At 33.4% G+C, this 72,089-nt stretch overlaps 2 protein-coding genes and 1 long non-coding RNA gene across 8 annotated transcripts in view; 2 read left to right on the forward strand and 1 right to left on the reverse strand.

Moving 5' to 3' along the window:
* Positions 1-8,951: 8,951 nt before the first annotated feature.
* LOC117929927 lies at positions 8,952-24,357 on the forward strand. Its single transcript, XR_004653824.1, has 4 exons — positions 8,952-9,021; positions 9,143-9,193; positions 13,313-13,406; positions 23,980-24,357. It is a non-coding gene; the product is annotated as an uncharacterized LOC117929927 (long non-coding RNA).
* Positions 24,358-37,285: 12,928 nt separating this feature from the next.
* Positions 37,286-38,938, reverse strand: LOC117930497 (serine/arginine repetitive matrix protein 1-like). The gene is made up of 2 exons (XM_034851146.1): positions 38,815-38,938; positions 37,286-38,502 (listed from the first exon to the last, which is right to left on the reverse strand). The coding sequence occupies exon 2, from the start codon at positions 38,477-38,479 to the stop codon at positions 37,286-37,288; it is 1,194 nt and encodes a 397-aa protein (XP_034707037.1). The 5' UTR covers positions 38,480-38,502; positions 38,815-38,938.
* Positions 38,939-53,156: 14,218 nt separating this feature from the next.
* Positions 53,157-72,089, forward strand: part of LOC117929469 (protein PHOSPHATE STARVATION RESPONSE 1-like) — a 22,079-nt gene continuing 3,146 nt past the window's right edge. The window contains exons 1-7 of one of the 6 annotated variants that reach the window (XM_034849754.1): positions 53,157-53,309; positions 56,335-56,379; positions 60,115-60,738; positions 61,492-61,684; positions 61,783-61,859; positions 61,951-61,990; positions 62,409-62,466. In XM_034849754.1, coding sequence (XP_034705645.1) covers positions 60,160-60,738; positions 61,492-61,684; positions 61,783-61,859; positions 61,951-61,990; positions 62,409-62,466 — 947 coding nt within the window. In that variant the 5' untranslated portion in view covers positions 53,157-53,309; positions 56,335-56,379; positions 60,115-60,159. Of the gene's footprint in view, positions 53,310-55,351; positions 55,395-56,334; positions 56,380-60,114; positions 60,739-61,491; positions 61,685-61,782; positions 61,860-61,950; positions 61,991-62,408; positions 62,467-72,089 lie in introns of those variants that run through there. The other 5 variants (XM_034849756.1, XM_034849753.1, XM_034849758.1 and 2 more) reach the window with 5 other exon arrangements.

The raw sequence follows: 72,089 nt of genomic DNA on the forward strand, positions 1-72,089 counted from the left end.
GGAGGTGTAGAAGCTTGTTGTGAAAGTGGAAGGGGCTATAAGTCCTTCAATTTGGGGTGGAATGAAGGTGGAAGGGGCTATAAGTTGGATTTCATAGCAACAAGCCAGGGAGATTCCTGTTGTGCTTTGTGTCGTCTTCAGAGGTGAAAGGATTCTCCTCAGTAAGGAAGGGATGGCCCAAGGGCTTGGAAGACCCTTGCCTCAAAGTTAAGGGGCATTGGTGTTGTTCAGGAGCTTAGGCAGGTGGAGTCTTCAAAGGAGGATGTTTTTCTTGTGGTGGACAGTGGAGAAGGAGGGGCTCCCCCTGAGGGTAAGCCTGCAAAAGTAGTGAGCAGAGGAAAGAAAGAGTTAGGTGAGGCAGTTTGGGTTTAGGGTGAGTCGAATGAGGTGTCAAAAAATTAAGAGTTTTCAAAAAGTGTTTGGTAGGGAGATGAGGGAGGACTGTTTAGACTAGATATGGGATTTGGGTTCCTTAAAAGCTTAGGCTAGGCATTCTTGGAGGGGGAAATGTAATTTTCATCTCTCCTTGCTGGGGGACTCTCTTATTTTTTTTTTGTTTTAGTTTGATAATATTGAGAAAGAAGAAGATAGAGAAAAATATAACTTCTCATTCTCATTATTGATGATGAATATTTATATAAACACATTTGAGTTCTACTATAATTTAAATTCTATCTCCCATTCTGATTCAAACTAATAGTAGACTTCTACTCTAATTCAAACTAATAATAAATAGATAAATACTAAAATTTAAATTAAGGATGAACATTTAAATCATAATATTACTAGATTTTCGATACCTATCAAAAAAAAATAATTACTAGATTTTCGATACTCACCCTCAAGTTGGTGCATAGATATTTATCATGCCCAACTTGCTTGTTAGATGTTCAAAACTTGGTCTATGAAGGCTTTTGGTTAGGATGTTAGCCAGTTGCTAGGTAGTTGGAACAAATGACATGCAAATAATATCGGTTTCAAAATTTTCTTTTATGAAATGTCTATCAATATCAATTTGTTTAGTTATGTCACATTGAATTGGATTATTTGCAATGCTAATTGTAGCTATATTATCGCAATAAAGCTTGAAAGTGTAGATTGTTGGTTGTCTCGGCTATTTCAGGACTAGCTTAGGCCACAGTACTTCACAAACCCCATGTGTCGTCGCTATAAATTCTTCCTCCGCACTACTCCTAGCCACTACACTTTGTTTTTTAGTTCTCCTAGTAAATTTCCCCATATAAACATGCAATACTTTGAGGTCAATCTCCTATTAGTTATTGAACTAACCCAGCTTGCATCAATGTATACCTCAACTCCCCGCTGCTCATTCTTCTTAAAAATAGTCATTTTCTTGGTGTATTCTTCAAGTACCTTAAAATTTTATAAACTGCTTCAAGATGTACTTCAAAAGGTGATTGCATATATTGATTTACCACACTAACTACAAAGGCATATCCGATCGAGTGTGAGATAGGTAAATCAACTTATCAACCAATTTTGGTACCTTATAGTATCCATTGGAATCCCAACTTCTACCTTTCCAAGCTACATTAGGATCCATAAGGGTATGTGAAGGTCTATAGCCACTCATTCCTATTTTCTTTAAGAGATCAAGAATATATTTTCATTGTGAAACAACAATTCCCTTTGTTCTCCATTCCAAGAAAATATCTCAAAGCTTCGAGATTTTTTAATTTCAAATTTAGTAGTTAGGCACTTCTTCAAATGATTCATCTCAACCATATTATCTCCCGTTAGAATAATGTCATCCACAGAGACTATTAAAATTGTAACTTTACCTCGGGGAGAATATTTCAAAAATAGGGTGTGATTTGTTTGTCCTTGACAAAAACTTATTTTCTTCATAAAACAGGCAAGTCTCTCAAACCAAGCACGAGGAGATTGCTTAAGGCGATATAATGACTTTTTTAGTTTACAAACCTTTGAGCGAAACCTTTTATCAAAGTTGGGAGGTAGATCCATGTACACTTCCTCCTTTAGGTCTCCCTTAAGGAAAACATTTTTAGCATCCAATGGTTGTGGTGGCTAGTCTAGATTTGCAACAATTGATAAAAGAACTCTGACTGTATTTAATTTTGCAATGGGAGAAAAGCTTTTTCAATATTCAATTCCATATGTTTGTGTAAATCCCTTAGCAACAAGGCGTGCCTTATACCTTTGTAGAGAGCCATTAGAATTATATTTGATAGTGAACACCCACTTACAACCAACAATAGTCTTCCCTTCAGGTAGAGTTACCACTTCCCAAGTCTTATTTTTTTCAAGGGCCCTCATTTCCTCAAGAACAACCTCCTTACACTCTGGAATCTTTAAAGCGTCTAGTACATTCTTCGGAATTTCTATACTAGAAAGTTGAGAGGTAAATGCGATAATGGAAGATGACAAATTCTTATAAGACACAAAATTGGACATAGAATGTTGAGTACATGGCTTAACATCTCTTCGAATTGCAATAGGGACATGAAGATCACTAAGAGACTCTTCATGTTTAATATTGGAAGAACTATGGTTTAGATGGAGGCTTAACTTTTTCAAGTGATGAGATTAGATTTGTTTTTGGGACATATTCATGGCCTTGCTATAAAGTGGGTTCCTCTATTCTTTGAATATATTTCTCATTGAGTAGGCACGAAGGTCTTCATTGTTTTTTTCTATTTTCACCGAATTTAGTATTTTCATGATCTTGATCTGTGTTGGCATTAAGGCAGGTTGTCCAACATTTTCAATAGATAAATCATTTGTTTCCAAAGTTTATCTACTAACGGAAAACTCATCAAGCACACTGTTGTTTTTCTATTCTTTTTGAAGATTTTTCTGGGAATTTTCTTGGAGTTTCTGATCGCTATTGAACTAATGGGGGTTGGAACAATTGGTCTAACTCAAACACCTCACTTGGAATGAAATCTACACTTTTATTCTCCCATTGAGGATGATCATGACTAAAATAGGGTTTAGTTTCAAAAAAGGTGACATCCATTGTTACAAGCATTCTTCTAGTATGTGGATCAAAGCATTTATACCTTTTTTTGTGTTTAAGAATAATAATATCAAACAAATATGCATTTGGATGCTTTAGAATCAAATTTTCCATGATTTTGATTATGAACATAAATGAATGCAGTGCAACAAAAAATTTTCAAAGGTAACGTCATTGAAATCTATGGAGTAGAGAAACACATATTGAAAAAATCAAGTGGAGTTTAATATTTTAAAACCTTAGTAGTCATAGGTGGCAGTTGAAATAGCTTCACCTCAAAGACATTTAGGAACTTTTGTTGAAAAGATAAGTGATCTAGCAACTTCTAAAAAATGTTTATTCTTTTTTCCATTTTCCAAAAAGTAGTTTCCTCATAATTGATTAAAGTATTCTTATGTTCCATTATTAGTTCTAAAAATTTGAATATTTGTTTAAAATTGTGTTTGACCATTTTGTGAAAAAATTTAAACCTTATGCTACTTCTAATTTTTCTTTTAGCAAATACACCCAAGAAACCACCCTTGTATGATCATCTATAAAGGTGATAAATCACTTTTTTCCTGAAAAAACGCCAACCCTAGAAGGCCCCCAAACATTACTATGTATTATAGAAAAGGGTTTAGAGGATTTATAGGGTTGTGAAGGAAAAAATGTGCAATGATGCTTTGCAAGTTTACAAATTTCACAATGGAATGAAGATTGATATTTATTAATAAACAACTTTGGAACTAGATGTTTCAAATATTGAAAATTGGGATATCCTAAACTAAAATGCCATAACATTATTTCATTCTCATTAGTTACTAAAACAAATTCAAAATAAGTATTATGAGCTTGTCTACCTAGATTGATTCCATCTTCAAAGAAATAAAGTCTTGCACTTTGTCCAGCATTGCTATTCATCTTCCTCTAGTTCAAATCTTGGAATTCACATCGAGATGAGAAAAGTTTAGCTTGACACTTCAAATCAGAGGTGAATTTGCTAACAGACAATGAATTGCAAGACAAATTAGGAACATGAAGAACATTATGGAGTGTAAAAAGTGAGAAAATTTTGATAAATCCTTTTCTAGCAATAGTCGATAGTGATCCATCTGCTTTTTTTATTTTTTTGTTTCCTACACAAGGACTGAAAAAAATTGAAGAACTAATGATATGGTCGGTTGCACCAGAATCTATGATCCATGGGCAATTAATGAAGGCTAACAAGGGCTATGGGAAGATGATTACCTTTTTGGGCTAAGTAACAAGAAGAGGATTGATTTGAAGAGATTTGAGACTAAAGAAGTTTGTATGGTTGCTCTATTTGATCCTTAGTAAAAGGAGATGTGTCTAAGGTTGATGCTCCTGTTCATCGCTTTCGACTTGGGAGGCATATCTTTCCCTACCAGGTTTCTTCTTCCAATTTGATGGCTTGTCGTGAATCTTCTAATAGGTGTCACGAGTATGCCATGGTTTCTTGCAGTGGTCACATCATGGTTTGTTACCCTTTTTAGAATTCCTTTTTTCTCCTTCTTGATCAAATCCCTTCAGAACTATTAAATTTTGTTCTAGCCCTTGGTGACTCAAGGTTCATCATAATGGATTTTCTAGCCTCTTATCTTCTAACTTCAAAAACTCTCGGAGAGATGGCAATGGTTTTCTCCTTAGAATTCTACCTCTCACTTCATCAAGGTCTTTGTTGAGTCTCACTAAGAAAAAAAGACTATCATTCTCTACTCATTTCATGTACCTTGCACTATCCCTAGGGTTTTCTTATTCCTCTTCATAATACAAATCTAACTTATGCCATAAAATCAATATCTCATTATAATACTCAGTCATACCACGATCCTTTGTTTGGATTGTCACAACTTTGATTTTAAATTAAATATCAAAGTAGAATTTTCTAGATCTGAGTATGTTTCTTGGACTACTTCCCACACTTCCTTGGTTGTTTTTATGAAAAGATAGGGCTTCCTTATTTTTTCTCCATCGAGTTGATGAGTTAGGTTGTTATCAGGGAATTTTTTTATCTCCATGCTGCCAACTTTGGATCATGCACCATGGTTGATGATGATGGTCTCCGGGGAGAAGAGCAAAATTCCAAAGGTTGGGGATGATGGTGAGGATTTCTCATGTGTGGGTCGGAGTATGGGAAGGAAGAAGGGAGCCCTATAGAAGAGGGTTTATAGGTATCGAAAAAGAGTCATTCGTCCATGCACATTCAATAGTGGAGCCAACTTTCTCTAGGCAGGGGGTTGTAGCATCTTGGAAGCGGTGGGAACAATGCTCTTTTGTGCCTTGATGTGGTAGTTGGGATGAGGGGTTTTTTAGCCTTTGAAGTTTAGGAAGGGACTCTGTGTGTGTCGAGCCTTGTTACAACCCAGGCTCTCTAATTTAAAGGGGGCCTATGTGTGATAGGCCTTTCAACAACCCAGGCAATCCAAGTTAAAGGAGGTTGGTGTTTCAAAAGGCCTACAAAAGGTTTCTTGTTAGGATGACCCAAAGGTTTTAAGTTGAAGCTCAGTCTTGAAAAGCCCTGTGATGGGTAGGTTAAGGAGGGATCTAGGGCTCTTGTCGGTGCCATTCTGGAGAAAGGGTTGCAACACTCTAAGACTTCAAGATAGAAAGTAAGTAACAAGGAGGTTTGCACAGATCCCCTTACACGTGAGTGGTATCAGGGTTTAGAGGAATTTTGGGGGTCAATGATGTTCTTTTGGTTGAAGCAGTAGGGTTTAGAGGTGGTAAAGACTCTTTTCTAGGGGGAGAGTTGTCCCTTTTCTCTTTTCCTTTGGTTGCATCGGTTGGGCTGCCAATCAATGGAGGTAGGGTTCTGATCCAACCCATGGTTAAAGGTCATGGCTAGGAAAAGAATGCTTAGTTGAAAAAGGGGCTTCCTTTTGGGGCTTTGGAAGGCGGAAGTCAACCGCTTAAAATGTTGTTGAAGGATGGTTCTCTATTGGAGTTTCCATAGAACCTCAAGGAAGGTCCTTTTGTTAAAGACATTGTTGCTAGTTTTGTGTAGTGGGACTTTTCCAAGGTGATATCAAGTAGTTCTTCTGTGGGGGAGGTGCATCCTTTGAAGAGTCTCTTTGATAAGCTCACTAGGTTCAGTAGCTTTTTGAGAATGCCAGTGATGGGTTTTGAAAATGAGATAATTTCTTTGATGAAGAAGATGGATGCAAGGAGGGGACATGGAGACAAGGCGTTAGGGAAGGAGAAAGGAAGCTAAAAGCATCGTCCTGTTTCAATAGGGGGATCCGAAAGTTGGAGTGCTTGGTCAATAGGTCTCCCTTGTTAGCTAGGGATTGAGTGAAGAGCATTGGGGACCAAACTATTATTAAGTGAGAAGTTCAAGTTGAGTTAGTAATTAGGGAGGCTTGTAGGGGGCTTAAGAACGGCTTTGTAGAATTGTTTCTTCTGGGGTGTTAGGTACTAGGTGTGGATGGAGTCCTTGTTGTTCTTTTTGTTTTTTGTGGTGGTGCATTTTGTATACTAGGTGTGTATGTTGTTTTGCCCTTTGGGCTTTTAATATATTCTCACTTTTTATCTATAAAAAAAATAAAAAATAAAATTGGAACACGTAGGAGAGAACTTAAGGAGAAGGTAAGAGTAACTTTTTATCATCACATTTTTCTTTTTTCTTTTTTCTTTTTTTTTTTAACATGGTAAATAGCTTGAAAACACAGTTGAAATACTTCTCCTATGGTCTGAAGCACTTGAATCTATTATCCAAGTGTTAGAATAATTTTTGAAATACGTTAAGGCTTCTCGAAGGACATTAAGGCCTTTGTACCTAAGTGAACCATGGAATAAGAAACTGAAATTTGAGATGAGTTTGCATTCTTGGCCTCAAGTTGGTTTGTCAACTTCTTTAGCCTTTCGATATCAACTTTGGTAAGCCGAGAGGACTCTTGGTTATCCTCCATGGTGGTTTGATGAGCTTGTTCAGGTTTTGTTGACTGATTCCTGCCCTTTCCTCTAGGTCCTGCAGTCCCATTGTTGTCAAAAGAAGGTTTCCTATGAAGTTTTCAGCTAGTATACCTGCTGTGTCTCAGCCTTTGACAGTAATAATACCACTCTGTCTTTGTCTACTTTCTTCTTCTGATCTGCTTTATAGTTTCCAGCATTGCCAGAGGATTTTTGAAGCCACAAGTGCTGCATTTTCAGGAGTGAGATTGCTTGCATTTCCAAGCATTGCTCTTCGTACTCTCTTCTCAATAGACAAAGACATATACATCACTTAATGAAGGAAGTGGCTCTTTCCCAACAACATGACTACAACCCTGATCATACTCTTGATTTAATAATCCCACTAGAATCTGAAAGATTCGTTCTCTTTCCAACCAAATCTTTGAGTTTTTGAGTATCGGCTGCAGACTCCATTCAATATCATCATATAGATCTAATTCAAACCATAAACCTTTGAGATCATTGTATTACTCAATTACAGATTCAATCTCTTCTTAAGTATTGATAAATAGACGCTTTAATTCATAAAGTTGGACAAGAATGCCAACCTTGGTGTAACTCTGTGTGACTGCCTCCCAGATTTCCTTGGCTGTAGTGAGAAGGAGATAGGTTTTTCTGATGTTTGGTTGCTTTTAAGTGAAGAAGCCATGACATCACTATTGAATTTAAGTCTTCCCTGCTCTCATATTTAGGATCTTCCACTGCTGGTGGATGAAGTAACAGATGATTCATACATCTTAATTAAAACTGGGTAAAAATATGTAGATAATAATTGAAAGAATGGCTATACAGGCCAAAATAAATATTGACAATGAAGACCGAAACCCTAGAAGTTTGTGATGAAGACATGCACATGAAGGGTAGGACAGTGGAAGCCCAAAATGAGATTACGTTAATCTAACCCGCTCTAATATCATGTAGAAAAATAATTTCTTTTTGTTCCTTGGAATAACTATGTACAGAAATATATAGAGCTGAATATAAAAAGATTATTCTTACGACATACAATTAGAAATTAGTTACTCAGGTTAGTAAATCATGTGGTAAATCATGGGCTGCCTAGGAAACTAAATAATATACAACCAAATTCATGGGATATTTGTCAAACATCATATCAAGAGGGAATTAGTATCTGATCTTGGAATTTGCCAACTTTCCTATTAAGAAAGAAATAGTCCAAGATCTTCAGCAAGTGTTCATGCTACTGTTGCAATGTAAAGGAAAGAAATTTTTGGTGGTCAATTTTGTACTTTGTCTGCTGCAATTTAAGTCTTCTAACTGATGGAAGAAGTACTCAAATGATCTATGAGGCTCCCACTAAAGACCTCTATGCCAATGTAGCATGAACAATACCGATTCTTACTACAATACCTCTACAAGAACTTGAATCTTTTACTTTAAGAAATAGTTATAGTTTGAAAAATAAAGGCCTGAAAAAGCAGTTACCAATGGACCTAAAAAAGATGACCATAAACACTAATTTTTCTCCTTGACCAAAAAGGCTTCTCTGATTATTTTGGGTTGTAGATCCCAATTTTTTATTCTTGTTTTGGCTTATTAGTATTGCCGAACCTTGCTCCATTAACTGAATATTACTTCTTTCAGAAAGTCGAAAGTGGTTGGATGCCTATTTGGTTTCTTTTGATTTGTATGTTATGCTTTTTCGGGGAAAAGATTTAAAACTTTTTTTTAAAAGGAAATAAACAGATTTTTCTGTAATTTTTCATGAATATTTTGCATTGAAGTGGTATTTGCCTTCATGTATGTTTAAAATTCATTATTTCTCTAATTTTATTGGTTTATCTATAATTCAATTGTTTAGAAAAATTTAATGTTTCAGTAATTTACCAAAAGCCCATGTTTTTACTTTAATAATGGTAAGCTACATTTGATAGCATATTGGTGTTTGGTTGGAACATTAACCATACTTTACCTTTTTCTGTTTTCCATTTTATGGTGTTATTTATCAATGTGGTCTTTGGTTTTTTTGTCATTCTAGATGCTTTGATGCCAACTTGCTAGAGATTCCAGTTGAAATCGAGAGCCCCGATCACCACTATTATCATGTATGGAACAAGCTTGCTTGATTTTGCATGTGTTTTTATACAAATCTTTCTTTTTGGGGCTATTTGCAACCATTTTTGAAGAAGATTATCTAAGGATAATGCCTTCATTCCTACTATGCAGCTTGCTTTTTTCACTAAAAGGAAAGTAGATGCTTTGGAAGAGCTGACTTGGGTAAGTGGGCTTAACTTGTATCAAAAACTATATTTGAAAACATTGTTTCCAAAATGATTGACCATGTTTTTTATCTTGATTGGTATTAAAAAAATAATTATCTTCATGTAATTATTACCTTTGAATTAGAAACTGCAATTACATAATTTATAGTTTGCAATTTCACAAAAGAACCCAAGTTTACCTTGAAACATTTAATGTGTTTCAAACTCCAACTACATTTGTGCATTGTGTCTGTTGTAGTAAACATTTTTACTTTTTGCAAGATAGTTATCCATAAATCATTTCAAAAATGTTAGTTATATGTGTATTCTAAGTTGAAACTTTTGAACAAGCTGGTAAGTCTTTGTTGTAAAATAAATTATAGGTGGTTTTGTTAGTCGAAACATTTTGTCAACTAGTTTCTAGTTTGTAGAGCAAGGACAATCTTGTTGGAAAGTGTCTTAAATTCCTAATTAGTATAGATTCCTTTTTGTAAAGAATATTGTATAGAATATTTCCTATGTTGATATTAGACTTCCTTATAGAATAAGGAAAGTTATTAGCAATATCTCTATAAATATTATAGGTCATAAGAGGAAAAAGTAAAGATGGGCTTGTAAAGACTATACGTGAGATGTGAGGTAGAATGGTAGACACTCAGTGGAATAAGTGGACTCATGGCTCAAGATGTAAATAAAAGGAATGGGGGTGGGGGGGAGGAGAACATAGGATGTTTTGGGAACCTAATAGTTATATCTGATTCCATTCTCTGTAATATTATCTATGGTATAATAGAATGATTCTCTCATGTGTGGATATAGAAATGTTTAGTTAAACCGTGTTAAAACCTTACATACTTTTGTGTGGATTATTTATCTTTGTTTTGAACTAACCATTAAAACTTCCATTGACAAAACAAATAAGTATCAAAGCATAGGTTGAAGATTTCTGAGAGAGTTAAAGAGAACAGAACACACAAGAGATAACGAAAGGAATTTTGGTTGAAGATGAAGTTGATTATCTCTTATGAGATGTGATACAAAAATGTGTATCATGGAGAGAGAAGATGACTTAATAGAATTGATCCAAGTGGAAATTATCAAAAAGACTTGATAAATTGCTGAATGAATATTTCATATATCTTAATGGTATTATACAAGCTATACAAGACTACTTAGGATAATCAACTATACAAAGTAATAGACAACCATACAGAATAATATGCAATGTATAAATCACAACTATACAATTAATTATGGTTGTATACACAGTTGTACAAAGCTGTAATTCATATTGTATAGAGCTATAAATCATAGCTAATCACAGCTGTATATGCTAACTATCCCCCTCAGTTGGTGCATAGATATCACATATGCCCAACTTGATAATGATGCATAAAATGGATCACTATAACAACATGATCATCATATCTGCCAATTGATTTGCACTCTTGATGTAGGGAACCTTTATCATAAGCCAAAATCTAGGTTATCCTTGATGTAATTACCATGAAGTTCAATATGCTTAGTGGATTGTTTGTATCGGATTATTGCAATCTCAATAGCTGTGTGTTTTCAAAAAAGAGCACCATAATATTTGGAACCAACCCAAGCTCACTTAAGAGAATTCTTAGTCAAGTAAGTTTCTGAGTTGCATGATGGAGTGCATAGTATTCAACTTCTGCACTAGACAACAAGACCACATTTGTTTCTCACTCCTCTAGTCACCAAATTTCCTCCTACGAATGACACATTCCCTGAAGTAGACTTTTTCTCCAATCTAGATCCGGCAAAGTTGGTCTATGTAACCCTCAATATATAGATGTCTGTGTCTGGAGAACATAAAACCTTTGCTTGGAGAGGACTTTGGTTTGGCCAAGATACGATTTACTACATTTATGTGTCGATCACTTGGATTATGCATGAATTGACTTACAACACTAACTACATATGATAAGTCAAGTCTAGTGTGGGTTAGATAGATTAATTTCCCCACAGTCTCTAATATCTTTCTTTGTTGGTTGGAATCTTATCAGGATAGATGTACAAGCAATGATTTAGCTTAATGGAGTATCTACAGGTTCATAAGTAGAGTTACTAATTTCAACCAAGAGATCTAATGTATACTTCCGTTGTGAGAGGAAAGAGTACTTGTTTGAATTAAGACACCTCAATGCCCAAGAAATATTTAGAGCACCCAAGTCCTTCTTGTAGCTACTATAAGAATCACTTTGCTTTCTTTCCTCTAACTATTAAGACGTTCAGTTTGCTTGTAGCTACTACGAGAATCACTTTTTCTTTCTTTTCCTCTAATAGTCTTTGAAGCGCTAAGGGCATAAGAGTTTGAGTACTTACCTAAGTGGGCTAATGAACATGAGGCACTAGGTTTTGCTAGGGGTCAAGAAGCTTTGAAGTCTTTTTCTTTCTTCTTTGTTTAGTCCTCCATTAGACCCTTTGGAATTTGAGGCCTCTTTGTTGGGACTATCTTCTTATTAGGCCATATGAGTCTATCCTCCCCATTGTCCATCTTATATGTTTCAGCTATTATTACCCTTCATAAAGGATTGTGGCTTCCCATGAAGTCTCTAATAGTTTCTCCTTTGCATCTCTTGGCTTCTTGCAATAAGCACAACATATTCTATCTTTATTATTTTGTGGTCTAAGGGTCTCATTCTTCCCATTTGTCTCTCTAGTAGCTACCTTGGGATCGACTTGACTATAGCTAGAACTAATCCTTCATTTGTTGGGGCTTCTAACATGACTATTCTCCTACTAGCTTCTAACCTTACAATTGAAAACACTTCGTTGAGGAATGGATGTGTTTCTTTTCTAAGATTCTGCACTCTAATTTGATCATATTCAACCTTTAATCCAAGAAGAAGTTAAAAAATTCTCTCCCTTTCAACAAACTTCTATAGCATGGTTGCATCTTCATTACATTTCATCTTGAAATTTTGATAATAATCCAAGTAAAGCTACTAACTTTTTAAGTACTTAATTACGTATAAAGTACCTTTTGATGGATGAGATCTTTGTTTTAATTTGTAAATCGAAGCAGCATCTTTTACCTTAGAGTATGATTTCTTAGCAACCTCCAAAATCTCTTCACATTTTGAGAACGTACAAGTCCCACTAATCTCCCATTATATTGAGTTCCAAAGCCAAGATGTTATCATTAAATCCTCTTCATCCTATGTAACAAACTTCAGTTCTTCTAGGCTTCGCACTAGTCCAAATAAATGTGTTAGCTTCCCCTTTCCTTTAAGGAATGTCTTACAAGTTGACTCTAAACCAAATAATTCTAGCCATTAAATGGCACCTAGAGATTTTGGTATTCAATGGTGGAAGAGTGGGTTGCGGTTTGATTGGAATTTTGGGTGGATAGATATGGACATTACTAGATATTTCAGACATATTGAGAAAGTGAATAAAAGCAGAGAGACTGTGGAAGAACCAGCAATGAAGGCTGTATTTCTCTATGTGAAGAGAACATGGGAGGACCAGCTATGAAGGTTGTATTTCTCTACGTCGATTTCAGCAATGAAGACCAAAATTGTTCAAAGTTGCAGAAAAGAAGACTGCACTTGGTTATGGTAATTAAGGTTGAAGAACAAAGAAGAAATTTCAACAGAAATCTTGCTCTGATACCATGTGAACATTCATGAAATTTTATTTCTTGTATTGATGGAGGAATTTTCAATGGATATATATGGAGTTTACGGGAAAAAATAAAGAAATTTTATCCTAGAATATGTTGAATATAGACACCATTAGTCAACTATACAAACAAGAACGGAACCCCTATATTTGTAGCCCTAATTTTGTCATTGATTGACAGCCTAAAATCAATCGCAATGAGTCAAGCTATCAATCAATCACAATCAAGCTGTGAATTTGCAGAGTCAACCAACACTGCATAATATAGGTTCTGCTTGGAAAACCTGCCTGGTGCTCTGAGAATTTTATGAACAACCACACTACTTAGACCTGTGTTGCACACTCTTTAATTGCAAGCTAAATTGTTTGTATCACCTATGGCTAATTTGAAATTGGTACTGACTTAGATTGAATTTTGATGAAAGTACATGGATTTCTCATTGTTTGGTTACTATTATAACATGCTTTAAGTCATATGCAGGATTATGCAATTGACTTTGCTGATGAAAATCATCCCATTAAAGCATTTCAATGTTGCTGTGGAAGTGAATTCTGCCGAGACATGAATGGGAAAGGTACTTCTATCTTATCTTGTAGTTTGAAGCAATTGTCCATATTCTTTAGGTGATTTTGAATTTTTGCAGTTCCCTTTGGCATTTTTCACCAAGCTTCCCTTGTTTATCCAAGGCAGAAAGACTTTTTTCTTTTAGAGAAGTAGAAGTCATTTAGGTCCCTTGCTGGAGCTTTTCAACTGCCTGAAAGCACTTATGAGTGGGAAAGTGCTTCAGTGTTTTTGATTAGCCACAAAACCACTCTGAAATAGAAGAGATTTGAGGCTTTGAAGCTCTTTTCTGCGGAATGGTGGTCCAGATGCTTTTGTAGCATAGCCTCAAGGGGGTTTTATACTCTTGATTTTTCTTGTTCCTTTTTGCATAACTCTTTTCACTTTTGTAACTAAAAATGAAAGCTTGGATTTGGGATGGATTTTGGGTTCCAATTAGATGCTTCCATGCAAATTTACGAAATGAAATCAAGGCCCAGATGCATTATGTTCCCCCAATTCAACCAATTCCTTGAACCATATACACCCTGATAGCAGGTGTGAAAAAAATATAGGCTGTAGGTACATTGTGATACCATGTGTTTAAATCTTATTTATCTCAGTTTCTGGGTTCTCATCAAGGGATCTGTCACTTTGTTTTAGCACTTTATTGAGCAGTTAGTCACTTAACAAAATATAACAATTAAATTTCAACCAAATTAATGTGCTATTATGTGCTGTGTTGTGGTCTAGTATATTATGTAGTAATGCGGTGCAGTGGTGGAGAAGAAAAAACATCCACACACACACACACACAAGATGTGATTTATGTGGAAATCTCAACTTGACGTGAAAACCATGAGCCTACTCAAGGTTGTGATGTGATCTACCATTGAAAGAATGATTACAAGAGCCTAGTTTAACCGAACATGAGTCCATCTGGATGCATAGCACTTCATATTTGATATGAAAAGTTTTCCATGAAACAATCAGGCATTCAAGAGTCTCAATGAACCTCTCTTTTAGATGAAGAAATGATCTCACAATGTTCTTCAAATTCCCCTCTCAAATTTCTCTCAAAACTGATTTTGATTTTAAACTTGGAGAGAATTGATATGAAAGGATACCTTTTACACATGGAGCCTTACTCAAGTAATGATGATATAAAGGGGCGTGCATCATCCTTCTTTTATTCAAACAAAGCCAGTGGTCCTAGTGAAACACTAGACTAGGTTAAATCTTTCATTTCATGGCAATCTAGTTAGGTCTTTTGGAAAGAAATTGGTAATTTGCTTAAATATCCTCCAGTAGGAGTTTTGTGCTTCCCATGAAATGAGAGGGTTTTCAATAGGTTTGAATAGAGTTTGTGTTAGGATTAATTGGTCTATCCTTTTGACTTTTAATTGTTTAGCAAATTTCCAGTTCATTTCAATATTCTAAAATCTCAATTCCATTACAGTGCAGAAAACTATAAAGTGAGACAGTATTTACATGGAAGCCTCCTTCTTAATCCTCTCACAACCTAAATGTGGGAAAGTAAAAAAGAGAACAACACACAAAGTTTATGTAGAAATACCTACCTATCCTGGTAAAATCATGGGTTGGATTTACAAATAATGTCCACCAAAAATAAACAAAAGATTAAAAAGAAAAGACCTTTACCTAATGAAGGTGGTGATTGTTTGTTTTTTCTCCTAGAAATATGAGCTATATGTCATTAAGTGTTTAAAACTATATGTTTTTATTGATATGTCAGTGTTGTTTTTTTTTTTGGTCTTATTTTATATGATCAAGATAAAAATATTTGAAAGCTAATAATTTAAAAAAAAAAAGTAATTTATTTAACATATTCTAAAATATAGCAAAAGCATAGACTTCATTACACTAATAAAAATTTTATAATGCTTAACTATGTAATTAGTTATGAAATTGTTAATTAGATAGTTTTAAAAAAAATCATTTCGAGTCTAAGTCTTATGATTTACCCTTATTATTTTCATATTTAAAAGGGGGAACCTACAAAAAATTATGGAATTTAATTTCATTTAGAAAGAAATGAGTTATGAGATAAAAATAGTAATTACATGTGGTAAAATTTATGTTTTGATTTTGAATTTGGAAATTTTTTTAGATTTATTTCTTATTCAAATTAATTTATTTTTGTATTGTTGGTTTTGTTTTTAGGAACAATGTATGAGAAAATTTTAGGTCTAATTTTTTTAAGATATAAGAGAAAAATGAACAAAAACAGAATCTATTTCATGAAATAAATTCATTTCTCATCCAAATTACATAAAATTAAAGTAGTTTACTTGTTTTTAAGACAAGCTTTTACAAAATTTTCAAAAATAAAATTGGTTTTATTTTGTGTGAAATTAGGTTTGAGTATTGAAACAAAGCCATAGGTTGACCAAGATTAAAAAGAAATTATAAAGTAACATTTTCAATTAAGAAAAAAAAAATCCATTCAAAAGAGTCACCAGTTAAAAAACAAACAGCTGTTGCACTAATATTTAATTCAGAAAAACAAACAAGCCTGAAGTATCTTCATTCCTACCCCAGACATGACCAAAATTTCAAATTGATGCACACTCTACTCAAACTGATGGGGGAAAGCCTTTTAAAGTTTATTCAAGGAAGAAATGGAAGACCTAAGTAAACTTTAAGTAGGATTAATATTAATTAGAATTGAATAGAGATTGATATTTGTTGGAGTCTAATTAGGATTAGCTAGTTGAGTTATAATATAATTAGAATTTGAGTCATGATAGGTTATTAGAGTCCTAGTAGACTTTGGATGTTATAAGTAGAATTAGAATCATAATAGGTTATTAGAGTCCTAAGACTTTGGATTTCTTAGAGAAGCCTATAAATAGGCTAATCAATGTAAATCAAAGGGATGAATTTGATGAATAATATTAAACTTTCTTTTATTGCAAGGTTGCAACCCTCAATGGTGAGACTCCATTGATTTTTTTCTTCTAGGTGAGACTCCTAGAAGGCCTTAGTGAGACTCTAAGGTTTTCCATCTTTTCTTCATTGTTTCTTCTTTCTCTCTATTTCTTATCTTATAATTTTCTCTACCATAAAGTTTATTCCTTGTTCCTCTCCTTACACCCTAAAAATAAAACCCTAGCCCACCTACCCTTGAGTGTAGGCAACTATCCTAGGGTTGTCCTACATTAATTTTGGTATCAGAGCCAAAATTCTTGGCTTGAAGGCATATGCAATTAAGGAGCGGAGCAACTTATGCAAGCATGAGTTCCAAAAAAACTTCTAGCAATCAAGATGCCGCTACAATACACTTGGAGGAAATTTCAGCCACACAACAATCCCACCAAGATGCTATAATACAACTAAATAGAAAACTTGATAAGATCATGAAGTTATTAAAAAAGAGCCAAGAAAAATGACCAATTGAAGAGGAGATCGCAAGTCATCAATTTAGACAATCGCCAAGTCGGTCACGCGAAGAACAAGACAATTTTATGATGGGGAATCAGAGAAGGGCCAAACTTTTTGAGCTAGATGATGATGTGACAAAAAAGGTACGACTTGAAGTTGCTGAATTTTATGGAAAACTAAATCCAACAACTTTTCTTGATTGGATTATGTCAATGGAAGATTACTTTGATTGGTATGCAATGCCCGAAAATAGAAAAGTTCGTTTTGTGAAGGCAAAGTTGAAAGGAGCAGCACGTCTATGGTGGCATAATATTGAGAATCAAGCTCATAGAACTGGCCAACCGCCTATTGACACATGGGACGAGATGAAGTTGAAGATGAAGGAGCACTTTCTCCCAACTGATTATGAACAACTTATGTATACAAAATTGTTTTCCCTTAAACAAGGTACCAAGTCCGTTGAAGAATATACAGAAGAATTTCATGAATTGAGCATTCAAAATCAAGTGCGGGAAAGTGATGCTCAACTTGCAGCCCGCTACAAAGCTGGACTTCGAATGGAGATTCAACTTGAGATGAGAGCTGCACACACTTATACCGTAGATGACGTTTATCAACTAGCCCTCAAAATAGAAGAAGGCCTCAAATTCCGGGTTTCCAAGCGTCCAAGTTCACAAATTGGGAGCACTTTCTCCAACAGGACAGCAAGCAAACCTTTAAGCACATCAAACTTCAGAACTCCTAATCATGTGAATGGTGGGGCAACACTCAACAAACTTCGAATGTGGCTTATAAGAATGGTAATAAGGGTAAAAATTCAATGAGTAATGGAGATAGAAAAGTAGACATGACTCCTTTATGCTTTAAGTGTGGTGGGCATGGTCATTATGCTGTTGTATGCCCAACCAAAGGTTTACACTTTTGTGTTGAAGAACCAGAATCTGAATTGGAAAGTTACCCAAAGGAAGAAGAGACCTACAATGAAGATGAAGTTAGTGAAGAATGTGGCTACTATGATGGTATGACGGAAGGACATAGTCTTGTAGTGCGACCTTTATTAACCGTTCCAAAAGTAAAAGGAGAAGAAGATTGGCGACGTACTAGCATTTTCCAAACACGTATTTCTTGCCAAGGGAGATTATGCACCATGATCATTGATGGAGGTAGCAGTTTGAACATAGCTTCACAAGAACTTGTTGAGAAGCTAAACCTTAAAACAGAGAGACATCCAAATCCATTCAGAGTAGCATGGGTTAATGACACCTCTATCCCGGTAAGTTTTCGTTGTTTAGTAACATTCCTTTTTGGTAAGGACTTTGAAGAGTCTGTATGGTGTGAGGTCTTACCCATTAAAGTAAGTCATATTTTACTTGGAAGACCTTGACCCTTTGATAGAAGAGTTCAACATGACGGCTATGAAAATACATATGCTCTCATACACAACGGACGTAAGAAGATCCTTCGTCCAATGAAAGAAGTCCCTCCAATTAAGAAGTCAGATGAGAATGCACAACCAAAAAAGGTACTTACTATGTGTCAATTTGAAAATGAGAGCAAGGAAACTAATGTTATTTTTGCTTTAATGGCTCAGAAAGTGGAAGAATTTAAAGAACAAGATAAGGAATATGTAGCAAACGTACGTTAAATCCTTGATGACTTTTCTGACTTGTGGCCTGCAGAGTTACCTAATCAACTCCCTCCTATGCGTGATGTACAACATGCCATTGATTTGATTCCCGATGCATCATTACCAAATTTACCAGCCTACAGAATGAATCCAACAGAGCATGTTGAATTGAAGAGGCAAGTTGATGAATTACTTACTAAAGGCTTTATTCGTGAAAGCCTAAGTCCTTGTGGAGTTCCTGCCCTACTTACACCAAAGAAGGATGTTTGGAAGGTTATCAAACAATGTCTGTCAAGTAGGAAAAGGTTCAAAGCAAAATACGGGGTTATATACGCCATTACCAATTCCATCCAAACCTTGGGAAGACTTGAGCATGGATTTTGTATTTGGATTACCAAGGACACAACGGGGCTTTGATTCTATATTTGTTGTGGTTGATAGATTTTCCAAAATGACACATTTTATCCCATGTAAGAAGGCTTCAGATGCTTCTTATGTTGCTGCCTTATTCTTTAAAGAAGTAGTTCGATTGCATGGATTACCACAATCCATTGTTTTTGATCGTGATGTCAACTTTATGAGCTATTTTTGGAAAACCTTGTGGGCCAAGGCAGGTGCTCAATTAAAATTTTCAAGTTCTTTTCATCCTCAAACTGATGGACAAACAGAAGTTGTCAATCGCAGTCTTGGTAATATTTTGAGATGCATTGTGAGAGATCAATTGAGAAATTGGGATAATGTCTTACCACAAGCCGAATTTGCTTTCAATAGCTCCACTAATCGTACTATTGGGTACTCACCTTTTGAAGTGGCATATGGGTTGAAACCTAAGCAACCTATTGATCTTATACCATTACCTACTTCTGTCCGCACCAGCCAAGATGGTGATGCATTTGCACGTCATATACGAGATATACATGAAAAGGTACGAGAAAAAATCAAAATCAGCAATGAGAACTATAAAGAAGCAGCAGATGCACATCGAAGATATATTCAGTTTCAAGAAGGTGATCTAGTGATGGTTCGTTTACGACCAGAAAGATTTTATCCGAGCACATATCAAAAGCTTCAAGCTAAGAAAGCGGGTCCATTTCGGGTACTAAAGCGGTTGGGTGAGAATGCTTATTTGTTAGAGCTCCCTTCAAACTTGCATTTTAGTCCAATATTTAATGTGGAAGATTTGTATATCTACCATGGCCATCACAACGATGTAAGTGAAAAGTTGGATCTTCAATTACCACCTACTCTTAGCCCACGTCCTGAGATCGAGTATGTTCTTGATGATCAACTTGTTCTCGACAAGGTGGATACCAAAAATTTTTGGTGAAATGGCGAGGGAAACCACATTCTGAGAATACATGGATTACGACAACGGATTTTCAGAAGATTAACCCCGATCTCTATGAATTGTATCAAGCATCTAACTCGTCGGAGCCGAGTTCTTTCAAGCCGGGGAGAATTGATGGGGGAAAGCCTTTTAAAGTTTATTCAAGGAAGAAAGGGAAGACCTAAGTAAACTTTAAGTAGGATTAATATTTGTTGGAGTCTAATTAGGATTAGCTAGTTGAGTTATAATATAATTAGAATTTGAGTCATGATAGGTTATTAGAGTCCTAGTAGACTTTGGATGTTATAATTAGAATTAGAATCATAATAGGTTATTAGAGTCCTAGTAAACTTTGGATTTCTTAAAGAAGCCTATAAATAGGCTAATCAATGTAAATCAAAGGGATGAATTTGATGAATAATATTAAACTTTCTTTTATTGCAAGGTTGCAACCCTCAATGGTGAGACTCCACGGATTTTTTTCTTCTAGGTGAGACTCCTAGAAGGCCTTAGTGAGACTCTAAGGTTTTCCATCTTTTCTTCATTGTTTCTTCTTTCTCTCTATTTCTTATCTTATAATTTTCTCTACCATAAAGTTTATTCCTTGTTCCTCTCCTTACACCCTAAAAATAAAACCCTAGCCCACCTACCCTTGAGTGTAGGCAACCATCCTAGGGTTGTCCTACATCACAAACACTCTACTCAAAATTTTGAAACTAGAAGTAACAAAGATGAAAAATCTATTCCTTGTACCTTTCCCTTGAAACATGAAGGGTTTAATGGGGTATTTATAGACCCTGTTAAGCTGGAAACTGTAATTGAGTCAAATTAAGCTTGAATTGATTTGTCAAGCCTAATTTTGCTTGAAATTAATTTATAGTCACTCTGTTGACAGCTTTTCTTTCAAGCCATTACTCATAAATCATTTTTTGAAGCATTTAGAAAAATAAATTTTGGAACCATGTATGCAATGAAAACCCCCAAACTCATCTCACAATCAATGCTGTGAAGCAAAAATAATCAACTGAAGTTGTTGGGATTGAATAGGATGTCAACCATTTTGTAGCAGAATAGTCAATTGTATCATATGTCAACCTTTTAGTAGCAGAACTGTCAATTTTTTCATACAAGGACAAAATCCCAAAAAAAACTTCAACACCAAATTATATATGACCAAGTATCTGAAACATCAGCTGCTTCTAGAACATGATATGAAGCCAACCAGTCCATGTATGTTTGCCAGCACAGATTCTGTGAGCAACACCTGCTCACCAATTGGAACATTACAAGAGTGATGACAAGCTAAAATCACAGAATCCCTTATCTGAATGCAAATACATTACTTATAACTCAAACACATAGGCATGCATAGAGAAAACACAAGAAACAAATCAATGCATAGTGCCAGAGTCATTGCTCTAGCTACTCAAGCTTACACTGGTAAACTACCTGCCACAACAGATGAGATTGCCTGTGTTCTACTGAGTCAAAGCACAGGCTCCTCCATGTGTTGCTCCTCTACAACCATCAGTGTTGTCACGTGCAATTAAGACCACTGTTGACATTGAAATTGCTAATACGTAGGTCTGTGGAGTCATTTTAGCTTTATGGCAGTAGTAGTCCTCCCTCTTTCCATGGGTGAGTGTCTAAGTTTGCTGCACTTCTAGCAACCTCTAGCATTTCATATGGCACCTTGTGGTTGCACCACCTGTTGACATGGAACAGCTTATCTGACACCGAGTCAACCTTGCTTTCGATTTGTTACTTTTCCCTGCAAACCAATGCCAGGCTGATGAGACCTCTGCTGGGCATCTCATTCTAGATGTACTTGTTGTACTCTTCCTCAACCATCCTCAGTTGTTAACCCATTAAGCATAGCAATACAGCCTCATGAGGATCCACTAATAGGTGGTGGATGAAAACTCAAACAAGCTGCCTTGAGAAGGCACAGAGCTCAAATGCAGTCATAGAAATATTGTGCTGCTCAACCTCACAGGCTAAACTGCCATTAGCCCTCTGCAGGCCACTTAAACTGGGTGGTGGGTTGTTCTTCAGCTTCCTATCCCTAGGTGGTCCTCATGTTGATCTACTAGCCAGCAGAAAAAATCACAATGCATACTATGCTTGTAGGCACATGGTTTGGAATTCACACTAACCGTCAAGCAAAAGCAGCAAAATTCACATGACTCTTATAAGACTAGAAAGTACAAATCAAGTGTCTGATTATCTGCCTCTCCAGGAAGTCCACATAGATGCAAAGACAGACACCCTAACACAGCAGTGCACTTTTATTATTAATCATGGATAGGTAATATAATTTTTTAGAGAATGATATCCTACCAAGGGCTCATGGTGACCTCCTGCTAACCTTCTTCTCATGAACCAAGATGAATTAGTATAGCCATTCCAACAAGTTCATGAGGAATTAACCTCCTATATTTTCAAGATTCCGTAAAAACAGTGTTCTATACCACTTACCATGATTCCTTTCTAGATACTACCCCTTGGTGCAGTTTTCTTACAAGTTGTTGAGAGGCAGATCATTGCTCCAATAGTCACCCTGGAGTCTGATTGTTTGCAGTCTCCACCCTTATTCCTTTCCTGAGGATAGCCTCACTTTTAATTATAAACAAATGGGAGGGGACACATAGTATATTTCCAAAGGGGGGAGAGTCACACTGATTCAGAGCACTTTATTCAATTTGCCTATCTACTTTATGTCTTTATTCTGGATGCTGAGGAAATTGAGTTTGAGGTTGGAATGGATTCAAAGGAATTTCCAATGGGTGGAGGGAACTTAGAAAGAAAGCCCCATTTAGTGAAGTGGGCTCTTGTTTGGCTCAGATTAGAGAAAAAGGGGCTTGGGAGTTAGATGTCTTTCTTTGCTCAACAAGGCTCTTCTTAGCAAGTGCATGTGACGGTTTGCAATGGAAAGGGAGGCATTTTGGAAGCAAATTATAAGTGGAAAATATGGGGAAGTTGAAGTGGGGGGTGGGGGGGTTTGTTTGTTCTAAGGAAGTGAGTGATAGGTATGAGCTTGGGTTGTGGAAAGCCGTAAGGAAATTATGGGTGATTATTAACGGTAGAGTCTCCTTTTCTGTGAGCAATGGGGAAAAGGTAAAGTTTTGGAAGGATAAGTAGTGTGGTAATGAACTGTTGTGTGTTTCTCTCAGATATATGGAATCAACCTAATGTTGGATGTTGTTGGACTCCTAGCTTCTCTAGGCATCTAAATGATTGAGAGATTGAGATTGTGAAGTGATTCCTATCGAGGCTTCAAGAAAAGGTGGTGAATGGGGAAGGAAAAGTTAAGGTGATCTGGTTGAAGACAAAGAGTGGTTCTTTCTCTGTGAAGTCCCTTTACGCTTTCTTAGAGCTTGGGAGTTCAGCCCCTTTCCTAGTAGATGTTGTTTGAAACTCTTGGGTTCCACCTAAGGTGAGTTTTTTTGTTTGGGAGGTGTTGTGGGGTAAAACTTTGACCTTAGATCAGCTTCAGAGAGGGGGTTTGTTGACTAATAGATGCTTCCTTTGTCATATCTAAAAGTCGATTGACCACATTCTGCTACATTGTGGTAAGGCGAGGGTTTTGTGTTAACTTTTGTTCCCTTTTTTGGTGTATCTTGGATGTTATCTTCCTCAGTAAGAGAGACCTCATTAGGATGGTGTGGATCCTTCATTGAAAGGAAATATAAAAAGGTGTGTGGAGCAACCCCTTTGCGCCTCTTTTAGACAATTTGGAAGGAGAGAAATAGATCATTTGAAAATGAGGAGCTCTCTAACCAATGACTTAAAAGCTTGTTTCTTAGTAACTTGTTATCTTGGACAAAGTTGTACATAACTGAAGGCCCAATGTCCTTGTGTGACTTTCATTTTGATTGGTTGAGTTCTCATTAAGGTAGCAAGTAGTTTTTTTGTTTATCCCTTTCCTTTTTTGCCATCTTTTGGTGGTCATTGTGTACGTCATGTGTACTTTGGTATGCTTTTTTTTTTTGTTTTACAACTTTTAATGCATTCTTTTAAAATACTAGATATTTTAGTAAACGATAGTAAAACCCCAGAACTAATATTAAATAATAAATCATCAATTGTGTTGTGATGGCTCTAATGTCTGTAATGGTCTGGACCTAGATGTTGGATTGCAACTTCAACTGGTATGGAACCAAGAGAAACACAGTTCCACAACCAGTAGTTACTACCTGTTTTAAAAACCCTTCATTGATGCTAGCTAATATTATTTTGCTGATGCAGGAATTAAAGCTTCTGACTCAGAGAACTCAGCTAAAGCTTCTGCCATAAACAACTCCATCAAGGGTGTTGTGAAATCTCGATGAAACTCTGCTGGGGTAGCAAAACTAACCACAAACACATGTCACAGGGCTTGGAATTGAATACAAACACGATATTCGACATTCGGAGCACAAAATATTTGCAGTTTCCCATGAACATCAGGGCCGATCTTTCTAGAAAAAGGAAGTACAGAACAAAAATAAGGGGATTCTGAAGTTGCAGGATGACTGTTTTCACTATATGCTACACTGGTACTGTTGACATTCTGAAGTTGGCCAACAATTTTAAAGACCCGAGTTTTAGAAAGGAAACAAAATTCCTTAGTAGAACCTTTACTCAGATCACGAATCTCTACTACTACTATTACTACTGCTGCTAATAATGATAAAGTCACCGTCAATTTGATACTAATTGTATACCGAACAAAGAAATCTTCATTCTTATTTATAGAACTCCACAAACAAACCAAAGATTACTACTATGTTTGATGTAAGAACTGACCCAGTGTCCATTTTGATACATATCATGTTCTCTGTTTTTAAAATTAAAAAAAAAAATTAATAGTTTTTATATAAGACATTGGAACTTTTAGAGATTTTTAAAAGTAATGATTTTAAACATTATTTAAAAAAATAATGATTTTAAAAATTATTTTAAAAAAAATAAAGAATAAAATTTTTTCTACTATCTCAAAGTTTGAGAATTTTGAAAATAATTCTTAAAAATATAAGGCAAATATATACTTTTTATACAAAATATTTAGCTTTTGTATAGAAGTTTTTTTATTTTAAAAATAAAAAGCATGAAGTGTATCTTGAAGACTTTTTATTTTTTATTTTTTATCAAAAGCGAATTAATCTATTAATTGAATAACTCTCACTTTTCAATTGACAACAAAACGTGATGAGTGGAATTTATAATTTTTTTATACTTAATAAATAAGTTCAATTGATAAATAATTTTTAGGATTTTCCTTTTAATAGTGATAGTAATGATTTTTTTCTTATAATAATAATAATAATTTATTATTATTATTATTATTATTATTATTAAAATAAACAAACTTTTTAGTAATAAGTTTAAAAACAAATATTCTTAAATGATTGCAACAAATAGGATGTTTCGTAATATATGTTTTTATGGTAACAAGTTGGGTTTTTGTATCAAGTATGTTTTTGTTACAAAAAAATTTCATCGTGGGATTGTTGCAATAAATCCGTCACTAATTAATTTTATCAACAAATAAAAAAAATGAATAATATTTGTGATGACAAAAATAATCTATTTAGGGTAAAAAAACAAAAAAAAAAAACTCGTTCTTTGTGGTAATATAATATCTTTAGTCACGAATCTTTGTTTTCCTAATAAAAAATAATTAATCATAGGCTTTATAGCAATGAAGTCCCAAAAAAACTTTTTTGTCCCAAAAATTCTTTTATAATGAATTATCATATTTTAATCATGACTTAGTGACAAAATCTCATATTTATTGTAGTGTATAGTTTTCTTTACAACGAATATAAACTTCATCCTTAAAAGAACTATGGTAGCAAAATATGAAACTTCTTGTTGTAGATGAAGCTCATTTCAACCCTCACGTAGACAATTGGTTTCAGAATGAAATAGGCAAAGCCTTGGGTCCAATACAATTTAGCCAAATTTTATTGAATATTATGTCCTCCAAACCATTTCACCCATTTTCTATATGATATAAATATCTTTATTTTCAGAAAAAATTACTAAGAGATGTCATTGAACTATCAAGAAAGAAAGACATTAAGGAAAACATGTCATTGATCATATTAAAGTAATTATAATCACACCTATACTTTATGAAAAATTAATAATTTTGAAAATGCCTATTTGTTGTACCTTATTGGCATTGGTATGAACATATCATACTAGTACATTAACATCATTCACTCAATGTATTGAAATTGCTTAATCATTTTTATACAAAAAAATTATAAGTCTTGTAAAATCAAATTAGTACTTCATTTGGTTTCTAAGATGGTTTATAATACAAGTATGTTAGAGAATATAATATGATCATATAAAATTATCAATTTCATAAAAAAAGTTGAAAATTTTTTGAGTTACGTTTTATTATGATGTATTATAATGTAAGTATATTTATATTATAATCATAATATTATTTTTTGCATAACTATATTTTGTAACCATATTAATAGTATTAGAGAAACTTTTTGTAGACCTCATTGACATCCAACACATTATACACATTAACATCGTCCACTCAATGCATCGAAAAAAAGGAAAAAATGTGTATATAAAAATTAAGAAAAAAACCCTATGCAAAGGAAAAAAGAAATATAAAAATTATATAATTTTTAAAAATTATTTTAGGGCTTATTACACTTTATCCCCGGACCTATAACATGTTTTGCATATTGCCTCACCGAGTTTAAAATCGAGCAATTTGTCATTTATGCTTTATAATTGTATGCAATGTACATTTTTGAAGTGACGATGTTATCTTAATTGGGCGGAAGGAACATATGCTTTCCATGTGACCTATTTAAGTAAGGGCAAAAGTGTCATTTCATTTTAAAACCCTAATCAAGCCCTCCTTTGCATTCGTTCTCCTCCTCTTCTTTCTTTCTTCCTCCCTAAATTGCAATCGAATCATAGCCGAATCCCCAAATTGCAACCAAAGCATATTAGGGAGTGAAAATTGCAAGAAAATTGTGATAATGCAACATTTTTCTAAACTTTCCTCTTCCTCTTCTTCTTCCTATCTCTTCACTTTTTCTCTCTCATTTTCCTTTCTCCCAAAAATTCCACGTTATAAAAGCATGGGTCGGTGTTCAGCTTGATTTTTTTCCCCAAATTTCTTCTAATCTTCTAAAACATCAAAACGAAACCCTAACCCTAAAACGGAAGCATAACATAAAAATGAAATCTAACCCTAAGTTTGTTGTATACATGTGTTGTGTGATTTGGTCGTTGTGTTAAGTTTGTTTGTTTATTGTTGTTTTTGTGGGTTTTTGTACTTTGTTTGGTTGGCGAGAAAATCAATTGATTTTTTTTCCTTTATAGATTTTGAATCTAAGACTACTTGAATTAGTTGAAGAGATTTTTTAATAATATTGTTATTTTTTTGGTAAAATTTTTTGAGTTTGGTTCCAATCACCATAAGATTTGTAATCCTATTCGTCAGAATTCTAATTTCTCATGCCAAAATTCTAGGAAAATTCCAATTAATGATCGAAGGAGGAAGAGGGTTGAGGATTTGAGTGTTTTGAAATGAAATGATTGTTTTGCCCTCGATCACGTGGAAAACACATGTCTTTCCGTTCAAAAAAAAAAATGTTGTCTCTAAAAAAATGCACTTTGCATGCAATTATAAATGATGAAAAGTACATTGCTCGATTTTGAACTCAATGAGGCAATGCGCAAAACACGATATACTTTGGGGGGTAAAGTGTAATAAACTCATTATTTTATTATAAAAAATAAAAAATGATTGAACATTCTTCATCATTTTCTAATTCTTTTAGACAATCCAAATAAAAAATTAAACATTTTATCTTCGTCAAACTCAATACAAAAACATGATTTACCAATTTAAAATTAGAAAAAAATTATGAAAAAAAAATTATCATTCTTATTACAGAATTATGAAACTTGTTTGTTTTTAATAAAAGCAAAAATTATAGTAAAAATATAAATGTATCCAAAAACATAGTAGATGTTGTTTTGAAAATATTTTTTACAAGTATTTTGGTTTTAAACAGAAAATTAAAATCCAAAATTCTGGTTTAAAAATTGAGTATTAATGATTATAATTAATGGGGGCCACATGCTTTAAATGTTTTGAAAAAAAATATTAGGTGCTTTAAATGCCTTCAAGTTCACATATTTTCTTACTTTTTTTTTTCTTCTTCTTTAAGATATTTCATGTTTTTCTTTTTGTTAAGGTTTTTGTGGTTGTTTTAGCAAGTGGCTTTTTTGTTGGACTTTCTTTTAGTTGTTTTCCATTGAGATTTTTACCATTGTTTTTTTGCTATGGTTTTTTTATGGGTTTTGGTTGGGGGTTTTAGTAGTGGGATTATGACTGAGGGTTTTCTGTAATGATATTTTGGTTAGGGTTTTTTTACCATTATTTTTAGTTTGGGATTTTTGCAAATATTTTTTGTTGGGATTTTGGTTAAGGTTTTTGTAATGGGATTTTTCTTGTGAGTTTTTTTTTTTTTTTTTTTTTTGGTGGTGCCATTTTAGTTGAGGTTAAACTTCTAAAATGTGAAGATAAGATCTTGAAGTCTAGCAATCTAATATTTTAATTCTTGATAAACATTTTAATTAAGAACGTAATCTTAATAAAGTTTTATTATAGATAAAATGAAAATTAAAACATAGTTAAGTTCTTTTTAAATAAAACTTAACAATAGTGTACTTTAGGTTATATTATGATTGAGAACTTAACCTTAATTATGTTTTTTGTAAACCAAACTTAACTCTAGTATAGTTCAAATGAACATCCTTAATGAAAAATCAACCTTTGTTAAATTTGTAATAAATAAATAAAATTTAATCCAAGTAAGCATCTCTAATGAAAACAAAAATGAGTTTGTGGATCCTGCATTTCTGATCATGCGCTTCCACTTGATGGCGAGCTCGATTTTTATTTGAAAAATGATTTATTTTTATTTTTTAGAAAAAAAACTTGGAGTTGCCACTTATTTTTGTTTTACTATTTTTTTTTAAGGGAAAACAAAATAAGAAAAAAAAACCCTAAATGTGACTCCTTATTTTGGAAAAGGTGGTCTACAAAAAAAAAACCAGATTGAGTTCGAGGGTTAGGTTACTTATCGGGAAGGTACGGTAAAGACCGTAACACCCCTCTAAGTCCCTAAAGATGAGTTTCTACTAATAAAATGAGGCAAGTACGACGATTGATAAGTAAATCAATGAATACTGAATGAAAATCACAACAGAATACCCGAATGAATATAAGAGGCAAAGAATGTACCTGAGTGATGAACTGATTTATTTCATGGGAAGCAAAGGTTAGTGAACAAACTCAGAGTAATCATGTGCATATCACAAAACAGAATGAATCAATCATGTATAGCAATCAAATTAAATCAATCAATCAATCAATCATATAATCACATATGTTGGGCCCCCACCAAAGCCCGATTTATTTTGTATGAATTAATATCACAAATTCCATTATTTTGGAATTATGAAAAATCCATTCATGCTTATTAAAAAAAAACAAAAAAACAAAAGAAAAAAAACGAAAGATTATTTGAAAACCAGAGTGGAATTAAAACTGTTTGAGAGAAAACTGGATTTTTGAGATTTATTTGAAAATTGGAGTCCCGAAGATTACTTGAAAATCGGAGTCTTGGGAGTTAAATTTAAGAATTAGAATTCTTGGAGATTAAATTTGAGAGAAATTAGAATTTTGAAAAATTGTTTGAGAAATACAAATTATGAAAATTAAATTATAAAAAATGGAATCTCGGAAATTATTCGAAGGTGGTATTTTTTTTTTAAATTAAACAAATAAAATGATAATAATAATAATAATAATAATAATAATAATAATAATAATAATAATAATAATAATAATAATAGATAGATAGATAAATAAATAAATAACTAAATAAATGTGAGAATTGGAATTTTGGAAATTAGAAATTAAGTTTGAAAATTGGAAAATTGGAATATCATAAATTAAGAACTAAATTTGGAAATCGGAATTTTTAAGAATGATTTAAAGATGGAATTTTAAAAACAAATAAATAAATATAATAATAATAAAAACAAAAATAATAATTATTAAATAAATAAATGTGAAAATTGGAATTTTGGAAATTATTATAAAAAGCAAAATTGAGAATGGAATTTCGGAAAATTAAATTTCGAAAATTGGGATTTGGGAAAATTATTTTGAGAATAGAATTTTGAAAAATTAATTTTTTTTTTTTTAAAAAAATGAAATATCGGAAAATTAGAATTTTGACGAATTATTTTAAAAAGTAAATTTGATAATGGAATTTTGGAAAGTTAAATTCCGAAAATTGGAAGCTTGGAAAAATTACTTTGAGAATGGAATTTTGGAAAAGTAAAAAAAAATGGAGTTTTGGAAAATTAAGTTGGAAAATTGAAAATATGGAAGTTAACTTTTGATATCAAAGCATGAAGAATAACACAAAAAAAAAAAAAAAAAAAAAAAAGACACATGGTGGATTAACTTAAATGGCTTTACCAAACCATATACAAGATGACCTCATTGTTGGTGGAGATTTTTTTTTTCTTTTTTGCCAACTTGTTGGGTCCCTTAAACAACCAGGAATTCATTTTCTTATGTCTTTTAACCACATTAGGTCTCTTAATGCTTCCCATCACTCCCTTCAATTGCAATCATTTTCCTCCACTCAAATCTAACAAAAAAAAAAAAAAAATCATTTTGAAATACAGGGGACCGAGCAGCTAATACCAACTTATACGCATGAAAACTTTTCCCTAGCCACATCAAAAACAACATCTGAACCTTTCATATTTTCCAGCAACACACCAAAATGCTTTCTCCTCAAAGAAAAAGAAATCTTCTTGGCACTCTCATAGAAGTAATCATCTGTCAATTTTTGCTGGTTTTTGGTAGAGAAGATGGAGGCAGCAGTGGAGTAGTCAAAGCCGTCAAGCAATTGGTCCATTCTCCTTCTCACGGCATCAATCTCTTCAGGTCTTGAAAACGATTCAATCACAAGAAACCCTTAAGAATGGAATGAGTGGAGCTGTTCTAGACTCGATTTTCCTGAAATCCCCATGGCTGCCGATATTGGTGGGTGGGTGGTGGTGGGTATTGGACTTGTTGAGGAGATGATGGAGGGGGTAAGGTGATGGATACCCGGAATAGAGGAATGCAGGGAAGAACCAAAACAGGGGCAAGCATGAAAGTAAATCCGGATCCAACACAGCTCAATGCGCAACAAAATAAACTAATGATGCTCAAGTAGCAAGATGAGTTGATAAAGACCAGTGATAATGAGGGAGAATCAATAAGAAATACCCAAAGAAACCATACCTGAAGTGATCCCCAGATCCTCCAAAGATCCGTAAGCTTTTTCACCTGGTTCCTCCCTGTTTTCTTTTTTTTCTATTGAAAAAAAATAAATCTTCTTCCCCACCCCACCGAATCAGCCGACCCCCCATATTTTTCTTCCTCCATGTCTTTTTCTCCCTTTTTTCGTCCATCTTTTTGCTTGCCCCTCCTCGTTTTTTTCTCCTCAGATTTTTTTTTCTCCCTCTCACAAGTCTTCACTTGCTCCCTGCTCCTTGCTCAGCCAATATGTCACCATCTTAACCACCACATCCATGCATGCTCGGCTCCTCCAGAAACCGGCCCCCACTTTCGAATGAAAAACACAGCTCTCCCTCGGCTGTGAGAAAAAACATTGGTTCAAGAGGGGTCTATAGAGTTGTTTGAGAGATAAAATAGTCATGAAAGTTTTAAAAAAAAATTAACAAAAGAGATAAATTTATTGTGAAATGAAATGAATGGAATGGATAAAATGAGTGAGAAGATGATGTTTTTGGAGGCAAACAAATTGAAGAGGGGTAAAAGTGTCCAAAGTGGGTCATTTCACCATAGAATTAAAGGGAGGACATTTTTATAATTTGATAGTTATTTTGATCTATGGGTCCAAATAACCCTTGATAATATTCCATTAAATAAATATAATATATATATATATATATATATATATATATATATATATATATATATATATATATATATATATATATATATTTGTTATATGGTGAAGCTAGCTAACATTGATATCACATTTGCAAAAGATAACATGTTCCAAACTTAAAAGAAAAGTAGCAAACTAATAGTGTTAAATGAATTTTTAAAATATGATAACATCCAAAAAGCAAGTGGTAACTTAAGTACCATATAAACATGCCAAGAAGTGATAATTAACGACTCTAAAAAACCCAAAAGCCAAGTGCATATAAAGAAAATGTCAATGTTCATCCATTAAAAGTGATTAAGAATTTGTGAGTAGTGTATCATGCAAGGGAAGTGAACTACTTGGACCTCATTGGTGTATCTCATTAATAAGGCTAGCTAATTGATTTATCTGGGTTCGCTACAACTGGATCCAAGTCTCTTGAGTTTGGATGGGTTCTCGTGTTTCTATAAGCTCATTCTCTAATTTTGTCTCTCAATGTGACTTAGTATTTATAGTTTGAATGAGGATGAAGGTGATTAGGGCCACGACCTAAGCCCTTGATCTATCCAAATCTCAAGCCTAGCACTTGCACACATATACCGACCTCTCCCCAAGCTTGACCACCTTTTGGCACTTGTTGCCTTTGCAACTCTAACATTCTCTCCTACAAATACAAGGGAAAGTTAAATAATGTGAGACACAACCCAATTGGATAAATAAAAGTTACAAAAATAAAGTACATTCAAATAAAATCTATTTGGCATATACATGAATTGATACACAATTTAGGCAATCCAACTATAATTTATTGCAAAGAGACTATGTATAACTCTAAAAATTTATTTATGTTTCACAACATGTTCCTCACAACCATGGTAACATTTTGGAAGGTATAGATCTATTTCTATAATATTTTCATAAATTTTATTGACCATAGAATCATCAAATTTAATAAAACCAATTTATTCATTTCTATCTAACATTTTTCCAATCATAAAACTCAAAACCACAAAATTATACTACAATTTAATTCTAATAATAATAATAATAATGAATTTAATTGGTTCTAAGATTCTATAAAAAAAAAAAAACTTATATAAGAAGTCTTTTCCTCTTGGTTCAACTAACCATTGTATTATTTTGCTACATAATAATAATAATATTTTGCTCTTGATTCTATAAGAACTTAATAATAATAATAATAATAATAATAATAACCATAATAATAATAATAATAATAATAATAATAATAATAATAATAATAATAATAATAATAATAATAATAATCATAATAATCTAACATCATATTGAATTTAACTGGTTCTAAGATTCTATATATATATAAAAAAAAAAAAAAAAAAAAAAAAAAAAAAAACTTATACAAGAAGTCTTTTCCTCTTGGTTCACCCAACCATTGTATTATTTTGCTACAATTTTTTTTTTTTTTTTAAAGGAACATTTTTTGTGCTTAAAGATAATATTTTGTCATCAAATTACTTGAAAAGCAACACTTTCTCTAGAATGGGTCAATCAAACAGAAGTTGCGATAGCAAGTCAATGGCTAAAAATAATATTTTGCCATGATTGTTTTTTATACTGAAAGGTAATATTTTGCCATGAAAATTTTTAATTTCTAAAAACAATTTTTTACCATGAATAGTTTTTTGTTCTTGAAAGTGATCTTTTGTGATGCGACTTTGTTTTCTCTAATAAAAAATAATTAGTCGTAGACTCATAGCAATGAATGAAGTCACCACACAAATCCTTTTGTTCTAAAAATTACTTTACCATGAACTATCATATTTTAACCCTGACTTACTTGATGACAAAATCTCGTATTTATTGTATAGTATTTTTTAGTGTTATTTGGTTAAAGTGGTCAAAATAACCCCCATATTTGTAAAAATAACCTACCAGTCAAAAATCATAAAAAATGACCTAGTTAAGACAAAAATACCCCTCATTTTATTTCTCTCCAACGCTTACAGCTTCTTCTCTTCTACTTCATTTCCAAAACGACTCCTTATCTTTTCCTTCAGAAATCGAAAAAAAAAATTTATTATCTTCTTATTCTACTTTATTCTCTTTCTTTGGTGTATAGAACATAAAACTCATCTTAACCAATTCTTATTTTATTACTATTTTTTTTCTTTTACCGTTTGTTTGGTTTCTAAGTAAAAGGAATGGAAAATGAAAAGAAATAGAGATCTTGAATTATTTGGGTGTCGTTTGCCCAAGCAATTATTGGGATGGGTTGAATTTTATGGTTTCTTCAATTCTATTGCTGATTTTGCTCTCTAACCTCTGTTTGGTTGCAGAGAAAATAATGGGAAAGAGTAGTAGTCAAATTATTGGATTATTTGCTTTCCATTTACTGATGCAACTATTTGGCTTGATTAAGACAAGATGATTCAATTTCTTTAGTTTCATATATTTTCTCTTCAAATAAATAGAGTTTTAGAGGTGTTTTGTTCAATTTCTTTCACTATCTGTTTCTCCTTTACCATTATTTGGTTGTTGAGAAAATTTGCTAGAAAAGAAAATGAATCAAAATTGATCTTGAATTCTTTTTGTGTCATTTGCTTATTCAACTATTTGGTAGGGATGTTTTTTTTTTTTCTTTTGTTTTTCATTCTTTTGAAATCAGAATAGTGTAAAACGTGAGGCCTAGAGTTTAGTTTTTATTTTTTCTCCTTTAGACCATTTTTTGGAGAAACAAACAAAGTGTTGAGAGGTTTTTTCAATAATTTGAGGGTTTGATTGTTCTTTCTTTTAATTTACAGGGAAAAAGAACAGAAAATTTGGCATGGACACTTCATTAGAGACATCCAATGAAAAAAGAGTTGAAAGAGTTTCCTTGAAATCTAAGAATTTATTGGAAAATGAAATAGAGAATTTCAATAACTCGAGTGATATTTTTTATGCAGATGTCAAGTCAAATGCTAGTTCTTTGAATTTTGGTAAAAATGGTTCAGATGCTGAGAAAAGTCGAGATCATTCTAAGGACAGAGCTGATAAATGAGTTGTCAAGACTGCTCTTGATATGAACATAAATAGAGATGAATTGGATGGTATAAAGATGGAAAAGGAAATTGGGGAATTGAAGTCTCATGTCCAAAATGCAAGCACATCCTAAAGATCAGAGCAAAGTTCTGATTGGCAATTTGGGGAGAGAGATGAGGTGGAGGGGTTTCGGAGAAACCCAATAACGAATATTAGAGGAGGTATGAGATATTTGCAATCTACCTACTCAGATGAGAGACCATCAAATTATGGTTATGGAGAGCCATTGAGGAATGGTAGTAGTTCCTTAGATGGAGGTAATAGAGTTGAGTACTTTGGACATGATCAAGCCATGCTTATAAGACGACTTGACGAGTTGAAGGATCAATTATAGGCCATGCATGATCATCCATTCAACTCATTGACCCATACTTGTATTGATTAGTTTCGAGAGAAAATGACAACTGAATTATTCTACTTAAAAATTTTACCCATGTAGTGGGTTTGAATTTGACTATCTAATAGGTTTATATATTGTTGAGAGATAATTGTTATTTTGAATGAATTTGACTTAATGCTCAAAGTTACAATTTTTGTAATGTAACTATAACTGTCAACTTAACCATAGTTAAGTTATTTGTTAATGCAATTCAACAATTGTTAAGTTCAAGTGAAAATGCTAATTGTGAACTTAACCAAGTTAAGGTGAAAATTTTGACTAGGAACTTAACCATAGTTAAGTTCTTTATTAATACAACTCAACCACTGTTAAGTTTAGGTGAAAATTTTGACTGTAAACTTAACCACACTTAAGTTATTGTTAATACAACTCAACCACTGTTAAGTTCAGGTGAAAATTCTAATTGTGAACTTATTATGACTATGAACTTAACTATAGTTAAGTTCTTTGTTAATGCAACTCAATCATAGTTAAGTTCATGTTAATAATGACTATCAACTTAACCATAACTAAATTTAACCAATTAATTTATATGATAAAACTAAAACATTAACTTAAAATTCTAATCCATCATTAAAAAAAAAATGCTTTAAGCATATAATACAAAATTTCAATCCATCATGCCCCTATATATATATAAAAAAAAAGTGTAGATACATGACTAAATCATCCCTAAGAAAGAAATTTTATGGTGACATTATTAAAGTGACTGATAAACTAGTTGTAAAGAGAATTATTGGATCCTGATATTAATCAACAATATTGACACAACTATGTTCACCTGTAGGATGTAATGGGATTGGTCATTTGCATGTTTTTCTATTATGCCCATAATCACCACATCTACCACAGCATCATGTGTGCTTAACCTCTCCACCTGAACGAATTCTCTCATTTTTTGGTCTTTCTGTTAGTCGTCGACTTTTTGGTGGTAGCACAACTCTACAACGGATGTCTTTCAGAATTACTCAATCTTTGTTATTTCCAGTAGGATATATAGACTTTGAGTGTAAAGATATAAGTGATAGTGGAGCCTCTGTTTTCTACCTATAATGATATAAAAAAGGAATTGTTGGTTGCTTACATTTTTAACATCTTTTCGTGACAAAGAATAAATAATAGATGAAACAATGACAAGAACTCAGACTTTTTCTCTACAGGTAAACAAAGAGAAGGAGCAACCAGATGACTAGATAAAAAATAAATAAAAACTTAATATGCTATAAAATAGAGGGAAAAGTAAAGGTGTCTTGGAGGGAAAAATGAGGGGTATTTTTGTCTCAATCGGGTCTTTTTTTGTACCTTTTAAGGGATGAGTTATTCTTGCAAATATGTGAGTTATTTTGACCCCTTCAACCAAATAACCCTTTTTTTTTACCACGAATATTGACAACTTCATTCATAAAAAAAACTATGGTAGCAAAATATGAAATCTGTCGTCATAGATGAAGGACTTTTCAAACCCTCACATAATTAGTTCCAAAATGACATAGCCAAAGCCTTGGGTCCAACACAAGCTAGCCAAATTTTATTTAATGTTTCGTCCTTCAAACCATTTCACCGATTTTCTTCTTCGAACATATACATATGGCATAAATACCTTTATTTTCACAAGAAATTACAAGAGCTGTAGATGTCATTTGATCAACCATCAAACTATATCCCTGCTGTTATCAGGAAACCACATCCATTATTAAAAGGAAGGACATGACAGAAGGGAAAGCATAAGAAAAGAAATAGAAGCTTTTGAAGATTACTATATGTTCCAATCGTGTATTAGAATGTGGTTAATACAACACAAAAAAAACTGATTGCAGGGAAAGTTAACAAACATGTATAATATGGATCCTCCACATCCACATGACATCATTATTGGAAAGATTTTTATCCTGGAAATCTGATATCGCACAAATTTGATAGAAATGTCTTTCAAACCAAAGTTCCTCATCAAATCTCACATTAAAAACCATATATCCATGTTAATTAGCTGAGGAGGATAAGTTGATTCCAAGTGAAGTCGTTTCACTTCAATGTTCAGCCTCAGGCTCTTGCAAGGATATGACTGTCTCAAAGGCCCCAACCAGTGCTCTCACTTTGTTTTTCCTCTTCTCCAGAAGCTTACTTGCAGTCTCCTCAATAACTTCATTGTAAACCTGAGAATCCTTCTTCCCGTTAGCTGATTGTCGCTTGATGCCACATTTTCTGCTTCTGGCTTCTGTTCCTCAACAACATGTTTCTGTCTTTCCTCATTTACATGCTCCTGCTTTCCCTCATCAGCATGTTTATGGCTTCCTTCATCACCCTCTTGCTCCTCAACCATGTTCTTGTTCTGATCATCTCCAGAATCTTCAGTAGATGGTGCATCCCCTTCCTTTGTAATGGGATTTTCAGTTGCATCCTCCTCCCCTTGCTTGTCTTGGGCTTCTACCTTAGGCTCACCTGCAGAGTTTTCTTCTGGGTGACTGCTATTGATTTCATCTTTACTTTCTTGGTCATCAATTTTATCTTCAGTGCTTTCTTCAGGGCCGGCTGCTGTAGATGCATCTTGATTTTCTGGAACTGTAGAAGTTTCACAAGGCTTGAGATTCTCATCTTGATCACTGTTAGGTTCAGTACTATTTTCAACATCAAAATGTGATGAATCTGAGGGGATTTCTACCCCATTATCAATATCCTTCACTTCCACTTCTTGAACATCAGGAACCAACGATTCCTGATCTTCTTGTTCGGATTCATTGTTGAGTTTGTCTCCTGTATCAGCAACGGTTGGAGCTTTTTTCTCTGAGGCTGATGAGGCACTGGCTTCTTTCTTGGTGGGTGGGTTACTGGAGGTCTTCTTTGTGCTTGTTGATTTTATTACCGATGGCTGAGACTTTACCACCCTAGGTGTCTTTGAGGTCCTATCTGAGATTGGCTTTGGTGCACTAGTGGGCTTAGCTGGTGTCACAGAAGAAGATCTAACTGCTCTATCTCTACCACCGGGAGAGAGAAGTGCTTTCTGTATTTGAGAAGGGGATGGAGGCTTGTCAAAGGATCTTCTTCTGTGGACAGAGGGGCCAAGGGTGGAGTCTTCTTTCTTAATATTCTGTGAGCTTATGGTAGGCCTGAGATAGCTTGGAATTTGTTTTTGGGATGCAGATGAAAGATCTTTATCAGTAGAGTCAGGGTTGGATGGCTTGGGACATCTTTTAGTGAGGGTGCTGCCACTTTGAAGAGGCTTTGAAGGGGATGTGCCCCTCTTCTCCTTCCCTGCCGAGCCAACATCCTTTCCCTTTGTCGCCATAAATTATTGAAGCTTTTACCAGTCTGCACCCAGCAGATGACAACAATAATTAATGAAACTCATCAAACCATGGATTCCTCTCTTTTCAAGTACTCAAAAATGATACCAAGAGAACAACTTTTTGAATGATCTTAGCCATTTAATCCACCAAAATGATACCAAAGGGAGTCCACAACACCCATCTTTTCATTGAGGGGTTTCATATAAATTAATCTTCAATTGATATGAACTAAGAAACAATAAAGCAAATATTTCCAACATGGCCAAACAATGAAATTAACATAAGATATATGGTATCAAAAGATAGACTGAAAACAAGATGTAACCAAGCATACCTTGATCAGAAAAAATTCATTAAAGAAGAGGAAGCTGTGAAGGAACCAAAGGATTGAATGCTCTGAATGAATGGTATATGAAGGAGGGGGAGACAGATGATGGCTTGGTTGATAGAAGAAGCGTGAATTACGGTTGATGCTCTGAATGATCGGTATATGGGGAATGTTGACCTTTTCAATATACGTATATATACAACCAATTTCTTTGGGAACAAGCATGTCAACAGCTTCGAATCTTCTCGCTGGTCTTCCTTCTCCAAATATTCTCAAATTTCTGACTTTGTTTCAGAATATGCTTTTTTTTTTTTTTTTAAAGATGCATTATATAACATTCTAATATTAAGACCTGCTAAGATAGGAAACGTGACGTTTTGTATTTTGTTTAAAGAAATTGACAGGCTGATTTCTCTTTTGTACCATTATTCCTTTATCATTGAATTTCATTATATATATATATATATATATATATATATATATATATATATTAAAAGAAAAAAAAAATTGAATTTGAATAACTTTTTTTTGGCTTATTTGATTAAAAGGGTCTTTAAAAATCCAAAATTTGAAATTTAACCTCCCATCATTTTTTGACCTTATTTGGACAAAAAAATGCTTTCATTATTATTATTATTATTATTATTATTATTATTTGTAAAAATAACCATTCTTTTAAAATCTATACGTAAAAACTTGAAATGACAAATGACATTTATGTAAAAAAATGAGTTACTTTTCAAGAAAAAAAATGGGAAATGTTATTTACAATTTGAGGATTATTTGGTACCTTTTAATCAAATATTTTTATTTTATTAATTTATTAATTTTATTTTTTGTCAATTACTTTTATGAGGTAATGATTGAAGGGGAAAAAATTATGAAAAAAATAGCAAATTAATACAAAAATGAATAATTCTTTAACATGCATTCATCACCTACCAAACAGATAGGTGAGAATTCTCTGATCCAAGAACTTCATTTTACAATTTCCAACTTTAGAAAATGATGCTGAATGGGATGGTTGCAACTGTTAGACATTGAAGGTTGTTTCATTTAATTGCAAAAGGCAAAGAAAGAAAGAAAATTTGTTGGACATGCCATTTGGAGGTCTCTATATGGGTATTTTCTTTGGTAGTATCAATTATAAACTAACCATAGAAAATGGGTTTCCCTCTTCTTTTTGTTTTATTCTATTTGTTTTTGCCTTTTTGGTTGTGACTATCTAGGAAACTAGCTAAAGATGCTAGTTTTATTCATGTGTCATGTAATTTATGAAGTTTTCAAATACATTGATTACAACATGCAAAAATAGGTAACTATTTCTCTTAATTTATTCTTGGTAAAGAAACACCATTCCTTATTTCAAAAGAAGTTAGAGAGAAGGAAAATGTAATTTTTGTGCATGTCTTGGCATTCACCATAAAATAGGTTTTACTTTTTAAATTTAGTTAGAATCATTGATGTATATATTACAACACCACTAAAAATATTTAGACATTTGGTTGGCGGGATATGATAGAATATAATATGTATATATTAAGATATCGTATCCCATTGAATTGAAAATGCATATCTTAGGATATAATTTCCAATGGAATATAATATTTTAATATAATTTATCCAATGAGATATGTTATACTTATATTTAGTTTGTAAAATGAATAGAAAAATAAAATAGGATATATATTATTTTTCAATGTTTAAAATAAAATTTATATTACATTTCAATATTTGTTATTTAAAAAAAAATAGTAGAAATTTCTTTTATATTTAACAATATATAAACTTTATAGATAAATTTTTTTATATTAGAATAAATATACACACTCATTAAATAATACATATATATTAGTATTATTTTAAATTATATTTTATAAATAATTTTTTAGTTCTTCTTTTTAACCACAAATTAATTTTTTAATAATTTAAAAATTATTTTACAAAATAAGTTATATAAAAAAATAAAAAAATTATTAATTAATTAGTTAATTAATGATACATAGGATTTGTATATCCTATATTTTAGTTTAGGCTTTACAAATCTCATATAGAAGGGATATAAAAAAGAATGTGGATAACATATATAGCCCACCACCTATCATATGTCATATTTGATTGAACTTATGATAAAATAAGTGTTAAGATAATTTATCATATCTCATTACTAATTAAACATAGAAAACGACATGTTATCCCTTCTCTTATCATATTTTATGTTGTATCCCACCAACTAAATATGGCTTTAGTGTATGTAATATTCATGAAATGATCATAGGTTCTAAAAGCCTTAAAAACACTAAACAAAATCTAAAAAGCATGAAATGCAAAAACAACCAAACTATCATCAAACATGCAAAATCTAACTTTTTTGCAACTTAGGTTGAGACTTATTTGGAGAAGTAGTCCCTAATATGCAACTACTCCATATGTTATGTACAATGTTTTACTTTCTTTCTTCCTTTTTCTTTTCTTATTGCAAAACCTTTAATCTTACATGTTAGTGTTGCAATAGCAAAAGCTTAGATCTTCTATGTTAAATTAACAAAGTTAATTTACATACAGGTAGGTGAGGTTTTAATGGGATTCAATCAATTTAGTTATGTACATGCATAAAAAAGAATTGTTTTATTGTATGATAGAAAAATCGTGAAAAATAGAGAAAAGAGATACAACTCCTAATCCTTAAGATAATCTCATCTTGTCATTCACGTTAGAGATAATATCAAATCAGGATTCAACAAAAGAAAAGTCATTCAGATATACTCAAATTTCTATTCCAACAAAACTATCATATAATAATAATAATAATAATAATAATAATAATAATAAATCAAAAAATGATAAGGATTTGGAAAAGCCTAATCGAGGCATGCAGATGCACTCTCCTAAGAGAAAATAAACCCTCTTTGCATAGATTTGATCAATGTTCTTCTCTCAAGATACAACAATATTCCAAAATTAAATTATTGTAAAATTTTAATTCCATGAGCCAAGTATCACTCATTGCTCACCAAAATAAAAAAGTGAAGTGTATCATTACAATAGAATTCTACTCTTTGTATAACTCAAAGTTCTTTCCTTTTATAACACTTCAATTTGTTTAACATAATAAAAATAGAAGAAAAGTGGAGAACGTGGTTTTGTTACATAAGAACTCCATCTTCTCCTAAAATAACTCATCCACTCACAACATTCACAATAATTAAAAATTAAGATAATAACATATAAAATTAAAATAACATAAATATAATAATTATAAATTTTAATTAAATATGACAACCCCCCACATAAGTTAAAATTTAATATAAAAAATTTACTATGTAATAGGTGTAGGTGTCTTCCTGACTTAAACCTATACTTAGTGTATATAACTTTCTATTTGAAAAAAATATAGTGAACTAAATCTTGAACTGAGTTCTTTAATTCAGAATACCTTTTACTATAAATACAGTAAGAGTGGTTAACTTGGTTCTATTTTGTTTTGCACCTTTTTGGTCATACACACGTATCTTGTTTCATAAGTGTTTTTAAGGATTAGCCCAACTTCCCGTATATAGTAGCAACCACATTACTATATCTACATAGGTGAGTCCTCCAAGGATGATTTGTGATCAACATTCTCTAGAAATCCTACCTTGGTCTCATTCAAAGCTATGTAGTTCTTAAAACACCATCACAAAATTAAGCACTATCACCATAGGAATGAGACTAAGGAATACCCCTCAAATTAGTGTTTCTCTTAATCATCTTGTAACTTCATTATTACCCATTGAACCTTCTTCATGGGATCTCTAATTAACTTCAATGACCAGTTTATAGGCTTTCTTCCATTTTGCTCGATGATTCGATTATTACTTTGGTTAAAGGATTTACAATATTCTTTTGAGATTTTACAAAATCAAGAGATGTTACTCCTCAAGAAAACATTTTTTTAATAGAATTATGTCATATTCTTATATGTCTCATTTTCTCATTCAGATTTGTACTTTTAGCCTTTGCTATGGTAGCTTAATTATCAGTTATGGACATTGTAGGAATCAATTTATCCAAAGGCATATCTATTAAAAGACTTCAGAGCCATTCAACTTCTACACATGTCAAGTCTAAAGCTATAAATTCAAATTTCATAGTAGATCGAGATATAATAGTTTGTTTAGCATGCTTCCAAGCAATTGCACCACCTCTTAAAGTGGAAACACATCCACTAGTTACTTTAGTCTCATCAAAGTCTAAGATTCGATTAGAATCACTAAATCCTTCTAAAACTTAAGAGAATTCAAAATAATGAGTCCCATAATTTAACATTCTTCTAAAATCTGACCAAAAATGTGGTAGATTTTTAATCAAAAAAGCAACTACAAGAGTATCATCTATGTTAACACCTTTACTTCTAAGATCATAAACAAGATTTTGAAACATATCAGTTTGTTCCATTACCAACTTTTCATATACCATTTTAAAATTCAAAAAATTCTTCACATGATATATTTTTAATCTTGCATCCTTATATCCATATTTGAGCTATAAGGCTTCTCACAATTCTATGAATTTTCTTATATTACAAAAAATATTGTAAACATTATCATATAAGGCACTTAAAATTCTACCATGACATAAAAAATCTTTTTCATCAAAATCAAAGCTAGTTAACTAACTCTCCTAAGGTTTCTACTATTTCAGTAGAAGAAGAGTGCCTACATTTCCTAATATTTTCTCTTTCTTCTTTCTAAATGGAGAATTATGAATTATTGAATAAAGACCTAAAGTTGTTCTGCTATCTCTAATTCCATGTGTCTATAGTTGCCCTTTTGTGTATAATTTGAATCCAACATGCCTAAGTTCCCTTCCAAGGTTAGGATTGTTTGTCGGTTTTTAGGAGATGCATAATTATTATCAAAAAATCCAACATGCCTATTTTTTGATAAGTGAAGACAACAATTAAATTTTGGATTTGAAAGATTTTTAGCTCAAGCCTATTTACATAACTATTTCATGCATAAAGAAGAATTAGCATGTAAGAGAAAGTGTTAACTCAATAGTTTTATATGGTTTAAATTTTTAGCAAAAGTTGATGATATGTACGACAATTGAAAGTGACTTCAGTGTGATAGTTACATGAATCTTCAATAAGCATTCTTCATTTTTTTCAAAAAAAAAATTCTTATTGTATGAAAATTCATTTAACCTGGGGTGGCTTTGATAATAATGAGAAATCTCATCAATCTTTTGTTTCTTCTGATCACATCTTGTTTTTCTATTAATTTCTCTTGAGACATTACATCATTCAAATGATTTGACCCATTATGTGGCAAAATAGCTATGGTAAGTTGTATGTGGTAGTTAGGCAGCTCCATCACTAGATGTTGACTCTATGGAATCCCACTAATTGAATGACATTTCGAGGAAACTCTTTACAATGCAAAAGTTGTTCAGTAATTCCTAATATGGGTCGGGGTTGTTCTTTGACCTTTCATGGTTGAGGACAACTTTAACCCATTGATTTATTAACTACAAAACATACATGTGATTAACCTTATCTACCAAAAGCTTGCAACCTAGTTACGTGGCATCAAAGTTGAGGGTTTTGTCCTAACCACATGCAAATACTTAAACCCTAAATCATGGAACTTTGCAAGCCACTTGCCAGCCACTAAACCACATTTATCATCACTTTGAGCACTAGTTCTTTTCCCACTTTCTTTTATTCAGAAAGAAAGAGGATTTTTTTTCTCACATAAGAAAAACACCCATGCATGAACTTTGGAATTAAATGACTTCAGACTAATGGTATATAGCCTATACTAATGACAAATCAAAGAGTTTACCAAAAGCACCATTTTCCATTCATAATTTATCTTCCATGATTATCGTCCATCTAAAAAATGAAATTATATTCCAAAAAATCCATGAAAAAACATGAATATAATGAAATGAGGCTCATTTGATATTGTTATTGAACTACTAATTTTAAAAAAAAATTTAAGCTAACAGAATGTGTTTTAACACCGTCACTCACGTGAGGTCCCATACACATACGTGGAAAGCAAACAACAACAAAAAAACTGCAAATCGTGAAGAGCAAATATAGAAAAAGAATTGCAAATTGGAGAGGTGGTTGGAACCCATAACCTCTTACTAAACCAAGTTTTGATATCATGTTAAATTATCAATTTTCCTATAATTTACCAAGATTTGGGTTCAATACGTATATCATTACTTTTTAGTATGAACTGTTTTTTTTCTTTTTCTTTTTAATTACATAAGATTATGTCATTACTTGTATTTTGTACCACTGAACGTGAAGAGTTGTCCCCTTTGGAATCGATGGGTGGCAATCGGGTAGCGTTCCTTGAAGGCCCCATTGATTTCCATCCACATATTGGTTACCAAGAATAGTAGTGTTTGCATGTAGCTTTTGGGTAAAGAGTCAAAATGTTCAGAGTCATGGATTGGGAAATTAAGGAAGACAACTTTCTAGTTTACTCAAATTATGAGTCGGTTTACAAATGTTTGAGAGGCCTTGTTAGGAACAAGTCATTTAGCTGAGATTTAGCAATGTTTTAGTCTAAACCATGGATCATGATTGAGCTTATCATCAATCCTTTGTTGTCCTTCTTTAGCTTTTGTGTGGATCGCCACTCTCTAAATCGTTGATGAAGTTTTCAAGGATATTAGGAAAACACTATTTTTCTGTTATTCATATCCAACATGGAATCCTAATTATTAGACATAAGTTAGTGTTCCATTTGTAATAGCTCAATATGTCATCCTTTCAACAATGATTCAACAAGTGCTTAATTCACTAAGCTTAGAGCATAAAATTTAAGGGTTTTGATAGAAAGAAACTTTGGGATGATAAAATATCATGTGATTTTCATAGCAAGTTCTGTTATTAATTGGAACATATGATTCCATAGAACTGGAAGTTGTAATTAGACTTCCAAATGTATAGTGTGTAAAAGGTATGGGGAATTCACTCCACCAAGAGAGGTTATTTTATGAGAATTTTACAAATATACATTTTTATACCCTACAATATGAAAGATATTGCTTTTCTATTTGAAAAATTTGTGGGTTTGTGTATAAATGCAAAAAAATGGAGATGAGTTGGATGTCATTTATCAACCAGAGAATTGCAAGTGCGGGGATAATAATTCATTGTTATGTTTGCACACTAATTGATGAGAATAAATTATTACTCATACAATGAGGCATCCATTAAACATACAATAATAAATCATGAACTAATTCATGATGATAACAGGACTGAAACATGAATTGGGCATAAATTTAAACAAGTATACATAATGGACACATAATAGGTCTAACAAGCATTGTAAAAACATCCACCATTATATACCAGCATAATACACATATTTTGCAAGTCTGACATAGTTTAATTCAAAATGGATGCAATATGAATATGGAAATGCTTTAATCTTAATCTTCATTGGTCATAGGATAATCAGAGACATAATTGGGATTATGAAATAAAGCATTGTGCTCAATGGAGGATAACTCTTTGCCATTATAATCATATGCATTTTCTTCTGCAATACATAGTAAGAAGTTGTGTGCTTTATGAATTACCATTCTATTGTTCTCCTTACGTATTTACAAAAATGCTTCAATGTACTTGTGATGGCTATTCTATGGCATTCTCAAGGAATGACATCGTGGAAATGGAGCATGCAGTGCATGCAATTCTTCAATGAGTATGTTAGCCTCATTGACTCGTTCAACTTATTCATTCTACACAACTACATAGTATTCCCTTTTATACATGGTCCATAAGTCATCGTAACTATATGGATTAGGTAATCCCCAATGTTGGTTACAACGTCGATGAGCTCGAATTCTTTGTTAAATTAGGTCTCTCATGGTTTCCAACCATGTATTCTTCTAGAATGGATGTGCATAGCGTCATAATTTAAAAAGGCATAAATGAATTTTGAAATGCCATGACAATTAAAATATTAAGGTGTTTCATATAAAGTCAACTCAATATAAATTGCATTATACTATAAAAGTACATTACGAATGACCTCACACAAAAAGCTCCATTCATTACATACAATACATACAAGTTGCAATGTATTGGCATATCAATTCAGAAAATGGAAGGGGTTGACCCATGTACTTTGTGAGTTATCAAATCACCTATTGTTTGAATCGTCAAATCCAGTGAAGTTGGCAATGCAGTAACCTTTGGTGAAATCCAACTTCAAAGACAAACTTGTATTCCTCTTACCAATGGTCCCGTGAAGTGAAGGAGTATAGCAGCTAAGCAACACCTCTTAATAAGCCTAAATGTATTTTCACATCATGCCATGATTTGTCACTTCAATTGAAATTGCAATGTGTTGACAACCCCAATTTTCTTGTGATTGTGTACATATGGTTATATATAGCTTTCATCTTCCCAAGGTAAACAAGCGATAAACGAGAAGCATGTATCCATAAACAAGACACTTATTTGGTAAATATTATAGTCCAAGAGAAGTGTTTGAATCTACAAGGCATTATTGGGAGTTGGAAATGAATTTTACTACCTAATGAAGCCATGTGATTGTTATAACAACCGCACTTTACAAACTATGACTGTAGAGTGGGATTATTATGTTAACAAATTGGAAATTCTTGTCGATGATCTCCAAGTTCTTAGTGCACCTATACCATGTCGTTGTGCAAGAACGATGGATAGAAATGAAATAATTCAATTACGTAAGGCATTGAACTACATTCAAGAAAAAAACAACAAAATGGCTATTCAAAGAAATAGATATTTCATGTTGAAAGAGCTACTTTATACTACATCGACGTGGAAAAAGTGTGAACCCAATTGAATTAGCTTAAGTACTCACAACACTAAAGTATAAATCAGATACTGAAATGTTTGATGAGTATACCGAAGGTGATTAAGGTGAGTGAATGTGTCAAAATATTGAAATGTTGTGTCATGCGAAACATCATCCTTGCACTTTTTAGTAATGTTCATACCATGTTTAATCACAATTCAAATGAGGCACATTGCATATTTGTATGACACACCACAATAAGACTAATTGTGTAGCAATGTGTTGCTTTTATTTTAATGTCATGCATTCAAATAACATTAACATGAGTATGTTAATAATGAGGTACTTATTGATGATTAAACAATTATAATCGGGTTATTGGATCAGTAAATTTACATTGAAGAATGTTTTGTGAGGTAAATCTTATATTGAATGAGCATAATTCCAACGGTACACTGTCGAATAGGACATCATTAGAATAGTTGGGATTTCCTTTGACAACCTTAGTCACACCACATTGAGTGATTGAACTGCTACAACGGTTGAGGGTTGCCACTATGTAGACCAACACTACAATTACAATAAAAAGAATAGCTTCCTGTAATGAAGATTGAAACGAAAAAGTGAGTAGTCTTTTCAATAATCAGTGTGGAAAAATGAACTGCACATGATTGTATAATGCTACAATGGTTGAGGGTCACCACTTTATCTAAAGCAATACTGCAAAATTGAAATAAAGAGAACAACTTCCTAAAATGAAACCTCTCATAAATAGTGAGTAGTCTTTTCAATAATCAATGTCCAAAAATGAACTATGCATGGATATTATGTTAAGCTATAATGGTCCCCACTTTATGTAGACCAGCACAAGAGATTTGCAATAAAACAGAATAGCTTTCTACAAAGACTACTGATATAGAATAGTGAGTAGTCTTTTCAATAGTCATCATGTGCAATGAGTGCAATGCAACTAATTGAATGGAAGTGGAGACAAATAAACTAACTAGTTAAAAATTAAGAATCAAACGTCAATGTTTGCAATAGGCAATAGTACCTTAATGACAATACCAGTGATAAGGTTAAACATCAAAGATTCTAGACACTACTAAGCTATAATTACTTCAACAATATTATAGCATACTTAAAGAACTAATAAAAATAAAAATAAATATTGTAATTAGGAGTTGGTTATGGAGTTAATACCTGTACAGAACTTGTTAGTCCCTACTTATAGTACATTGAAATGAAGTTTAAGACACTTATATGATGGATGGAGAAAAAAATAAGTCATATAGGTTACATAATTCCACTATGAGTATTAAGAAACATTCAATACATGTTCCTAACCTAAAATTGTATGAACTACAAAGTTAATAATAATCACATGGTACCTATGAATACTATCAATACCACATTACAAGACATTCATATTCATAACACATGCAAACAACCTATATTAATTTAATTATTACAATAAGGAAAACACATGCTACAAAGAAGCCAACTATGGAACTATAATAGATGGATATGAAATATTTTGCATGGAATGGTCATCTACAACTACATGTTTAGACTTTGCTTTGCCAAATGTTGAAAATTCATCACTTTTCTTCCATCTTGGTTCATAGAACACCCATGCTCAGACAACTTCCTCTCTACAAGTATATGATTTGTAAACACTCTCCTTATAGAGGAACACATTTTTTTTTCGGCATTAAACCCAAGAATCATACGCTCCATGTTTGCGTCCAACAAACACTACATAGTATGTTTGCATGTTCATATCTGATGACATAATTATTATTGGTTAATTTCTGATAATCGGTCAAATAATGACTATTGCAAAAGATTGTACAAAAAATGTATATAATTCACACATGTATACCACATTTTAGGATAATGATAGTGATGATGAAAAAATTCAAAATATAACATGCCAAGCTTGGAATCAAAGTGGACAAAATAATAAAAAGGTTTAACCACATAAGGAAAAGGTAGTACATAGGTTCACAAAGGTAGCACCTTAAGGTTGATTAAGGTAATGCCTAAGGTTGATTAAGGTAGTACCTCAAGTTAATTAAGGTAGTACTTAAGGTTCGATGAAGTAGTACCTAAGGTTCGATAAGTACTTAAGGTGAACAAACTGACTAATATTGTAAAATATAATGCTGAAGAAAGTACCTAAGGTTCACAAAGGTAGTAAGACAATGTGTTTATGGTAGTACCGAGGTTCACTAAGATAGTACTACGATTTATTAAGGTAGTACCTAAGGTTGATTAAGGTAGTACTTAAGGTTTAGTGATCACTATACCAAAGGTGAACCAATTGACCACCCTAATAAAATGTAATGTCATGCTCAAGTTTATGTGCAATTGAATACGTTAGAAGTTCAGTTTGGATTGAATGCCACTTGTTGATCTTATGGTTGACAAACTGACTGCCTAAGGTTGATAAATGAACTACTTGATATTCACAAATGAAGTAACTAAGGTTCACAAATGAAGTTTTAAAGGTTCACATAGGTAGTACCCAAGTTTAACTAAGGTAGTACCTAAGGTTGATTAAGGTAGTACATATGGTTGATTAATGTAGTACTTGCAGTTGATTAAGGTAGTACCTAAGGTTTACTAAGGTAATACCTAAGGTTCAGTAAGGTAGTACTAAAGGTTTAATAAGAACCTAAGGTGAACAAATTGACTAATATTGTAAAACATAATGTCAAAGGAAGTACCTAAGGTTCACAAAGGTAGTAAGCCAAGGTGTGCTAAGGTAGGACCTAAGGCTTAATGATCACTATACCAAAAGTGAACCAATTGACCACCTTAATAAAACATAATGCTATGCTTAGGTCTATGTGCAATTGAATACGTTGCAAGTTTAGTCTGGATTGAATGCCACTTGTTGGTCCTATGGTTGACAAACGAATTGCCTAAGGTTGACAAATGAACTACCTAATGTTCATAAATGAAGTAACTAAGGTTCAAAAATGAAATTTCGAAGGTTCACATAGGTAGTACCCAAGTTTAATTAAGATAGTACCTAAGGTTGATTAAGGTAGTACTTAGGGTTTACTAAGGTAGTACTTAAGGTTTACTAAGGTAGTACCTAAGGTTCAATAAGGTAGTACTAAGGTTCAATAAGCACCTAAAGTGAACAAACTGACTAACATCATAAAACATAATGTCGAATGAAGTACCTAAGGTTCACAAAGGTAGTAAGCCAAGGTGTGCTAAGGTAGTACCTAATGTTCACTAAGGTTGTAATACTTAGTAATAATGAATTAAATAAGCAATAATTATTATATTAGTACTTAACCTTAAACGTGCTTAATTAGAGGCTAAGATAGTTTAACACTAAATTGAAGTAAATGTAAATAGAAAGCAGTAAATTAGCAACCATCAATCCCACATATACACCTAAGAATCTTTGGCAGCACAAGCTTTAACTGTAACGATAACTTTCACAAACAACTAAACAACCACATGGAGAAAAGGAATCTCAATCACAAAATTCCAAAAAGAACTTAATTGAATTCAACAAGGTACAGTCAACATCGCATATTCACAGTAACAATAAAACAATGAATGACGACTCACTTTAAAGAAACGTTCGATTTCAAAATATGCATCAAATGAAAACAAAGATGAAAAAAACGAAAACTTACCTTTAAAATCTCAACTCAAAATCCAAATTTCTATAAACAAGAATAACTTTCAATGATTAGCATTTCCAAAATTCAAATAATAAATTAAAGGATTCTAAAAAAATATTATTTAACAACAACAAAAGCAAAGGCATACATATATCATGCTTTAACTGTAGAGGTAGTACCTAAGGTTCATTAAGATTGTACTTAAGCTTCATAGACATAGTACCTATGTGTTACACAAGGTAGTACTTAAGATTCAAAGGCCGTTGGGCACTCTTATACTCTATTCTATGTTTTAACCCTATCATGCTTATTCATTATTTTCAGGGTTTTTCAAATTTGGTTCCTAAGACGAAGATGACAAAGTTAGGGTATTTCAGTTTTCGAAAACCCCAATCAAACATTGTTAGGCTTTCGAAAACCCTTGACTTAAATGGAGATTGATGCACCTAATGTATGAGAGTGACCATACTTTCCCCTAATTTGGCATATTTGGGTTTCAAAATCCCTATTATTTTGGGATGGGAAGCCCAAAATATACTTTTTTATAAAAGGACATCAAGCCCAAACTTATGATGGTTTTTTTTTTGTTCTCTTTCTCCTATGAGCTTCTATATAGAAAATTGTAAGAATTTTTTTGATAAATAAAATTTAAATAGAATATCAGTCTCTGGTTCATCACATTATCAACACATAAATATAATGACCAATTTCATAATCATGGATTAAGTCATTTAATTTTTTTTCCTCCACATTTGAATTCAAAACCCTAATAATGATTAGGGATCAAATCCATTTCCAAGATTGGAATATAAATACAACACTCTATTGATAAGAAGATAACAAAAGGAAAAAACATGCATGTATTTGGTTTATGAGAAATATATACAAAAGGAGGTCATTCAATTTTTTTATTTTTACATTTCCACCTCCCATAAATTGAAGCAACATTGGACATTTGTTACAAAAAATAAAATGAACGATAAAAGAATTAGACTATGAAGACATAATTAATTAAACAATACATCACGTAATAGTAATATATATCAATCATAGCTCCCAAAAATTTGGAGAAGTCAAATCGTGGTAAGGAAACCAAATTTTCTACTTCATTTACAAATATAAACATATATTTAACCAAAAGAAATTTATCTTCCACTTTATTGATGCGAAAATGAAGCAAAATATAGGATAGCCCAACTCACACAATCCTTAAAAGTGGGTTTTCATCAAATAAAGATCTTCGAGGCCAAAAGATTGTTCACAGTTCAATTTCAACATTTTCTCATTAGCCAAACAAAGCCTTAAATGAAAAACTCACTTATGATTCATTAATTCAAAATAGAAGAAGACCCTCTTTTTGAAATTAAAAAAAATAAAATTGTACTTTAATGATGAAAGAAGAAGATATGGGTTTTAGGATTAGGGTTTTCTATTGTAAAATGAAGAAAATTTTAGGAAATTTCAGATTTTGGGATTAGGGTTATTAGTTGTAAAATGAGAGAGAGAGAGAGAGAGAGAGAGAGAGAGAGAGAGAGAGAGAGAGAGAGAGAGAGAGAGAGAGAGAGAGAGAGAGAGAGCAATGTTTGGGAAATTTCAAACCTCGATGTTAGTAGGATGCTGACATGGAGAATAGCTAAGGGCAAATTGGGCATAAAATGCCCAATCAGCAAGAGGGCAAAAAAAACCCAATATTTTTCACTAGGGGAATCTTAAAATTCCAAAACTTGGGTTCCGAATATGCTATTATTACCGAATGGCCTGCCCAAAACACATTTTTCCCAATATGTTTTCCACAAAATACAGGAAAGAGGTGTCTAATCGTATGTATGGTTCTCATTTAATTTAACGTCAGGAGTTCCAAAGTGGCAAAGGAACACCAACACAATTGGTGTCGTGTCGCCTCTTCTCTTCCCAGCATTTCATTCTTGTGCTTTTCCTATTTCTTTCCCGCCAGCGTTTCGGCCGTCTCGTTAGTCCCAGGAATTACCGGCTTCTTATCCCATTTCGACCATCTCAGGTTTCAACTCTGGTTTGTCTTCAGTTCTACGTAAGATTTTCACATTCCCCCCAGTTAGTTTTCGAGGTTTGCATGTGTTTATCATCGACGATTGTTATCTTTGATACCCAATTTCTTCTTTTGTTATTTTAGTGGGGTTTTTTTTTCCATCTTTTTTGGTCTATTGTCAACTGGGTTCTCTCTATTTTTGATAGATAGAGCTTGTTAAGTTGGCTTCTGTATGTGTTGGATGGGTTTGCTTTTGTTTAATTGGGGAAAAATGCTGTTCTTTTTATGTTCTTTATTTGGAGCGCTTTTGTGGTGGTTCGAAATTATAATTTTATGGATTATTTTGTTGCTTGAGAGGGTGATTATAAAGACCACAATTAGGGACTAATTTTAGATAGGCTTTATCATCAGTTCCACTTCTAGTTTAATATGATTTCAGCTTCACCGTTGTTGTAAATTGTTGATTATTTTGAATTTTATTGGCCTAATCAAGTCTTTGCGGATTGGATTTTATTTGTCTGATCATTGGGATCATAACTAATTACATGGATTTGTGTTGAATCGTGATGCAACATTCCAGTTTCATGATGTTATGACCTATGTCTGTGCTCACAGTGAGTAAATTTAGTTCTCCTTTGTACTAGTTCTTTTAATAGCTGAGAAGGGAATTTTTATGGATATATTTTCTCTTTCATCTCAGCAGTTCAGGTTGGATTAACACTTCTGATTTCACTGGCTTTCTTTTTGGAGTATCCCCAGCTGCTGTGGCTGGCTTCAAATTTACTTATTAAAACTTACCACGTTTGTTTTTTGACTGAATAAAAAAAACCAAAATATTTAGCTTTTTTTATTCAACTAAAAAACAAACACCACCTTAGTCTTTCCTATTATTTTTGTTTATTAATCCCAACTTTGTCAAATACTTCATCCTAGAATTTATTTGACTTCTTCTATTCAGCTAAAAAACAAACACCACCTTAGTCTTTCCTACTATTTTTGTTTATTAATCCCAACTTTGTCAAATACTTCATCCTAGAATTTAGGACCGCTTTTTCCATCTTGCTGTGGCACATTTATCCCCAATAGGATGATATTGCATTTCTTCTCATTTACTTTCTTCCTTCGAAATGGGTATAGACTTGACTAAGTGAAGGCAAAAGGATCTCTTTTTAGAGTTGAAACATGTTATAGTTTTTCCTCTTCAGATCTGCAAGAAAATAAAATTGCTCGTCTTCTTAAATTTATGAGCATCCCATGGAAAATTTTTGTGAAAATTGTGATGGTGTATAGCTCTTCACAATTTTGTAAGGCAGTGAAGTACCCAGACTCCTATCTGTCTGCATCATTTTGTGGATCTTCCACTTAACTCAGATATCTGTGCGACATTTCCTACCTTCATGGCTGCAGCATCTCAATTCTGCTTTGCGGTTAAATGTCTAGCTGGACAGAATGAAGAAAACAGGGCATGGGGAATTTTCATTTGGCTTATTTAGGATGTGTACTGTCGAGTTTCTTTAACTAGGGGCTACTGTTTAATTTAACTACTGTATCTGGAGTGTGGAGCTATGGCCTTAGGTACTAACCTGACTCAGAACATGAATTATGAAACTGTCAACAACTTCATTAACCTCAAATATGATTCTTAGATTGGTCAGACGCAATTAGAAATGAAGCAAGAAGTCAGAATCAAGTACTGATCAACACACAAGGCACTAAACTCAAACTGCAGATGCTTTTCACCTAAAATCACTTAGCTGACCCAAACAAATATGAGAAGAAGCAGAGAAGTAAAAGACCAAGGCTGGTTGGATCAAACTCAGTCAACCATCATGATTTTCTACCCTCTGCAAGGCTTAAAAAGCACAACTCTGGAGCAATCTGTCCAACTAGAGACAGAAAAAAGAAAAAAAAAAAGTTTGAATTATTGATATAGGTGAACAACAGCCCAAAAAGTGTTGAGAAAACAGATCTAGTCAAGCAGTTTGAGTTTTTAATACCATTGGCAAATAGGGCAAAAGAATATTTGAAGAAGGCTTCAATTTGCAATGATATGTCAACAGAAGGATCAACGACAGATGTACCTACCTTCTAGTGGCTGTGTCAGATACCTATGTCAGCTCTTATACAGTTAGTCCCTTTTTCTTGTTCTGATATTCTATAATGAATGATTTGGTTCCAAGTTGATTTACTGTGTTGTGAAAGAATAAATAGAGAAAAAGGAGGTAGAAAAAAAAGAAAAGTATGTGAACACTAGAGACTGGAGATTTGAGTTTTTACTCTATAACTCACTAAATTTATATGAGTCCCTTATCTTGGTGAAAGTACAGAAGTAACCCACTGTCGTGCTTTTATTTGTGCGAGAGTTGTGGCAACTGATCATAATTCTTTGCACATTTTGCACCCTTTGATGGTGAGACTTGGTTGATTTCTCTTCCAAATGAGACTCTGTGAAAGTCTCATTAACATGGTTATCTTCTTGCATCCTCTTTATTCTTCTTCTTGTGATGCTAGTTACAATTCTAGGCAGCTTCCCTTTTGATGACATCCCACAAGGCAGCTTAACCTGCTGCCGATCTAAATGTAGTTTCATCCATAAACCCTAATGTGACCTTTCCCCTCCATTAAGCCTGAAAATCTTGAGACTCCTCTCCACCATTATTTCATTTTTAGAACTGCAGTATTTGTTGCATTTTTTCTCTCTCTCTGGGGCATACCTGGTACAGTACCATCTGTATATTGATCAGAATGAGTACAAACTGAGCCAAATTGGTTTCAATTTTTTTGGTACTGTAAGTTCTTCAGCAGCTTCTGAAACTATCCATAGTCTCTTTTCAAGTTATTAGTGGCAATTTTATCCCTATGTTTATCAGTTTGTGAAAGCTATGTTGGGTTCTGATGCAATATCAATTTGTCCTCTTTTAAAGGAAAGGATGACCATGTACTAAAAAAACATTTTGAGAATATTACATTCTTAATTCCTTTTTAAGTGTATTATTACATTCAAAATTACTCTGTATAAAAATCTCAATGCTTTATGTGGTCATATGTGGGAAAAATGTGTCTGCAGATTGATGACCTATATATCTTGGAGAATCTGCGATGTTTCAATAATGTAAGTGACAGACTTCTCTTAAAATTATGGACACGTTCAGATTAGGCCTGATGCATTTAAGAGCTGGGAAGTGTCAGTGGCTTTGTCAGACATGGAATCTGTTACAATGTCCATGCTACAAAGGAATGTACTTGTTAACAGGGTGCCTCGCAGTTTCTTGGTTTTTACCTGCAGTTGTTAGGGCCATAGTGTAACACATCTATTATGAAAAAAAAAAAAAAAAATTCAAATTGGTTTTTCGATGGGTTTTATGTGAATTAACATGGATTAGGTCAGGTGGGACTGAATTGTTATGCTTTCCAAAATTAGGATTTGTATTCCTTTTGTGCTGTTAGGTTTTCATTATCTTCTTCACTTATCCTTAGGAGTAACTTTCAAGTTTTTATCCCCTACTGAGTTGGACATCTGAAGACTGATAATTTTCATTTAAAGCTGTTGTGGTTCCTGATTATTATTTTCATCCTGAATATCTTGTTTAATTTATGTGGTTCTACTTGCTCTTGCATGATAAAATCACATAAAATCATAAACATTAATGGATATTCTTTTCTCTTGCTTAGTTCTTGAGCCTTTTTGGCAGTTTATTCTATTCCTGTAGCTGTTGTTTTGATGTTCCCTGGTTTGGTTAAAGAAATAAAAATAATTATTTGCAATGAAAGTTTACCAACAAGAATTAAACCAAAGTTATTGTTGAAACTTTCAATTGTTGAACCAAAAATAAAAAGAACTGACAACTATATAACTGTTAGGTCCTCTTCACAAGGAACTTTAGGTTGGCGGTTCTAGAGGTAAAGGATTTTGGAGTATGGGTACTGGTTGGGAGCTCAAGGAATGATTTTGTAAATGGGAGAAAAATAGAATTTAAAGATTGACAATTAAAGGAAAGCAGACTCTAAGAGTGGAGATTTGCTAGATTTCTATTTCCTAACTCAGCTCATATGCAAGGCATTGAACCTGCTGGCTGCTTTAGGATTAGACTAGGGGTAATTCAACATGAGCTGGAGCCACCTCAATAAGGGCTTAACTAAGTTTGATTGCTCTCTTTTAGATCCTAGCAATCAAATGGCTTTCATGGTTCCCTTTTCATTTAAGCAGGTGTATGCTTAACTCATAGAATCATTTAATGCTAAGTGCAAACATGCTGGCCTGGTTGCTTGACTTGTGCCCCTCACAACCAGTGCAACATATCTTTCTACCCATGGTTGCTTTTTTTGGTCATTGCAACCATTGATTGAAAGAAGATTCTATTGAGTCAAGCGCAGGTAAACCACTGGTGAGTAGAGCTAGGAGATGGAAAACCCTTAGCTCTTCTCATCCCTTAGAGTGGTAAAAACTACCTAGACATGTTGAAAGTAAAAAGAACTCGAAATGTAAATTTGCAAGCTGAAATTGAAAAGAAAACTGGAAATAAACTGAAAATTCATAAAACTTAAAAACTAGGAAAAATTACAAAAAAAAAGCAAATGCAAGATTATAGCTAAAACAAAGTTACTCCTACTCCTAAGAATGACTATCTAACTTATTTTCTCCCTTTCATCCCCTTCTACTTGTATATTCATATTCCTCATTTATAAACAAAATTTCCCCCTCTCCAACTACTTTGAAGCTGCCTCGTCTGGCACTGCCTCTTATCCATGCTAAGGATTTGACCATGTCAGTGCAACCATCATTCTTGATGTGTTAGCTTGGAGTTGGTAGCTGCATCTCTCTTTTTCAGTTTGAACAATATGGTGATATTGATGGATCAGTTGAAGTCCTAGAGGTGCCAATAATTGCACTGCCTTGATAGGTGCGTGATGATCGGAAGGATTGGTAAGAGTGTAATGTGGAGAGATAAAGGCACTGCACTAGTGTGGGTGTTGTCTAGGGTGCGCTTCATTGTTGGCGGGGAGATTGCGCTCTCTTATAATTTTGAGGAGGTGTGCTTCTTGATTGGTGGGGAGATTATGCACTAATGATCTTAAGAAGGTGCACTTCTTTATTGGTGGGGGGACTGTGCACTTATGATCTTGAGAAGGTGCACTTTGTGGGGGCTGTGCAGGATTGGCCTGTGAGGTGCACTCCCTCACTTAGCGCACTTAGGAGGCGCGCAATGTTGAAGTGCTTGAGGAGGAGGCGCTATTCCTGTTAGCACGCTTAGTAAGAGTGCAATTTGAGTGGTGCTCCTTTAGCGCACTCAATGAATTGTGTAATGTATGCTCCTAGGTGCGCAATCTAAACTGCCACTGAAAATGCGTGATTCATAAGTATGCTTCTCTAAGTGCAATTTAGATTGGTGCCTCCAAAGGGCACAATTTACATTGAGCTTTTTACAGTGCGCTATTGGGGCCACGCTGACATCGAAGTGTGCTATTGGTAAATGATTCCCTTACTTAGGTGCTTCGTACCCTGTGAATTGCTCGAGATATAAAATGCCTTAATCCTACAAAAATCTCACTAAATGCATCTAAAGAATTTTGCTAAGGTACTAGCGTCAAGTTGAAGAATTGGGATTATTATGAGTGCCATATGCATTTAAGAGCTAGGAAGTGTTAGTGCCTTTGTCAGACATGGAATCTGTTAAAATGTCCATGCTAGAAAGGAATGTCCTAGTTAACAGGGGGCCTAGCAGTTTCTTTGTTTTCACCTGCAGTTATTGGGGCCATAGTGCAACAAATCTGTTATAGAAAAATTAAAATTGGTGTTTCTATGATTTTTATGTGAATTAAAATGGATTAGATCATAAGGGACTGAATTATTATGTTTTTCAGATCTAGGATTTGTATTCCTTTTGTGCTGTTAGCATTTCATTATCTTTTTCACTTATCCTTAGGACTAACTTTCAGCTTTTTCCCCCCTGCTGGGTTGGACACCTGAAGAATGATAATTTTCATTTAAAACTATTGTGGTTCCTGATTATTATTTTCATCCTGAATATCTTGTTAAATGTACTTGGTTCTACTTGCTCTCGAATGGTAAAATCACATAAATCATGAACATTAATGGACATTCTTTCTCAAGCTTAGTTCCTGAACTTTTTTTGGCAGTTTATTCTATATTCCTATATCTGTTGTTTTGATGTTCCTTGAAAATGTGTATTTGCAAAGTATTTGTGCTAAAATAAGTTATTCTTAATTTTGGAGTTGCTTAATTTATTCTCATGTCTTTTAATTATTTTCTGTGTCAAAGTGAGAGTTTTTTTTTATCTCTTGTACTTTCGAGTCATCCATTTGAGGGCAAAATTTCATCACCAATTTTAGTCCTGGTAAATTGGAATTTGGATATTCCTTTAAAACTTGGGAATCTATTATAGAAGGTTGAACTTGGCCGCAAATTTGAAGTATAAGGATTTGGGCAGTTGCTTGAAATAGGAATGAAATGTCCAATTTCTGAAATTTCCATTGGAAGTCTTCAAAAAAAAAGGGAAAAAGAAAAAAGAAAAAAGGAAAAGATTAATTGAAAGCTAGCCTTGAGATTAAGCTCAGGCTTCTCCTTACAGAATTTGTTACCACAAATTTGATTCATCGAACTTCTTTCCTGAAAATATTTTCTGCCATACTATATGCATTTTTAATGTTCTCTAGTTTTTATTTTCTTTTCAGATATGTTACAACTTATGACCTTTTATTGATATTTGGGCTTGAAAATCATAGGTGATTGGGTCTAGAAAATGATAGAAATGTTTGTTATTTAATCAAGTGTCAAGAAATGCTGCGCTCATTTCAGGTAGATGACTATCTGGCTTGATTTTTTCAGAGATAAGGGGAACGACGACTGAGTTACTTGTGAGGTTTTGGATCCATGTCTTCATCTCTACCAGTTCTTCCTACACCTCTAGAAGAGAAGTATCCCAAATTGCCAAATTCTTTTCAGGTTTCTGCAGAAATGAAAATGATGACAAATCCGATTTCTCCACAAGCACATCCATTGGCGTCCAACAATGGAACTGTTGGCTACATGCTTTCATCAGATTTTGTTTTCCCTAAAGATATCAATTTATCATCATTTTCTTCTAATAGTAGCAGTTCCCAAAATTCTTTGTTCATTCCTCAGTCATCAACAAATGGAGTATCTTTACCACCAATCAGTTCTTCTGGCATAGAAATACAATCTACACCATCAGTTACTTTCTCCCGAGAGAGGAAAGAAAATTCCTGGTGTACAGATTCACTTAAGGATTTTCTTGATTTTCCAGAAAATGTTCCTATCCAGAATAATAATCAGGTAGAAGGCAGTGGTGGTGGCATGTCATATGAGGACTGTGCTAAGACAACTGATTGGCCGGATTGGGCAGATCAGTTTCTTAACGATGATGATTCTTTGGAGCCTAATTGGAATGGGCTTCTCATTGATGTTGATGTACCAGATCCTGAGCCAAAGGTTTGTTTCCCAACTCAATGTAATTAGAAATATATGCTCTAAAATGTGTTAAAAAGGATTATGGGGTTCAATCTTTTAAGTGACAGATGCATATGTCCACATCCCATGGCTGGATATATATCTGAAGCTTATGATGTACCTTGTAAAATTGCAGTTTCAAGAAAAGATTAGAGAGTTAAAACTCATTTTGTTGCATTTTTTTCTTTTAATTTTTACTTTCAAACTTAAATATTTGTTTATGTTTAGTGCATATAGGTTCCAAAATCTATTCTTGATGCTCTGTTTCGTTCACCTGGATAGTTCTGTTAATGGATGCTGAAAGGGTTGGAAGTAACTAGCATGAACATAATTTCCATGTTTCCCTGCAACCATTTGTTAAAATGGAAATATAAAATATTATTTGTTCATTTATTGCATTTTTGTTTACTGCATGATGGCTTTGTTTAGCACAGGAAACCCCAACCCCACCCATCTGTGGTGTGTACAGTGGTTGAACACAAACATTCACAGGCAGATGTTACTATTATAAGTTAGGCACATTTTCTCATCCTTATTCAATTCACTATCAAGAATGATGAAATAAGGGTGTGTGAGGCATACAGCAGTTAGCCTATTAAAAATACCAAATGAAATAATTTAGTTTTTCTTTTTCCCCCAATGATATTCATGAAAGAGAGATTATTTCTTTCATTCACTTCATTCTTTGTTCTCCTGTTTGTTTTATTTTATTTAGAATTACAAATGGTGTACCAGGTACTGAAACCATCTTCCTCTGTCTTGACACACCAGTCTGAAATCTGTCAGCACCATCCAGCACAATCTGGAAAAATTTCTGCCATTCCCAACTCTTTGTCCCCTGCACCCTCATCCAAGTCTCGCATGCGCTGGACACCAGAAATGCATGAGGCCTTTGTGGAGGCTGTCAAACAGCTTGGTGGCAGTGAACGTATGTAGCACTATCAGAGATATTCTCTTCTTGATGTGATTAGGCTCTAAGGAAGCATGGCCCATCTTGTTGTGTTCACTTTTGGTTTTAACTTACAGGGGCGACTCCAAAGGGAATCTTGAAGCTTATGAATGTTGAAGGTCTGACCATCTATCATGTAAAAAGCCATCTGCAGGTTTGACTTGATGTTTTACATTGATTTTAGTTCCTTTTCTAAGTTGTCTTTATTTTCTGTTTAACTGGAGATCCTTTTTATTATATCTCAGAAATACAGAACAGCCAGATACAAACCAAAGCTGTCAGAAGGTACCATTGGTTACCTCCTCTCATCTTCCATTTTTATTGTTGCATGTGGAAGGCATCATCAACCCAATCTTCCTATCCCTCTAGAATTTTAAACCATTAATCTGCATTATTAGATACCCAAAATTTATTTAATTTTTTGGGCTAGTAGTATGCACAGCCTTCCATATATCCATCTTTCCTTTTTCATGCTCCCTGATTCTTTTCCTGATTCTAGTAATTCTGTTGTTTGTATGTAAGTTTGGAAATTGTTTTATATGGAGGAATCCAATGAACCTTATTTTAGTCCTTATATAATTACGAAAACAGTTAATATGTTGTGCTTTATGTTACTCTTATTCTTTTGTTTCACGAGTCATGTTATAAGTTAGAAAATGACATTGAATGTTTAGTTGAAATTGTGTTCTTCTCTGCTTAACAGGAACTTCAGACAAAAATTTAACTCCAATTGGAGAAATTACTTCGCTAGACTTAAAAATGTAAGTTTCTTATTCTTTACTTGGAAGAGCTTCCAAAGTAGGTTGGTCCTATCATTTATTTACATTGGTCCCCTTTCTTGGTAGAATTTTGTTATGTTGCAGACTTGTTTTGATTATTGAATGGAGGAATTTCTAGTGCTACATTATATGGTTTTCCATTAGCCATAAAGTAATTTCTTAATAGAACTGTCAAATATGTGAATTTTCCCAACTGATTGATTGCCAAATGAAGTATGGCAGTGAAAGGCCAATTAGTTAGCTACACATGTTCTCTTTTTGTAGTATTCATTTTCGTAGTAAGAGGAGGGGTTACATACGAGATCACCTTTCTTTTTTAAAATATCATCCAATATATGTTAAGGACCACTAAATGTCATTTAGCTCCATTTAGGTCTCTCTATTTATGCGCATTTTTTGTTTTATTTTATTTTATATATTGCTGTTATAGGTTCTTGCAGAACATCCTATGCAAGTTAGCCCTGGAAAAATCTACATACTGCTGTCTTCAATGACTCCATTGGTGACTATGAGGTTTAAGCAAAGATTATGGACTATGGCATTTTGAAATATAGGGCCAGTTTGGAGAGTAATTAGTTGATGGAATCCCTGACAAAAGTCTTGTTTGTTTACAATTTCGTAATTTAACAATCCTTGTATCTGAGAAGAACTTCCAGATTAATAGGGAGGAAGCTTCATTGGACAGAATCAGAAGTTTTCTTTTATGATGGATTGGTATAAACATCAACAACTCTGAATTGGACCAATTTCTCCTCAACAAATAAGCGCTCGGGCGCCAATAAAATTCTACCTAATGGAGAGATATTGGAGAGGTTACAAAACCCTATAATTTTCTTTACAAAACTAATAAACCGAAGATATCTTTAGGTTTGCTGTCATGAGAGTGGGTATCAGTCTAGACAAATAAAGAAATGATGACAGGATTTACTAGTTAAACAGAGAATATAGTAGTAGCACAAAGAACTAGAAATAAGTAATAGTAAGAGAAAGAAGAAGAAACTACACAATAGCGGCTTCAATAATTAAACCAAAATACTAAAAAAATTCCTATAATCAAATATAGTCTCCAAAATGATTTCTGGCTTGCAAGAAGCTTCTAGAACTCAACTAACCAATGAAGAAACCAACTAGGACACAAGTTCCCTAGAAAGTGAAGTATCTAAAATTGCTACAGGACTGGTTTATTGGGAAAACATTCTCCTTATTAGACTCAGATGGAAACTTTAGGGAAATAGAAACTCCAACATAAAGGAACAATTTAAAAACTTCTTAGAAAATGGAACTTGCAGCAAAGTTGGCTTCCCAAAATCTAATAATAGCTGATCAATCCCTAATAAGAATAGGATCGACTAATGCCCCATAGCTAAACACCCATTGTTGGGGGTAGACAAACTTAATCTATAAGACACTTCCCCTTTTGGATCAAAAAGACTCCTTGGCTGTTGTGGTGTTGATATTCTAAAGGTCTGGATTCCAAAATGGATATTTTCTAACCAAGATATACATTCTACATCACTTCCTTTTAGATTTGATTAGTTGCCTGGAGACTCGGAGCACTAACGTGTATTTGTAGTCCTATATTATTAGTGTGTTTCACCTGTTAGCCTACCTGGAGATAACAGTGGGTGACATACTGACATTCTTTTTTTTTTTTTTTATCAGAGACATACTGACATTCTGATCTAGGTTCCTTTTTTATAAAAACATGGCAAGTTGTTTTTTAAAATATCATTTTTCTGTGATTTTTTTTCCTCCTTTTTTCCCCTTTGCTTAAGTTCCTTCTATGTAATCACTTTTCACTATAATGTATTCTATTAGCTGCATAATAAGCAAATTGTCCTAGCAAGGCATGAGTGGGAAGACAAAGGGAAGTACATGGAATTGTTCAGTAGGGGGGGTCATTTGGGAATTTGAAAATCCGTTTTTGGTTTAGGGAATGGTTTTTACCCCTTTCCTTTGAACTTATGAAAGTAGAAGTTTTTCATTCACATAAAACCCTAGCCTACATAAATAATATATATATATATATATATATATATATATATATATATATATATATATATATATATATTTATTTATTTATTTATAGAACCTAGATAATAATAATAATAATAATAATAATAATAAAATGGAATCTATAAAGGAAGGGAAAGTAAAATTGAGAATAGATCTTCCTTTAAATTCCAATTCCATTGGATCAATGACCATCATGCTAATAAAGAAACCCAAAAAATTGCTTATAGCTAGCTACAAGTAAGCATATTGAATAGACCAATAATGTCCAAAAACGAAGTGAGTCTGACCAAGGATGAAAATATTGGTTTTTACGGATATATCAATAAATATTGATAGATATTTTGACATAATATTGGTGAGACAAAAATTGATCAAAACTCATGGAAATGTTGAGAAAAATTCTAGAAAATGATATAAGAAGTAATAATAGACATTTTAAGGTTGTTTTATTAAAGAATTTGACATATGTATGATATAATTTATGACATCCAATAGTAATATTCTGAATTTAAAAGTACATTTTATAGAGATTTATCTAATTTGGATGTATTCAATGATAAATAAGAAATGATGATACATGCATAAGTATTTTTAATTTTAAAATGCTGATAATTTTACATTTATTTTATATTTAATTATTATATAAAATACACAATAATTCTAATTAATTTATAATACATATAAAAAAATATATTAATTTATGCATATTTAATTTATAGTATGTATTTATATATATAGATATATTATATGAGATATTCATAATATAAATACATAAATATAGGATATTTACATTTATGAGTCCTATATATAATGTTTGTTTATAATGTAAATGTATATAAATAGATATACATTTTATTACAAATTGCAAGATTGGCTTGGCGGCACAACAGTATGGGTTCAACCCCATCCCTCTACACCACCAAATTATTTTTCATTCAAGATGAAATCAGTCCCACATCAACCAGAAACAAAACCAAAATAAGTATTTAAGCCAAAGTGTTGGTACTGCCCATTGAAAGCACAACAAGCTGGCCTGGGCTTCAATAAGTTGGAGGGCTGCCGGAGCTATCGGTTGGGCCGAGTTTTGGGAGCCCAATTCAAAATTTTAAAAATTCAAACTAAAAAAAATTGGTGACATGGCTTAAAAATCGTTGAAAAATCAGTGAAAAAAAACTTGAATACAAGGGAATTTCAGGTGGTCGACATTTCAAAGGGGTTGTCGTGTCGGTAGGCTCTAAAACACAATCTTTTGGCGATATATCGCCAAAATTTTGCAACATTTCAAACATTGAGTCTAACTATGTCAATAGAGATGTGAAGGTGTCTCACAAGGTACTAAACATGTTTCCTTCAGTGAATAACAGTTGATAGAAACCCCTTAAATTCCCTTCAGTGAATCACAATTATAGAAACTCCTTACTAGGTCATAAGTTACCCTCAATTTTGTGGAAATCTGTGATTATGTCATTTTCCCGGGTTTTCTACACCACTTCTAAATGTTCTAGTACCGTAAAGAACACTTTGTAGTAGCTTAGACGTGCTTAGGGCAGCTTGACTTATGGAATCCCACATCTCACATGTATGAAAGGTGGGACCTTTTTAGTATTTACAAATAAGGGCATCAATAGCCTATTGTAATTATCTCAAGAATTTGAAAAGTGCCTTGTATAATAAAGTTTCCTAGTGTTATTACACCTATTCTCTGTAAGCATTTTCTTTCTATTAGCTCTTAATTCTGCTTCTATAGCGACTTGAGTCAAGCTAAACTGGGGTGCTTGGACTTTTGAGGTGTTTTAAATGTTTCACAAATCTTTGGAGGAGATTCCCTTTTGTGATGAATGTTGTTAAAGACAAGATTCATAACTAGGAAAGACAGAACATTAACAAGTATGTTTTGCTCTAGTAGCTCTTGGCAACCAACCTCCTGGGAGAAAATTTAGCACCACTAGGGCCAGGAAGAAAGAAATGATGTCACCAAATGTGCTTGCAATTTCAAGGCTCATCTCATCCAAGTAAAGGTAGCAATGGCTAACTTGGTTGGATAGGGTTTAGAGCATGGTATCAATGACCTTCTACAGAAGCTCCAAATGCTGAAGAAGATCAGGCTGAAGTTGGCAGATTCTGGTGCATGAGGTATGTGAAGAATTATCTTTATTTCTTGTTAAGAGGTTAGAAGATTTTTGCTAGTTTTAAGGCTTACATAAAAATCCATAGTTGGGGTAGTTATAGTTACTTAGCAAGGTGCACCTAGGGTAAATGTGACCAAGCTTCATGTCTTCAATAGCAAAAGGGATGCCAAGGAGCTTGACAACTATTAGTGGGATATGGGGCAAGGGACATATATGGAAAACAAACCTTACCTTCAGGAGCGCCTATTTCAAGGTAATGGCGCTTACACATCAACATGCCAAGGTATAGACTCCTACTTTTATTTTCTAATGACACTACTTTATGGTGTTGTAGAAAGCATACTGATGTGGAGAAACATTTGCATCATAGATACTTAGGATGATTTCAAAAGAGAAATCAAGAAGTAGTAGAGGATATGGCCTACATTCCTCGAAAAAGGATGAAAAAGCTAAAGCAAACAAGGTCTAGTTGGGATTATGTGAAGGAGTTCCCCACGCTTGCATTGGATTTTCAAATGTTTAAGAAAGAAATTCTCTTCTACTTCATGGATAACATTTAAGGCTTGGATAAGGGGGAACTATGATGCCATGGTGGTCTGATCTTGCTATGATCATGGTAGTAGCAAAATCTTTGATGGAATATAGGGAGACTTCTCCAAAGTCAGACCTTCAAGGAGCGACCGTGCTAAATGTGGGGGGGAAAAGGGTCTTGCAATAGAGAATGCCTTAGCAAACCTACTACAAGCAATGAAGGAAAGAAGATGGACAAAAAGGTGTTCCAGCCCATGGATAGTTGCTTTCCATGCACAAGCTGTATGTGGATAGAGACAATCCTAAAAGCTATTAAGCCCCCTAAGGCTATTATCAATGAGAAGGAGGGAACATAAGTCAGGTCCTTATAGCTACTAAGCTCCATCAAGGCTAAGCTAGTGCATAACTCAAAGAAAGGGATTCATGTACACGACACTCCCATTAATAGGAAGCCAACGTTAGTCATTGTAGACATGGGAGCCAGCCAAAATTTTTGTCTTTGTAGAGGTGGCTAAATGACTCGAGCTCCATGTATCGAAGGAATGAGGATGGCTTAAGGTGGTAAATTTTGAAGCCAAACATATGCATAGTATGGTACATAGTGTAGAACTATGTATTTGCACTAGGGGTATAAAAAGGTGTGGTTCTGTTAGTTTTTAGAGAAAAAAATAGCTGAACTGACATGGCTGGTTTATGCTTGAATTAAAGCGAACTGTTAGTGATGGAAAACTATACTAAACCAAGCTTGATTAAGATTGGTTTGCTTTGGTTTAGATAATTGATTGGATGCAAGTTAATTTAGGCTCTAATACTGATTTGTTTTTAAAACTAATTGAAACCAACTTGGATTTGAAGTTCAAAATATATTTAAATTTTTCTCCCAAAATATAATGAATGCATTTCAAAATTAAATTGACTGTAGTCCAAGAACATTGAATTAATCAATAAAGTCTAATATAAAAAAAACTCATTAAAGATCGAATAATTATATGTAAGTCTTAGAGTGTGGGTTTAGGTCCATTTTTATTAGTTAGGAGACAAGGAAACTAAAAACCAAATTGATCAGTTTTCAAAATTTTCGAATTGAACCAACCTTTATGGTTATTGAAAACCAAACTGAGATGATTGGTTTTGGTTAGTTTGGATCAGTTTTTTTATTTTACTTTCACCTCTAATTTGCACATAGGAAGTAGAGTCAAGGTAGTGCCATTATCTTTCCTATGCTTGATGACTATCTTTGAGGAAGAAGCACCTTGCATAGTCCCAATGATATCTAGAGGTAAGTTAAATACTGCTCTACTTTTTTCAATGCAACTAAAGAAAGGATTGAAGAACAGGGATGAGACCTATCTAGTTCATTCTAGGAAGAAGAAGATGTTGCTTCAAAAGGGCCTATGACTTAAGAAATCGTTAGCATCCTTGAGGAGTTCAAGGGTGTAATGCCATTAGTTGCCTAAATGGCTTTCATTGAAGAAGGAGAAAGACCACAAGATTGAGGTTGAGTTGTGAGTAAGGCCTTCTAGCATGGGACCATATAGGATTGCACTACCCAAGCTAGAAAAGTTGAGGAAATAGCTAAAAGAGTTCCTAGATTTGAGATTCATCCAATCATCTAAAGTTCCCTATGGTGTACCAATTCTATTTTACAAAACACACATTCAATTGATTTTTAAGAATGTGCATAGACACTAGGCATTGAATAAGGTAACCATCAAGAACAAGTGGCTATCCTTTTGTTTTTTGACTTATTTAATCATCTTAATAGAGCTATAGCTTTCACAAAGCTTGACTCGAGATCTGATTAGTACCAAACAAGGATAGAAGGGGGGATGAGCCAAAAACTACTTGCATGACTCACTATGGCTCTTATGGGCTCTTGGTAATGACTTTCTTCCTTACCAATGCCCCTACCATGTTTGCAGCTTGATTAACAAGATTTTCCATCCATAGATTAATTTGTGTTTGTGTACTTGGATGATATTGTTATCTACAACAATACGCTGGAGGTGCTTGTTCAAGACTTAGAGAAGTGTTTGCAGTGCTGAGGAGGAATCAACTCTATGTGAAGGGGGATAAATGCTTATCTTCTAAAGAAGTGACTTTCCTCAAAGATAAGGGAAAAGATGGCAAAAACTAATAATGGATGAGACCGTAGAGTCTGCTTACAAAGGTGACATAGTGTAAGTCTTCACCAGGCTTGACAAACTATTGCAGGAAATTCATTATAGGATACTTTCCATGAGCTATTCCCTTGACGAACATCTTGAAGAAGAATTATGTGTGGGAAGGGAGAATGAAGTGTCAGATAAATTTTGAAGATCTAAAATAAGGCATGATAGAGAAACTATTGTTAGCCTTACTAGGCAATGACAAGCCATTTAAGGTACATATTAATGCATCAGATTTGCTATTTAAAGGGTAATTATGCAAGATGGGAATCCCATACCCTAAGATAGTTATGGTCTAAAGGGCACAAAGCAATGATAGTTTAGAAGAAAGAAATGGCAATGGTGAAGAAATTAGAAGAAATATTATTTCTCTATTTTTATTCTGAAGAATATATGCAGTATTTATAAGAATATGTAGCTTATTGCCCAAGAAGGGAGAGTCAATTATCTAAAAGTTTAAAAGGAAAACAATCCCCCAAAATTAGAAAACTAAAAAGTCAACAAATACAATAAGGAAACTCTGTAAAAAATAAACTTAGAAATAAAAAAACTCTTAGAAATTACTTAGGATAAGCTAGTTAAAAAATATCCAACATACCAAACTTATTAATGATAAATTTAAATGTTTTTTTTAATAGACCTTTATAGTGAAGATATTTGCTAGCCACTTTCTAGTTTCTCCTTGATGAAGTATTTGTTGACTTCAACATGCTTAGTTGTCATTTTAAACTAGATTATAGGTAATGCTAATAGTTGCTTTATTATCATAACACAGCTTCATTGTACCTCATTGAGCTACACTCAATTCTAGCAGTAATGATTTAAGCCATATTAACTCATAGATTCATTGTGTCATTGCTCAAAACTCGACTTCTGCGTTAGATTTAGCTACAACTGATTGCTTTTTGCTTCTCCAAGTGATAAGATTACCTTCAATAGAAGTGTTGTAATGGGAGGTGAATTTTTTGTTCGTGAAAGAACCAACCCAATCCACATTAGTGTAGGCTTCTATATGTAAGTGGCCATTCTTTTCCTAGAGTTCCTTTTAAGTATTTAAAAATCTTGAACATAACTTCCATATGGTTTTCACATGGAGTAGCTCACAACACCGATTGCAAAAGCAATGCTTGGTTGAGGATAAGACAAATATATATACTTCCCAACCAATCTTTGAAACTGCTTTTGTTGATTGGAACCCCTTCTGAAATTGTTCCTAGTTTGTGATCTTTTGTATAAGTGTATCCCTAGGCTTGAAACCCAACTTTACGTCTTTTGTAGAAGATCTAGAATATATTTCCTCTATGATACAAAGATTCTCTTGCACAACCTAGCTACCTCAATTCCAAGAAAGTATTTGTGGAAAATAAGTGTATCTTAGAGCACTTAGCTTGTAGATCTCAAACTCCTTAGGCAATAGCCTCTTTGAATTTTCCATTTCAATCATATCATCTCTGGTTAGAATAATATCATCAACAAGACCATATTCTCTTATTTTACCTATATTAAAAAAAATCTGCAACAAGGCTATAAGCACTGTGATCTTACCATTCTTTGCTTGTTTGAAGAACATTGTATTATCACCTTGACTTAGATTGTATCCCTGCTTGATGATTGATTTGGTGAATCTCTCAAACCATGCCCTTAGAGATTGTTTGAGGCATGTCCATATAGACTTCTTCCTCTAATTCTCAATGAAGAAAGACATTCTTTACATCAAGTTGTTACAACTACCAATCCAAATTGTTAGAGAGGGATAAGAGCACTCGAATGGAGTTCAATTTTACCACAGGTGAAAATGTCTCTTGATAATTAACCCCATAGATTTAAACAAAGCCTTCCGCCATGAGCCTGCCTTTATATCCTTCAATAATCCCTCCACCTTGTATTTATCCGTGAACACCCATTTACATCCTATAGGTTTCTTCCCTGATGGTAGATTTACTACATCCCAAGTATCATTCTTTTATAATTGCCTCATCTCTTTAAGAACTGCTTCTTCCAAACTTGGAACCTAGTTTAGTAGCAAAGGCTTTGAATGAGGGTGATAGACTGGTAAGAAACAAACTTGGGTATAGTATGCAAAGTACGTGACCTAACATTTTTTCCTAGAGTAATGGAAACATCAAGATCAGAGGAAAACAAATTAATGGACAAAGTAGAATTAATAGACTCAAGATTACCAATTCCTTCACAGATGTCTGCACCCGGTTCAAAAGATTGACAGTGAGAAGGCCTTCAGCTACCTTTATTCATTCTTGAGTACACCTGCTGCCCTCTAGTATCATCACCACACAAACTGTTTTGTGGCTCTCACTCCCATTTTGAAGAAACTGAATTGGTTCATTCATCTGTATAGCTATTAGTAAGAATTCCTGAAACTTTTCTTCTGAAGAAACTGAAGTGAAGTTTAAGGGAGATATGTTTGATGCTCAAAAAGATTATAAGTGCTTTCATCCTTCCACAAAAATTCTCTTCGGATGCTTTCAATTCCTATAAGCAATGCCAATTAGGATTTCAAGGGAAGAGGTAGAATGTGCGAATATGAGCGAAATTCACCCCCCGAGAATAGAAATGCTTTATCAACTACCTGACCTACTAGAAATCTGACACTGCACCAGGCTGCAAAAATGAGGGGTCTTGAGATTCTTCATGAAGGGAGGTCTAGTTGGGATAAGGTCAATCACTCTTCTTACAACCTTTAAAGGATCTGATGCTGGATTGGTGTGTCTAGCATAATGCTGGAAACAGTGGTTTTGTCTAA

The sequence above is a fragment of the Vitis riparia genome, chromosome 14 (assembly GCF_004353265.1).
Source record: "Vitis riparia cultivar Riparia Gloire de Montpellier isolate 1030 chromosome 14, EGFV_Vit.rip_1.0, whole genome shotgun sequence".
Taxonomy (NCBI): domain Eukaryota; kingdom Viridiplantae; phylum Streptophyta; class Magnoliopsida; order Vitales; family Vitaceae; genus Vitis; species Vitis riparia.

Bases quoted from the DNA above. Each gene is read 5' to 3' on its own strand.
- LOC117930497 (XM_034851146.1), bottom strand. From the start codon at position 38,479: ATGGCGACAAAGGGAAAGGATGTTGGCTCGGCAGGGAAGGAGAAGAGG.